Raw genomic sequence first — 72,089 nt, 5'->3', positions numbered from 1 at the left:
GTAGACTGTCGAGGTGGAGATTTGGATGTTGATTTTGTTGGTGGGGGTGTCGATGAGATCGAAGCAGCGCTTATTATCAATGTTCTCGGAGCTCAAAAAGTTGGAGGAGATCGGATGGCAATCGATCTAGTAGTCAGAGCAATGGCTTCTTTGCCCCTCTTCGTTGGAGGCTGATCAGAAGCATCTTGTTTCTCTTTCTTTGCATCTGCCAACCTCTTCGGGTCAAACTTCATGATGTCTATTATAAAGAGAAGAAGGTTTAAAAGAAAAAGAGAAGAGAGAAAAAGAGAAAGAAAGAATGTTGATAAATGAAAATTGACATCAGCTTACCTTAGGAAAAAAGTTGACTGATGCCAGATTCAAACAAGGACTAATTAGACACCAATAGGCTCAGCTTGGGTACCTTCATATCTAACAGTTCTCCAAAAGCCTCCTTGTCTCTAGGTAAGACCTCACTATTGGAGTTCCATTTGAGCTCAGATCTACCCCAAGTATAATCAAAACCCCAGAAGATAGGAGAAGAGACAAAGAAAAAGTGATTCTTCCAGTCATGAATGAAAGAAGGAAGAGAAGGACCGAATTTATATTTTGACCAAGGTGAAAAGTACCACCAATCTCTTTCATAGGAATGTTTCTTCAGGATAAACAGTGCCCTAAAGAGAGAAATCCTAAGTTCTATTAAAGAAAATTATAGTAAATTATAAAGACTATAATCATCCTAATGGTATTGGGAGTTATTTGAGTAGAGTGGATCCTATAAAAGTCAAGAACATTGCTAATGAAGGGATGTAAGGAGAATCGAAGTCCAGACCTAAGTGCCTTATCATAAAATATGACACAACCTTCTGGAGGATTGTTCACTCGACCATCCCGACCTGAATCTATCAGCTAGAAATCTTTAGGAATGAAATATTTTTCTCTAAGTATTTCTAAGTCCAGGTTGGTTAAAGTGGACTGTTTGGTTTCAGGACCGAGGTAATCCAGAAGTCCCCTAATTGGAGATTCAAGATTATCCCAACCTGAGACACCCACATCGATGGTGACCCAAGGTGAAGGGGGCACCTCGATTTCAAGTTGAGGTTGAGTTGACCAAACTTCTCGATCATCCAAAACTTGTTTCCCCTTTCTCTTATCACCATTGGGAGATATTTTTTGGATAAAAGTTGAAAGAAGGAAAAATAACAGGATTAAAGGAATAGAAAAAGGGCCTGAAAAATAGAAAGAAAGAAGAAGAAGGAAGGAAAAGTCTAAGAACCCTAAAAATATGCGGAAAAGGTAGAAAAAAGGAAAGACAAGAACTAAGAAATCTACCTAAGGAATGAAGGAAACTTCGGAGAGAACTGCTCTTTGATTTCGATGACCTTTCTTCCGACACCGATGACACTTAGAAACTCCTTTTTCAGCACTGGAAGCACTAGAAAAGCTTTCGGAGGAAGAAACTGGCAAAGTCTCTGCACAGTAAAAGAGTAAAGTAACTTTTTGGACCCAAAGGAATCCTTTATATAGAGTACACTGACGGTTCAAATTGATCAGGTTGATCCCAACTATCGATAGATTAATGCCATTTGTCAAAGATCTAACGAGTATGAAGAAAGACGCTTTGACGCACCTCTTCCTGTTTGAGCCACATAAGCTCAATCCCTGTGACTATTGAAGTAACCAACAACAATATGACAAGTGGCACATGGATTCTTGCGTGCACCTATCTGGGTAATTATGAGCTCTCAATTTTTTAAGCACCAATAATTACTGAATTAGATGAATCGACTCTAAGAAGTGGTGCAATGCTTTGAATGAATAAAAAATTAATTACTGTCAACTGCCTATACGGCATATTTATTTTTGGTGGCAGAGGTCAGATATTTTTGAAGATCTACTTTTCACACTCAATGTGGGAAAATCGCACCTCAGGTCTGAAAAGTTGAGGGCATTATGTTGGAGCTATTAACTGACCTCTGGCCACATGGGGGCATCAGAAAAGATCATTAGAGGATTATACCAATAAAGATTTGTTCCTGGCTCAGATCAATTTATTGCCGACTTGGTTCAAGTCAGCTCAGTCAAATACCGATCTGGTTCTATTCAACTTAGATGGATATCAATCCGACCTGCTAGGAGGGACGTTGGTCAAATACTGATGTGATCTCAAGATGCAGATGGTTATTTTACAGCTATTTTCTAGCTCCTTTACAATTGTCTTCCAACCATACTATAGCTAATTCTCCACGTGGATTGACGCTATTGACAACCTATTGACAGAGTCAACAAACTCTTACAGCTGGATATTCTGTTATACCAAAGTAACAGCCTAACAAACTCTTAACAGCCTAACAAACTGAGCCAAGCCCCCTCTATACAAAAAGGGCAAGGTACCCTCTACAAGGTAAGTCATAACTCATAGAGTCAAGATTTTGCTGAAGTCATTCTAGCACCCTAATAGAAGGGAAAGAAAGTCCAAGCTCCACTTACTTTCTCTACAAAAATCCCTTATTTTTCCTTCTATTTTTTTATTTCTACCATCTATTCTCAAGGCTCTGACTGATTTAAACATCGGAGGATCTTTAATCGGAAGGTACCCCATCGGTTCTTGGACTTCTTTTTTAGGACTTCTTACAGTCTACGTCAGAAGGACTCTTGATGGCTCTTCAGCTCGATTCTGCACCGACCACTTTCTCTTTCCTCTAGAGCCCTGCAACAATAATTGGCATCACCTACCGCCCCTATATCCCCAGCCACCCCGGTCGTGAGTGCGTCGCTGCCCTCTGCTCCACTAGTGCCCCTACATCTGCCCTCTCGATCCTGACCCAAAGACCCTCTACGCCTTCTTTACAAACTAGTAAGTAATCATTAAAACATAAAGCCTTAATGTCCCACAGCTACCTTAGCAGATAATTCATGTAATAATTAAAATATAATAATTAAATAAATAATTTTATCATAGGTAAGTAAATAAAAAATTATTTTATTTCAAAAACCCATAATATCTAAAATTACTCAAATATTTATATACATATTTACAAGATAATTCATACAACAAATTAAATAAATATTCTTAGCAAGATTAAATATTTAAACAAAATCATTTTATCTTAAAAAATAAATATGAAATATATAGTATTACTCAATATTCATATTCATGAGTCCCATTCAAGAATATCATGTTTAGCTTAGCAACTTTTGCTATGACCACATAATCATGTGGCAGGATTCATAGCGTACGTTTAACCTTGATAAAGTAGGTTCATGATACTATAATTAACTCCTAAAGAATGAGTTCACAATACCGTATTTAACACCTGCAAAGTAAATTTATAATACTACACTTAATCTCTATGGGATAGATCTATAGTAATCAAATCTCGAAATAGACAAAGTGCCAACATTTAATCATTATTAGCAATGTTCATAATAGCCAAGCCAAGAGAACATCGCGAAATCTCTTCTTAATCTAGTGCATGGTTAATTAATTTGTGACTCGATAGAAAATTAGAGGATGCTTGCTTTCTTCCCCTAAGAAGACCAAGAAAATGAGAAGACATAATGGCCATCGGAGATCATAGTGATGCAAGTGTGGGGATAGAACGGGACTTGTTATGCCCTTGGTCCGTGATCGCAACATAGAAATGTGGCAACCAATGCCCTATTTCCATCATAATATATAGAATAAAACTAAAAAAAAACTAAAATCTAATTTTAAATACTAATCAAAATATTTAATTTTAATATTAATGAAAGTAACATATTTTAATTTTAAACTATAAAAGTACTACTAATTCTCAACTATGTTAGTATAATCAACTTTCATTTCTAATCTCACATCCATACTGTGTTGGCAACTAATTTCTTGCATCTATAATGAAATAGTGCTCTAATAATAAGCTTAACAACTATCTTAACTAGATAATTCATACAATAATTAAAATATAATAAAAAATAAATATTTTTACATAGATAAAGGTACTACAGTAATCTTCATCATCAAGACAACCTATAGAAATCAAGTTGAGATGAATGTCTGGCACATGTCTAACATTCTTCAGCAATAGCTTACCTCCTATGCTAGTCTCTAACAACACATCTCCTATACCTATAATCTTGGAGACACCACTGTTTCTCATTCTCACTTGGCAATCGTCACCTTTCACGTAGGATGTGAAGAAATCATGTCATGATATGACATGATATGAAGCAGCTAAATCAACTATCCAAGTAGAGTCCTGACATGTGAGGTTGACATATCCATCATCACAGACAATGAACACATCACTATCTGAAGCTGCTGCTGCTGTACCCTTCTCTTTGTGATCTCTCTTTTTACCTCTTTCTCTTGACTTTTCTCTTTTGAGTTTTCTGCATTCATTCTTGTAGTGCCCTATCTTGCCATAATGGAAGCACTTGATGTTCTTCCTTTTTTGTGATCTCTCTCTACTATTGTTACGGTGTTGAGAAGCCTTGCTGTTACTTCTCTCTCACCTCTTTGTAATAAGTGCTTCAGATTGGCTAGAGGTTTCTTGCTTTCTACATCTTGTTTCTTCATTGTACATGCTGTCCTTCACCATATTCAAAGTCAAAACACCTTTAGGGGCAGAGTTGCTAAGTGATACAACAAGTGTCTCCCAACATCAGGTAAAGAACTCAGTAGAAGCAATACCTGTACTTCATCATCAAAGGCTATTTTAATACTAGTCAATTGATTCATCGAGTCAAGAAACTCGTTGAGATATTCAATCACTGAATGGCCTTTCTTGTACTTCAAGTTGACTAGCTTTTTCATCAAAAATACCTTGTTCTGTGAGCTCTTTCTCGCATACAACTCCTTTAGTTTTGTCCAAAGTGAGTTGGCATTAGTCTCTATGGATAAATGATAGAATATACTATTGTCAATCCACTGCCTGATCAATCCAACAGCTTTCCTGTGAATAACCTACCACTCTCTCTTTGACTTGCCTTCTGATTTTGTGCTGTCTCCTTCGACGGGCTCATGTAGATCTCTATAGTATAAATAATCCTCCATCCTTGACTTCTAGATCGAATAGTTCGACTGAGTTAATTTCAATATGGTGCCTGTGCTACTGTCCTCCATCTGATCACACAAGATCACTGTAGCCAAACCTGGCTCTAATATCAGTTTGTTAGGAAAAACATAAGCAAGCTAATTTTTTTCTTTCTTATGAGATTAAATGATTTCTATATAATTATCACAAGTAACCAATAATAATCAGCACCAATAACAAAGACAAATCAAACCACACAAAAGAACACCATAAGTTTTACATGGAAAATCTGAAAACAGAAAAAACCAGGAGATCAAGCCAGGGAGAAAAACTTTCACTATAATCAGTGAGATATATAGTTCTTTTGGAAACTCCAGAAATCATACAGACCACAAATCACCAAATCCATAGCAAACAGCAACCCCAAAAAATCTCATAATCTAGTGTCAAATAAAAATCTAAGTTAGAGGTTACCCAACAACAATCAAATTGCTGGATATGAAGGATCATATGCAAGGAATATGCCTGCAAAATTTCAAATCAATCGGAGTTGAATCACTATTCCGATCGAAGTCAAGAAGTTGCAGCCAATGAAAATTTTTTTTTCCTTTCTTTCAGGCGGTGCTCGCGTGTTTGCGTGCGTGAATAAGAGAGAGAGAGAGAGAGCGAAAGAGGGGGTGCTCTCTCTTTTAACTCTCACATGGCCCACCATTTATTGGGCCTCCACATGGGCAGAACCCAACAGTTGGAGACCCAGTCGCTCACAAAATCCGGTTGGGGTTTCGGGCCTTCATAAGCCCCCTACGCACCAAAGAAACCAAAGTTATGGAGAGAGAAGGGAAGAGAGATGAGAAAGGAGAAGAGAGGAGGGTATGGCCGCATACTTGAGAATAAGTCGAGGGAGGAGAGGGAAGAAGAGGAGGGGAAGAGGATGCTCTAAGGAGAGGCGAGGATGGGATTGGCGATGAATGGTGACGAAGAGGAGGGTGAATGGGAGGAGAGTAGAGGGTTTGAAAGAGAATAAGGTCACCCACCTCCATCCGAGAAACCTTTGGGAGGTCGTCTTTTGGTGCTTAAGAACCAGCGTAAAGCACGAGAAGGCGGCAAACATCCATCATCCATTGTCGTTTAAAAAATATCATTGTATAAATAAACATAGCCATTGAAAAATGCTCCTGAAAGCAAATGTCCATCATCCATTACCGATTTACACGGATATTTAAATGAGTCTTCCAAATGTTGGGTTAATAGCGATGTCAAACGATGAGAGAGACGGAATCTCATCCTCCACTCCTCCTTCCTCCTCCTCGCCTCTGCTGCCTCCCCCGCCCCCACAACATTAGCATCACCTGCCGCCCCTGCATCTGCGCGTCGCCACCCTCCGCTCCGATAGTGCTCCTACGTCTGCCTCCCGATCCGGACCCAAAGACCCTCTCCGCCTTCCTTACGAACTGGGTAATTCATCATAGGTAATAATTAAAACATAAATCCATAGCATCCATAATTCATGTAATAATTAAAATATAGTAATTAAATAAATAGTTTTACCATAGGTAACTAAATAAAAAAAAATATTTTATTTCAAAAACCCATGATACCCAAAATCACTCAAATATTCATGTACATATGTACAAGATAATTCAAACAATAAATTACAAAAAAAATCTTAACAAGAATAAATATTTAAACAAAATATTTTATCTTAAAAATAAATCCAAAATATACAGTATCACTCAATATTCATATTTATATTCTTAAGTCCCATTCAAGGATATCATGATCAACACAGCAGCTTCTGCTATGACCGCATAATCTTGTGGCAAGATCCATAGCATATGTTTAATCTCTCTGGGTTCACAATGCCATACTTAACTCTCATGGAGTAGATTCATAATGCCATACTTAACTCTCACGAAGTAGATTTATAATACCATACTTAACACTTATAGAGTATACTTATAGTACCATACTTAATCTCTATGGGGTAGATCTATAGTAATCAAAACTTGAAATAGACTACGTGCTAATGTTTAATCTTTATTAGCAAGGTCCATAACAATCGGGCCAAGAGAACATCACAAAATCTCTTTTTAATCTAGTGCATGATTAATTAACTTGTGCCTCAATAAAAAATTAGAGAGTACCTGATTTCTCCACAAGAAAATCAAAAAAATGAGAAGACATAATAGCCGTTGGAGATCGCGGTGATGCAAGTGCAGGGCTAGAAGGGGACTTGTTATGCCCCTGGCCGGAAAGTAGAAATGCGGCAGCCAGTGCTCTATTTCCATCATAATATATAGAATGAGATTAAAAGCAACTAAAATCTAATTATAAATACTTATCAAAATATTTAATTTTAAATATTAATGAAAATAACATATTTTAATTTTAAACTATATAAGTACTAATTCTCGGTAATGTCATTATGATCAACTTTCATTTCTAATCTCAGGTCCATAGTAATACCCCATTAGCAACTAATTTTCTGTCTCTATAATGAAAAAAAGCTTGAATGATAAGTTCAACGGCTATCTTAACTAGATAATTCATGTAATAATTAAAATATAGTAATCAAATAAGTATTTTTACATAGATAAGTAAACAAACAAAAACATTCTATTTGAAAACAAAGATCCACAATATCCAAAATTACTCAAATATTCATATTTACAAAATAATTCATAAAATAAATTAAATAGGTATTATTACCCAGAATAAGCATTTAAATAAAATCATTTTATTTTAAAAAATAAATTCATAACATACAATATTGCTCAAATATTCATATTTATATTCATATTTGTAAGTCTAATTTGAAAATATAATATTCAACTCAACAATTTTTAACTGTGACTATATTACTCTTATGGAGGGTCCATAAGACCTCACTTCTACGAAGTAGGTCCATAATACTACTCTTAACCTCTGCAAAGTAGCAAAAAATTTAAAGAAAAGAAGAAACAATAAATTGAAGGTAAAAATAAAGATAACAGCTGGTTGTTTGATTAGAAAAAGGCCCTTTTTTTTTTTTTTTGGATTATATTCTATTATTTACATGACATGACAAACAGTACGGTAACCCCACTTTCAATGATGGCAGCCTATGTCCGGCTTCCACTTCTTATAACAGTTCTAACTATCAAGATTGCTACTCCCTCACTCGCCATGCCACATTAATTAACCACCAAGTCTAATAATTATTCACTTGGTCTTGTGTGTTGTGTTATCATCTTTTTGGTTGGATAATGACATTTTGTTTATCATGAATGAGCAGGCTGATTGAGCTTCATTCTTTACTCAGCTTTCCTGATAGCTACTTGTCTAATGTTGTTTAACTCAGCCTATTAGGTGCTCTGTCTTCCTTTTGAGTCATTCTGACTAAATGATGTCAAAGCCTAATTAAGGTCTTATTTTGCTCAAGACTTCCGCTAACTTGGAATTCCCTTTTGTATTATGTCCTGGAGCTGCCATGTATACCATGATCCCTGAATGTAAGGATGTGGTGTAAACAATCTTAGGTAACCCGAATACAATATCTATGGTAATTTGTTCTTGCTTCCCTATCGGAGTAACATGAGGCCAAAATAACCGCACTAGCCTAAGACGCTTAGCTTTAACATGTTGATGCATTAAGGATCATGCCATAAACTGAGCTATTTCATGCTATTCCGTTAGTACAACCCCTTCAACTTTATGCATTTTAGTTCCTCCAAGGTGTACAGCATATCCTATTTGATGAGCATCTTTTAGAATATCACTTTTTAATTCTGGAACCATCTTCATGGATTCAAAATTCAAACTAGTCACCTAATTTTGTTGATTCCCTAATCTTCTATAGTTGAGGATAATTATTTTGGGCACCTTTGATTCTATCAATCAGTGTACGCTGGGTTAGAACGTTAGCTAAATAAATCCCCAATTGTGCATTTTAACTTGTATGCTAAATCTCCTCAAATCTTCCAAACTATGCTATTGTGTGATAAACAAGGAAGCCATTTGCCATAGATTTTCCGCTCAAAGTATCAGCTACAACATTGATAAAATCATAATCTCTCAACAATTCTAGTCATCTTCTCGGTCTCATATTTTGATTCCTTCTGAATGAAGATGTGCTTCTGGCATTTTTGATCATTAAATATGTTGCTTGCTATAAAAAGTGTCTCCAAATGTTAAAAATAAAAACTATATTTGCTAATTTCAAATTATGTGTAGAATAATTTGCTTATGGATTTTTAATTTCTTGAAAGCATATGACATAGTTTTGTCATAATGTATCAAAATGCAACCAAAATTCTTCTTAGAAACATCACTATAAATAGTGAAACCTCTACTATTTGAAGATATAGCAAAAATAGGAACAGACCCTAGTACTTTCTTCAATTTTTGAAAACTTTGCTCATACTTCTTTGACCATCAAAACTTTACTACCTTTTGAGTTAAATGGATCAAGGGTATAACTATATGGGGGAATCCAACAATAAATCTTCTATAATAACTCAACATGCACAAAAAGCTGCATATCTCCAAATTGTTAATTGGCCTACCCTACTGCACTGTAGCTTCCTCTTTCTTTGGATCCATAAAAATCCCATTCTTAGATATTAAATGTACCAAAAATGTCATTTTGTATGGCCAAAACTCACACTCCTTAAATTTAACAAAAAGCTTCTTATCTCTTAAACTCTGTAGAATATATCTTAAATGTTCCTCATGCTCTACTTTATTTTTGGAATATACTAAGATATCATCAATGGACATCACTATATATCAATCTAGAAAAGGTTTAAACACCATATTCATTAAATCCATAAACACCTTTGGTGCATTTGTCAACTCCAATGGCATCATTAGAATTTATAATATCCATATATATGTTTGAAATGCAGTCCTCTTGTGTGTCCTTTGCTTTAATTTCAGCTGGTCATACTTGGATTGAAGGTCAATTTTAAGAAGACCTATGCTCCACCTAATTGACCTAACAAATCATTATTTGAGGTAAAGGATATTGATGTTATCAAAGAAACATGTCCTAATATACTTAGTGTCTACCTCCATCTACACTCATCCTATATGCTCAATGTTTAGCCCCAACTACCATTCTTGGACTCCGCTCTGTAAAGATCTTATCTTAGGCCAATAACTCTTGCCCCCATAGATCTGCACCACAATCATTCAACTTGCACCCTAGGTCTTTTTACCTGCACCTTCCTTGGTGTATTAGCTTTTAGATCACAATCATCAATTTAGATATAGTGTAAACACACATGAATGGCTTTATTGAACTAGGTAGATCTAGCTTACAATCACAGGCTTGTGTATCACAAGATAACCCTTGATTGGGTGAGGTCTATATGTTACATAAAGCTAATACACAAAGCAAACCTGCCACTTTGTCCAATCATAGGCCATCATTTGATACACAAATGGCCTATGATTGCAGACCGGGACTCTCTAATTCACTTAATTTTTTGTCTCACTCTTGCAAGAGCAAGGCAGTCCATGGCCATTATGCATTATATTTGTTACAGGGTTATACTAGCTCGGCCATAGTTCTCAGAACTCATCCTCAGGCATTCTTTTCGAATTGACTAAAATACTGAGATAGACTCCAACAATGAACATTATCCAAATGACTTCATCAGACTTTATCCCCAGATATCATCCTTGGCGACATGCTGAGGACATCAACACACCATAGATGACTTCAGTTGACAACTCATCAAGACCACTATAGAGAGCCAGAAAAAAATGATCCTATTGGCTTTTTTCTGACCCCTAGCTCGGGCTCCTACCAATCCCAAGGTAGGGATCTTGCCAACCACATAGGATGAGGTCCCATGACCAACATCAATACTAACACATCCAAGCCGAGGCCTCGGCTGTGTGCCAAGCTGCCAGTCTATTCAGCCACATGGGCAATCAATTAGAATCTCCTAATAAACTATCAAAACATGGCCACTATTGATGACTAATAATCTCTGATTTGCAGATTAGTGGATAGATTTCCTCTCCTAATGGCCTGACAGATTGTGGCCTAACCTAATGGCCTACTGGGTTCAAATACAACGACTTACGATTCCACCTCTATATAAAGATGTAACTAGGGGATCCTTGGAGTAAGTTTTTACTCCAGAGAAAAGATGCCCTTTGCACTCTGGTCCTTCTCCTCTCTCTGTTTTCTAATGTTCTCAAGCTCTCGTTGACTTAAGCATCAGAGGATCCTTCATTAGAAAATTTTTCATGTGTGTGGACTTCTCTTGTAGATCCTGTTGCCATCTCAGCACTCGGACCATCCTCTATCTTCAACCACATCAGCTTAAATTAGAGTCTTATAGCAATAGTTTGGTGCTAACAAAAAGATCTAGCAATCCAACAGAAGAGAGAGAACATGGCGAGCTACTCCACCACCTCCCATCGACAGTCCACCCAATGAAGCCAGGGTAGAGCTGCATAGCTGTCCGCTCCAAATGGGCCTGCACAGTCAGTGCATCCACCCATGATGATGGACCTGCATCAGTTTGATGATCTAGTCCATAAGTCCAAGTGCTGACCAATGCCGTCCAGCATCTGTAGTAGACCATGAAGCAGTAGCAAGTTGTTAAATGTATGTCCTGAAAAGTCAATGTGGCTGATACATTGTAATAGTTTGAGAACATATTTTTATACTTAAATATTTTTTAATATCAATAAAGGACTCTTTCTTTCCATTCTTGTTTAATGTATCCAAGAATCATCTTAGAAATTAATAATTTGAAGATACATACTCTCAAGTATTGAGATTTAAAAATATATATAATTAATTTTTAAATTACTCTCGATCGATGGATCATCATAAGAATGGCGATTGATTTGATTAGATCGACGCATGGATCACTTCTTTTGAGATAGATGAGTTTCTAATCTATAATGTGGGGACACTGAGCGAGTGTGGGTGGTTGTTAGAGAACATCGGTACTGAGTATGATCAAATGAGAGATCACATGGATGCCTACTCACTCATCAGTGATCTTTTTGATGCTGTAGTGGTATGAGTAGTTCTAAAACCTGCAGTGCCTTGACTGCTCATAGTGGGGTTGCTGTAGTTTGACTACACATAAATATGATCCCTAGCCATATGGATCTTTATAGTAGATATTGGCTATAGTAGGTTCACAATAAGAGTGGGGTGCATACCTAGATGAGATCTATCGATCTTAGTAGATAAGGAGTAGTCGTATGAGGTTTAAGAAGCTGAGTTCTAAGTCTATGACCATAGCAAGATGATTGATAGAAAGGAGTTTTCATGAGTATCATGAATTAGATTTGAACTAATCGAATTTTTCATATGATAGATGTTGAGATTTGATGAGTTTTAATGACTTCCATCTTATCGAAACTCATAATAAAGAAATTAAATTACATGATAACTATATCTAGGGATTCTACTTATTCTATTCTACTGGATTGCCACCACATACTACTAAACATGACTAGTGGATTGTGAGAGCTTACTAGGATCATTCTGGATCGATGATCCTTGATGGAGTAGAGTTGAAAGTATTCTAACCCATCGAAAGGTATTTCAATGATACTATGATGGAGATTATGGTATGTCTCACTATCAGATAGATCAGAACCTATAAAACCATACACAAAAGAGATTTGATCAGATCAAACGACTGGATCTTGATCAAATTATCAATGAGATTGATGATTTGGATTAATTTGTAAAGTTATAAACATTGGATTAGCTAATTGTTAGCTAGGAGGACCTAATTGCAAATGTTGCAAGCCAATTTGATAAGATCAAGTTGGAGATCAAGTTTTAATTAATTAAATTAGATTTAATTAATTTGGGTTTGACCTAATTGAGTCTAATTAGGCTTATGATTTCAAGAATGAATCCTAATTAGATTAGGATTGAATCTAGATCAGGTTGGGCTCGAATCGGTTTCAAATTAGATTTGAATTGGATCAAAATTGAACCCAAACCATAGAGTCCCAATAGATTGGGACTCTTTTTCTTTCTCTACACCAACATGGGGTGCCAATTCAAATTGGTGTTCATGCATGTGTGACAAATATGAGGAAGAGAGGGGGTGCAGATTCAAGTTGGTGCCCCCTTGCTGATAGGCTCTATCTTCTCTTGAAAATGAGATAAGATGGATTCAATTCTAAGCTTAAACTCTTGTCAGATAAAGTCCAAAACTAATTGAAGTCTATCCTATCCTTTGGCAGCCAATTATAAAAGGAGAGGAGTAGTTGGGCATGCAAAGCTAATGAAAATAGTTTTCATCTAAGTGCTGCCACCCCATCTCCTTGCTTCCACCCTAATCCACATGTGCCACCTCCTCTTGGTTGGCCACCCTAGAGAGAGAGAGTTCAGCAAGAGAGAAAGGAATAAAGGGAGAAAAGAGTTCTCCTATTGTCTTCCAAATCCTTTGATCCTATGCGAAAGGTGTTCGCATGTAGATCCGAAGGTTTCCTTCTACGATAGTCGAAGAAGGAGACCAGATCTGAACTTGAAGGATCGAGATCTACAAGAGAACTAGCAGCTCAGTTATCTTAGATATTTTGATCTACTTTAGTCCTGTGTGGATACTTGTAGAGGTCGGATGTGTGTGTGGCTTCGATAAGTACCTGCGACATTCTCAGTCTGATCTGAAAGAGTCTAGCACTTCAGGTAGGTGATCTGATCATCGATTTATTTCAAATTTATTCTTTTGAAATCAGATGCATGCTTTCATCTCGTTTATAATGATATGAACTAAATCCATAGGTGATTAAATTAGATCTATGCATGCTTAGGATTAAAAGTTATTTTAATCTATACTTCCCCTGTATTTTTGAAAAAAAATTGAAAATTTTACATGCACCTCACCTACCAAAACCCAACAGTGGTATCAAAGCTATGGATTCATATGCATGAGAATGAGATGAGATCTTATTTCAAATCAAATCTAGAATGAAATGATCATATGATCAACGTCGATATGATATTAGGTTATCCTGGCATAATGTTCACCCCTTACATTGGAAAGGTTATCCTATATCGATGTTGATCAATTTTGAAAAATATTTTCATATTTAGCTCTGATTTAATTCATGTATGATATATATGAATATTAGTTTAGATCTGATATATATCATTTGTTCGACATCGATGTGATATAAGGTTGTCCTGGCATAAAGTTTACCCCTTATGTTGCAAAGATTGTCCTATATTGATGTTGAACGACTTTAGATCTGATTTTTGTTCATATATGAGATATATAAATGCATGCTTAGATCTAAAAATTAGTTTCTAGATCTTAATTTGATGCTTCATGTAAGTAATTTAGATCTGAAATTAAACTTTATGCATGAGAGATTGGACATGGATAAATCAAATTAGGTCAAGTAATTAGATTACACATGAGTTTATGATTTGAACATAATGAAACTCAATCGATTAGAGCAACTGATCAAATCGAGTTAAGAGTTGATTACGATTAGGTCAAAAATGCTCAAGATCAAATCAATAATTGTAGTTGATCGAGTCAATTGACATCCATATATTAAATTGATTGACTCAATGATCTGATTCGGCTCAGTGGCTCAAGCTTGAATCACTTAAGCTAACCTATTTGAAACTAATTGATCAATTGGTATATAAGGCAAGTACCTGATGGTGGTTACTTAATTAGGATCCTTGGTCCTTCAAGGAGGAGCCTTCCACCGATCTTCACTTACCTGACCAATTTGGTACATTGGATCTTCAATAAGGTTGCTTGGTGGTTTGGTTTAGCCTATGCCAATTAGACTAGTCATAAAGATGACTAATTAGATAAGACCTAAACCAAAACCTCCTCGCACATATTAAGTCTAGCCATCTTCCACCATTATAGATGTGCAAGTGTGCAATTGGTATTGATTGTTCTAGGCTAAATACAGTGGTTCACTTATACCAAAAATATGCAACCACTCTATCGACATTAGATGCTTCAGAGTAGAGATGGGATTGGGCCCAACATCTGTCAGATGAGGGACCCAATAACAGCTCTTCACCCATTGGTGAATGGTGGGTCTGACTTAACTAAGGAGTGTGGTCAATATCTGTCAGATGAGCCCACATGACTTAAAGACTAAGTCACTACAATAAGCTTGGTAAAGTATTGAATAAGAGATGTCCACTCATCGGTATGCATGTTATCAAAATCTGTCAGATGAGGTGCACATACATTGATGGGATCGTAGTATCCACTAAAAATTTTTGTTGCATTAGGGCTTTCGTTTCTCTATCCAGAGAGTATAAGAGATCCAAAAAAATAGTGAAAGTCTATTTATTTCTTAAAGTTCCTAGAACAAATATAGGTTTAAGTATAAATATCTAACTAAAATATCTTCTCTTCGTAGTTTAATCATGTTAACTTCAAATTCTTTAGCCCGTATCCTAGAGTCCAACTGTCTGACTGGTATTAACTTCAAGGACTAGCTCAGAAACCTTAAGATAGTCTTGATCTTGGAGAAGATAGGATATATACTCAATTAGAACCTCCTGCCTTACCAGGCCATCCTAGTGCTGAATATAGGGCAGCATAGGAGAAGTGGACAGATAATGATAATCGGGTCAAGTGCGATATGCTGGCTTCAATGTCAAATGAGTTGCAGAGCCAGCATGAGCATATACCTATTGTCAGGGCCATAATCACTCACATACAAGAGTTATACAATGAGCAGAGCCAAATCACACATTTTGAAATATCAAAAAGACTCTTCAACTTGAAAATACATGAGGGGCAGTCGGTCCATGATCATTGTCTGACAATGATCAAGGACCTGGAGGAGCTTGAGAAGCACGACCTTATGATGCAGAAGGATTTGTAGGTGGATCTGATCTTACGATCCCTAACTAGTTTGTATGGTCAATTTATAGTAAATTATCATATGAACAAATTGGACTATACCTTGCATAAATTAGTCAACATGTTGGTCAAGATCGAGGGGATCTTGAAAAGTTCAAAGGGCTCTGTTCTTGCTATGGAACAAACTTCTTCTAAGAGAAAGTCTACTTGGAAGAAGAACAACAAGCCTGCGAAGAAATAGAAGAAGGAGAGTAAGCTGAAGAAGGACAATCCGAAGAAGGCCACAAACAAGGAAAAGCATTTTCATTGTAATATAGAAGGCCATTGGAAGAGGAATTGTCCACAGTACTTAGAGAGCTTGAAGACCAAGAAGGATAATAAACCTTCGACAGGTATGCTTGTTGTTGAATCTAACCTAGCGATTTTCTCTACATCTAGTTGGATATTAGACTCTAGTTCAAGTGCTCACATATATACTTCTATGCAGGGTCTAGTAAACAGTAGAGGGTTGAGACATGGTGAAATGATCCTTCAAGTCAACAATGGAACAAGGATTACTGCTGAAGTCATTGGAACCTACCCTCTTCGACTACTATCAGACTTTAGATTTGTTTTAAAAGATTATTATTTTATACCTCTAGCTAGTTGAAACTTAATTTTTATATCTGTACTAGCACAAAAAAATTATGTATTTAATTTAATAAAGATTGTTGTTTAATTTATTTGAGAAATAAATTGAATTGCATGTAGTCTTCTTATTAACAGTCTTTATCACCTATATGTCGATGTGAGTATGAATGTTAATGAGCAATTAGTGAGTGTCGTAGGAAATAAATGATCTAGAGATAATGTTAACCACAAGTACATGTGGCACCTTAGACTTGGACATATAGGAGAGGACAGGTCAACAAACTAGAAAAGGATGGTATCCTAGACTCATTGAATTCTACGTCATATTTAGTTTGTGAATCTTGTCTTCAAAAAAAAAATGATCAAGTAACTCTTTGTAGGACATGAAAATAAGGCCACCGAGTTACTTGCTCTGGTACATACTGACGTGTGTGGCTTATTTAATGTGTAGACCAGAGGTGATTACCACTACTTTATTATCTTTACCAATGATTTCATACGGTATGGATATGTATTTCTAATGAGATATAAATCTGAAGCCTTTGAAAAGCTTAAAGAATTCAAAAATAAAGTAGAAAAGCAAATAGAAAAATCTCTTAAGATTCTTCAATCAGATCGAAGAGGAGAATACCTTAAAAAAAAAATTTGAGTTATCTCAGAGAAAATGGCATAGTCTTATAATAGACTCCTTCTGGTACACCTCAACTTAACAGGATGTCTGAAAGAAGAAATAAGATCTTGTTGGAAATGGTCCAGTCCATGATGAGCTTCATTGACTTACACTTATATCTCTGGGGACATACTCTACTAACTACCACTAATATATTAAATAGAATTCCCTTTAAGTCCATTCTTATTATACCGTATGAGATATGGCATAGTAAGAAATCGAGTCTGGGTCATCTCAAGATTTGGAGATGTCCAGTCTATGTCCAAAGATAAATGACTGGCAAGTTAGAGGCTAGGTCTTTAAAAGCTCATTTCATAGGGTATCCTAAAAAATCATTAGGATACTACTTCTACTTTTTAGAAAATCACAATGTGATTATGAGTCGACACGTCACATTCTTGGAAAAATAGTTTATTCAGGATAGTGGCAATGAAAGGTTGATTGAACTCAAAGAGAAAATCTCTGAAGAGCAACGAGCTAAAGAACCTATAGAACCCACTAACAATGAGCTAGTAGAAGTAGTTGTTCTTCCTCCACCTCGTAGATCTAATAGGGTCTTCGGTCCTTCTGAAAGATACTTGGGTATGCTTTCAGAGAATGTAGAGAAAATATTCTTCATAGGAGATAAGGGTCATGGAGATGATCCTAAGACCTATGACGAGATGATGTTGGACATTAACTCCAAGAAATGGTTGAATGCTATGAAGTTAGAAATTAACTCAATGCATTGAAACCAGATTTAGACCTTAGTGGATTCATCAAAAGTATAGTACCCATTAGGTGTAAATAGATCTACAAAAAAAAAATAGATGCAGATGATAAGATAGAGATCTATAAAACTAGGTTAGTGGTGAAAGGTTATAATCAGCATGAAGGCATCGACTATCAGGATACCTTTTCGTCTATAGCTATGCTTAAATCCATCCACACACTGCTTGCCATTGCAGCATTCTATGATTATGAGATATGGCAGATGGATGTGAAAATGACATTCTTGAATGATTATCTTGAGAAAGATATCTATATAAAATAGCCTAAGAATTTCACATCCAGTAATGGAGATCATAAAGTCTGCAAGCTACAAAGATTTATATATGGATTAAAGCAAGTTTTCGGAGTTGGAACACTCATTTCAATGATGCGATCAAATCATTTGATTTCATCAAGAATGAGGAAGAACTTTGTGTATAGAAGAAGTTCAATGGGAGCGCTATCATATTTTTTATATTGTACATGGATGACATCCTTCTTATTGAGAATGACATTCCTATACTAACCTCAATCAAAAGATGATTGTCCAAGTAATTCTTCATGAAAGACTTAGAAAAAGTATCCTATATTCTGAGAATAAGGGTCGATAAAAATAGACCTAAAAGGATGCTTGGCCTACCACAAAAGATGTATATAGAGGAAGTACTAAAGAGGTTTGACATGAAAAACTCTAAAAGGAGATTACTACCCCTTAGATACGACATCACACTCTCCAAGAAGATGTGTGCAAGCACATCTGAGGAGATTGAATGCATGAGCAGGATCTCCTATGCTTTAGTAATAGAGAGCCTTATGTATGTCATGTTGTATACTCGACTTGATATTATCCTTGCTGTGAGTATCATAAGCAGGTATTAGTTGAATTCAGATAAAGAATACTGGATAGCTGTGAAAAATATCTTTAACTACTTGAAAAGAATTAAGGATATGTTCTTGATCTTTAGCGAAGAATTGAAGTTACAGGTTGAGGGATACACTGATTCAGACTTTATGTCTGATCCTAATGATAGAAAATCTACATCAAGATGTATATTTGTATGCAATGGGAGTGCCACAAGATGAAAAAGTTTCAAGCAATCCATCATTACGGACTCAACGATGGAACCTGAATATGTCGTTGTCTTGAATGCTGTAAAGGAGACCTTCTGGTACAAGAAATTCATCATGAAACTTAGCATTATGACATCAAATGCTATCACACTATACTGCGATAACAACGAGACCATAGCACTCTCTAAGAAGCCAAGATCTCATCAAAAGTCTAAACACATCGAGCGATGTTTCCATATCATGCGTAACTACCTCAAAAAGAAGTGCATCAAGGTGCAAAGAGTAGACTCCATGGACAACGTGGCAAACCCACTGACGAAGTAATTGAGCCAACAGAAGACTGAAACCCACCTTGAGAAGATGATACTTAGGTTAGTGGCCAATTGGCTTTAGGACAAGTGGGACATTATTAGATGTATGTCCTGGAAAGCCAATATGACTGACATATTGTAATAATTCTAGAACATATTTTTATACTTAAATATTTTCAAATATCAATAAAAGGCTCTTTCTTTCCATTTTAGTTTAATGTGTCCAAGAATTATCTTAAGAATTAATAATTTAAAGATATATACTCTCAAGTGTTGAGACTTAGAAACATGTATAATTAATTTCTAAATTGCTCCCAATCGATGGATCATTATGGAGATGGTGACTGATCCAATTAGATCGATGTATGGATTACTTTCTTCAAGATAGATAAGTTTCTAGTCTACAGTGTAAGAATACTGAGCAAGAGTGCGGATGATTGTTAGAAAATATCGATACTGAGCGTGACCAAACGAGAGATCACATGAATGTCTACTCACTCGTCAGTGATTTTCTTGATGTCATAGTGGTGTGAGTAGTTTCTCAACCTACGATGTCTTGGTTGCTCATAGTAGAGTTGCTATAGTTTGACTACACATAAATATAGTCCCTAGCCATATGAATCTTTGTAGTAAATGTTGACTGCAGTAGATTCACTGTAGGAGTAGCGTGCACACCTAGATAAGATCTATCAATCTTAGTAGATAAGGAGTAGTCTTATGGAGTTTAAGAAGCTGAGTCCTTAAGTCTGTGACCACAACAAGGTAATTGATGGAAAAAAAAATTTATGAGTATTAGAATTAGACTTGAGCTAATCGAATCTTTCATATGATGGATATGAAGTTTTGATAAATTTTCATAACCTGCATTTTGTCGGAACTCACGATAGAGAAACTGAATCATACGGTAACTACATCTAGGGATTCTACTTATTCTATTCAGCTTGGTTGCCACCACATGCTACTAAATATTACTAGTAGATTGTGAGAACTTATTAGGATTATTCTGAATTGACAATCCTTGATAGATTAGAATTGAAAATATTTCGATCCATCGAAAGGTATTTCGATGATACTATGATGGAGATCATGGTATGTTTCACTATTGGATAGAATAGAATCTATGAGATCATATACAAAAGAGATTTGATTAGATCAAACGGTTGGATCTTGATCAAATTATCAATGGAATTAATGATTTGGATCAACTTGTAAAAGTTACAAGTACTGGATTAGCTAGAGATTTGATTAGATCAAACGGTTGGATCTTGATCAAATTATCAATAGAATTAATGATTTGAATCAACTTGTAAAAGTTACAAGTATTGGATTAGCTAATTGTTAGCTAGGAGGACCTAATTGCAAATGTTGCAAGCCAATTTGATAAGATCAAGTTGGGGATCAAGTTCTAATTAATTAAATTAGATTTAATTAATTTAGGCTTGACCTTTTTGAGTCTAATTGGGCTTATGATTTTAAGAATGAATCCTAAAATATTAGGATTGAATCTAGATTTGGGCTTAAATCGGTTTCGAATTAGATTCGAATTGGATAGAAATTGAATTCAAACTATAGAGCCCCAATGGATTGGGACTCTCTTTCTTTCTCCATGCCAACATGGGGTGCCAATTTAGATTGGCATCCACCCATGTGCGAAAAATATGAGGAAGAGAGGGGGTGCAGATTCAAGTTGGCACCCCCTTGCTAATTGGTTCTATCTTCTCTTGAATATGGGATAAGATGGATTCAATTCTAAGCTTGAACTCTTACCAGATAAAAGTCCAAAACTAATTGAAGTCTATCCTATCCTCTGGCCACCAATTATAAAAGGGGAGGAGTAGTTGGGCATGCAAAGCTAATGAAAATAGTTTTCATCTAAGTGCTCCCGCCCCATCTCCTTGCTTCCACCCTAGTTCATATGCCCCACCTCCTCTTGGTCGGCCACCCTAGAGAGAGAGAGTTCAGTAGGAGAAAAAGGAAGAAAGGAAGAAAGGAGTTCTCCTATTATCTTTCGAATCCTCTGATCCTACGTGAAAGATGTTCGCATGTAGATTCGAAGATTTTTTTCTACGAAGGTCGAAGAAGGAGACCAAATCTGAACCTGAAGAAGCGAGATCTACAAAAGAGCAAGCACCTTGATGGTCTCGGATGCTTCGATCTACTTTAGTCCTGTGTGGATACCTATAGAGGTTGGATATATCTGTGGCTTTGATAAGAACCTTCAGACATCCTTAGATCCGATCTGAAGAAGGAGTCTAGCACTTCAGGTAGGTGATTTGATCACCGATTTATTTCAAATTTATTCTATTGAAATCAAATGCATGCTTTCATTTGTTTATCATGATATGAACTAGTTCCATAGGTAATTGATTAGATCTATGCATGCTTAGGATTAAAAGTTGTTTTAATCTGTACTTCCACTGTGTTTTCAAAAAAAATTTTGAAAATTCCTGCATGCACCTCAGCTACCGAAACCTAACACAACTACTGTAGCTTGCTTCTTGGATGGTGCCATCTCGGCATTGCCATTGGGTCAATCTCTTGCTCTGGAGAGTCCTCCTTGGGGAACCCACCAATCTGCCTCTATCGATCAATGGTCACCATCCCACCATGGGTCTAGCCATGACCAATGATGTTGGTGTTATCCTACCTCTTCTCGTAAAGACTCTCCACATCCTGAAAAAACTCATCGAAAGGATGACCTCGAGTGGAAGGTCTGAGAGATCAAGCACCACCTTGATGAGGTCCAGAATGGGAGTTACTAGAATAGTGAGGAGAATGATAACTGATCAATGGCTGGTGTCATCAATATGATCTCCAGCTTTACAGATGATAGGGGGTTGAAGACCAAACAGAAGAGGTGAAGAGAATGACCAAGGGACATTATTGATCTCTAAGGAGTTCAGACTCTCTATGACCATGCTGTCATTGTATCAATGATGATAGCAAATTGAAGGCTTCGATGAGACCATTTCTTAGACATGGAATGCTGAGAACTTAAGGATGCCTTATCAGTAAGTTGTGTGTCCATTCATTACATCAATAAAAATTAAGCTTTTACATAGGTTCCTTGTTAAAGCAACCAAGTGAAGAGACTGACTAAAATTGGCTGTATCCAACCACAAATGTAATTGTCAGAATTAACTGAAGGCATCTCAAGAAAACATCCAAAACATAAGCTCGAGATAATTGGATCAAGGCTTGTCCCTCCACATGGCCACTTGACGCTCGTCCATTGACAAGTAGAGTGGAGGTCGAGAATGACGACGAAGGGGTTAACACTTCAGAGATCCCACATGGCTATCTGGCATTTCTCATCTATAGACAAGTTGAGTAGAGGCTGAGGAGAATGACAAAGGGGTTAACTCTTTAGAGACTCCACATGGCCACCTGGTGTTTTTCATCCGTGGGTGAGTCGAGCAGAAGCCTATGATAACTCAGTAAAGATCACCATGAATTGACTTCAAATCAACCTTTGATAACACCTCGTGGGAGTCCTTCTGAATATCCCCGTGAGAGTCAGATTGAGGGAACAATAACAACTTGACATCAACATCAGTGATCGGCTACAAGACACTGATAACAATGATGATTGTGGGATACTCAAACACCAAACCAAACCCCAACAATTGGATCGAAGGATCGATCCCTCAGAGATATTTCAGCTCTAGTTGATATCTCCAAAATTTTGTTCGGCATGGCACTGACAACTAGAAAATATCCTGATCCAAGTTAGGACTCCTACAAATGAGATCCTCGGAACAAAGCCGAGGACACGTTCGAAGTTATCAACTTGGCAAATACTGTCCAATATTATTGAAATAGACTTCAGTAATTTATATCGACAAAAATACAACTTTAAGAATAGTCCCTATCCAAGAAAAATAATTTTGAATGAAATGATTGATCAGAAATTGGTAGATTTTTGATCACACCGAAGGAGGATGACATCGGTTCTGCCCGAAGCTAACCACTTAAAAGAAAAACCTTCAAAAGTTCAAAGTCAAAATAGAGCTCATATAGCTACATTGATAGCCATCTGATGCCAACTATGGACTCCCATCTAGAAGGACAATCTTGGCGAAATGAGGTCCAAAAGAAACCTCAAAAATCAACCAATGATGATCGATGGGTTTCGAGTGTCGATCGATGCTCATGACTTGGCAAAATTCAAGTTCAGACATAACTCAAAGTCAACCTCAGAAAATCTACCTCAGTTACAAATGACAACGACATTGGAAATAATCTAAAGATAATTCATTTACACATCGGCTCAAATAGTAAGCATTCACACATAGCAAAGAAGAAGTTCATTTCATTAAAAAAGATTTTCATTACAAAAGGCCGAAGTACAAACAGGTCAAAGTGCAAAAAGTAGACTCAAAACTCTTTGGAGGACACCTTGGCATCGACGTCGGTGATCGGCTTAATGGTAGGACCTGAAGTTGTGGCTGGCTCATCAATGGGAGGTTCGACTGCGGCTGACTTGATAGCAGGCTGAGATGGCTCCTCAACTTGAGGTTGAACTTTTTCCCCAATCTCCACATCAGGGTCGAGTCGACTGACGTCGACCTCGAAAAAGAAGTGCACTACCTGCATCTTGCAAGCATCGAAGCCATACCTATAGGCCACTAAGAAGCCCTCAGTGCCCTTGGCCCCAAACTCCTCTAGGGACTTGTACTCTTCGACAGCCTTTAGTTTGACCTCGATGACCACCTTCATCTTATTGACTTTAGCCGAGCCCCCACTGACTTGATCTTCTCCTCGGCCTCCCTCATGCTGCTTGTTCCAACTGAAGGCTCACATCGAGCTCGATGATCATCTTCATCACCTCCATGAAGTGTCAAATCTCTTCAAATAATTAAGGCACATTCGTGAAGCGACTTGTCAAATTGGTGTCGGGTTTTATAAAATGACATGATGGTTCACTTGAAGACCAAACAACTCAGATTCGCCAACTCGGACATGCACCAAGGACTTATTCCAAAGACTACTACTTCCTTCACCTGAAGCATCCACTTCGAGCGAAGAAGTGGGGGGCAAGTGTTATAGGATCATGCTACCTCGATCATTATCCTCGAGACTCATCCTCGGACATCTTCTTCTGATCGACTGAAATACTGAGGCGGACTCTAAATGATGCATATTATCTTCACAACTCTATCAGACTTTGTCCCCAGACATCATCCTCGACCACATGCCGAGGACATCAATGCACCATGGAGAGCTAGGATGACTCATGAAGACCACCATGGAGAGCCAAGATAAAATGATCCCATCGACTTCTGTCCGATCCTTGGCTTGGGCTCCTACCGACCCCAAGAAAAATATCTCGTCGGTCACATAGGATGAGGTCCCACAATCGATGCCAATATTGATACATCTAAGCAGAGGCCTCGATTGTGTGTCGACCTCAAGCTACTAGCCTATTTAGCTATATGAGCCATCAGTTAGATTAATCCTAACAAACTATCAGAGTATGGCCACTACTCATGACTAACTGTTGGATTTTTAGATGGTTACATGCATGCATTTAAAACTTTTATTAGATCTAATCTAATTGTAGCAGAAAATAAATTTAGATTAAAACTATTTTAATCTAACATGAATCAGATCTAATCTGCTAACCACCTAGGATCTATCATATGAACATGAAAATATTCGATCTAAAATCTAATCTGAAAAATAAATCTAACTGGAGATCTGATCTCCATACCTTTGTACTGGTTGATGAATACTGCAGCTAATGATCATGGTATACTCTGAGATCCTCAATTAGCTGTACATACATCTGATCGTTACAGATATACACACAAAGCTTTCAAATCCGATCGGAGGCCTGCATCTTCACCGCGGTGCTAGCTCTCTTGCAGAAGATGCCTTTTGATGGTTGACAAAGACTCTTCTTTATCTCTCAAGACTATCTTAGAGAAGAAGAAGAAAAGGAGGAAGAAGAATAAGAAAACTCTCTTCCTTTCTTTTTAGAATCTATGCATAAAATCTCTACGCTAGAGATCTAGAAGACCAAGAAAGAACTCTTCTTTCTTTGATGCCTAAGAAGAATCTTTCTTCTTTTTCTTCTATGTGCAAGAGAAACTTTTTCTCTTCTTTTTCCATACCTCCAAAGAGGAACTCTTTCTTTTTGAAACCCACACACAAGAAAGAACCTTGTTTTCTTTTTTTTCTCACATTGAAAACCCTCTCAAACCCATGCCAAAAAGACTCTCTTTTGTAGGCATGGAATTAGGTTTTTGTTAGAGTTCAAGGGGCATCCAACTCTTGGACACCTCCCCTATTTTCTAGGCGTGAAGAAGAGTTGGAGCATGGCCTTTTAGCATGAACTCCTTCACGCAAAAACCCTTTCCTACTCCCTCATAAAAATGGCATCCATAAGAGTAGGGGATAAGGGAGAATTCTTATCTCTTAAGAGTCCAAATCAATTCAAACTCATTTGAATTTGATCTCATCCCAATCCATAAGAAGGGAAGATGTGAGATGCAGCTAGGGCATGGAATTCTCATGCAAAGAAGAGAGGGGTGCATGACAATTGGCATGGAGGTGCATCGGGGCATGGGTAGGATATGGCGCAAGGGAGAGAGAGAGTCCCAATGATTTAGGACTTCTCTTGTTGCTTGAGTCAAACTCAATTCAATCCCTAATCAAATTAAGGGTTAGTGCACCCAAAGAGAGGAGGAATCCTAGTCCAATTAGGAACCCAATCTCTCTTGATTAGTTCCTAATCCAATTAGGCTCGATCTAATCAAATCTAAATGAAGTCAAATTGAATCCAATTCAATTTGACTTGATCCTAGCCTAATTGCTCTATCAAATTGAGCCAATTAGCAATCTAATTGCTAATTAATCCTCCTACAACTTACTAATACTTACTAAGTTTGATAATTACAATAACTATATTTGATTAATTATCAATCACATTGATAATTAGATCCCTCTGTGATTCATAATCACAGATCAACTATCTGATCGGATAAAGATCTCTTCTGTGTGTAACTTCATCGATTCTATTTTATCTGGTAGTGAGATATACTATGATCCCTATCGTAATATCATCAAAACTCTTTTTAATAGATTAGATGTTCGAAAATATGTCCTAAAGTCAATCATCTAGGTTGTAGATGATTGTACTCCATATAAGTATATGAATTATAGAATGATAAATGTTATCTGGTAGATTCATCATAAAAAATATATCTTCTAAAATAGAACTCATATGTTATGATGAAGTCCTTAGAACTACTTTCAAAATGATAAAGGAAGATTTATCATGTGGTTCTTAAATCCTGCTCGTGATCAAATGATACAATTATTACAAGGATAATAATTGTATCGAGTGTAGATTGTTGTATGCCATATTAGTTAGTTTTCCTCTTAACCAAGACGTGTGGTGACATGAGTATGGCATACGAGTGATATGTAGGAGTATATTTTATTGAAAGTGACTATTTCTGGAGCACTCTGCTGTCAAAAGTTGCTCTGATGAGATATGGATATATATGTCTCTCGGATCTGAGGCTGTCTCGATGACTTGCAAGCAACTCACTGTGCTTTGGTACCGGACTATCCGAATTTCTAATTTGATGATTAAAAATTTTTGGGTACAGTCAAGTACTTCTGAAGTCTGAGTGCGAGTCAAGATGGGATTGATCGCTCCAAGTAAAATTGGAGATGATGCATCATTATGTTTCAATTCAGCAAAACTTTGGCCAAAGTAGTCCTAGTGAGGAGTCACAGGATTTTTGAGGTTGAGATACAATGTAGACCACTCTTTCTGGGTTGACAGTTTACCCTTAGTCATCCTTGAGCATCAAGTGTCAAAAGGATGAATTATATAGTAACTATATCCACATGGATTTTAGAGTGTTGCTAGGCATACATTCGGCTTATCCAGACGTCGGGTCCCATTGCTTGATGGTTATATCGATTAGTACAAAAATTATTCTTGTACTACCAACTTAGATTTGACTCTATGGGGTCACACACATAGAAGTACTTATCTGATCAAATGGCTGATCAACAATTATGAATTGTTGAAAGATTTAATTATTAATTTGATTGATGATTAATCTTATGCAAAAATTGTAATAAATTATTTACTAATAGTTAGTAAATAAAAAAATAATTAATTAACAATATGATTGTTAATTGGCTCAATTTGATTGAGCAATAGAGATTGGATTAGATCTAACTGAATTGGATTCAATTAGATTGGCTTTGGATTAATTGGATGCAGTCCTATTGAATAATAGGGCTTATTCCAATTGATTTCAGAGATACATGAATTTGAAATTATTTTAAATTGAATATAATTTAATTAGTTTTATATAGATTTGAATTGGATCTAACCCTATTGAATAATAGGCTTGATTGGATCAAGCCCTAATATCAAATGAAGCACCTGATCTCAATCTCTGGATCAATAGGGTTTTAATCTAACTAATTTTCAATTGGATTGGGGCCTAATTGGATTAAGATCCAATTAGTTAGTTTGTTATAACTAATTTCTAAATTGGTTAAGATTGGATCCCTAAACCCAAACCCTGTGATATTTATCTACGCATCCCATCTTTTTTCACATGGAGAAAAATTCCAAACACCCCATATGAGGCGGCCCCTTTCATTCTTTTGTGTATTATTAGCGCACCTCTCCTCTCTTCCTCCCGTGAGAAAGGAGGGTCCCTCCTTGCCGCCCCAAAGAAAAAGAAAAGAGGGGGCGTCCAACCCATCTCTTTTCACATGGAGAAAAATTCCAACACCCCATATGAGGCGGCCCCTTTCATTCTTTTGTGTATTATTAGCGCACCTCTCCTCTCTTCCTCCCGTGAGAAAGGAGGGTCCCTCCTTGCCGCCCCAAAGAAAAAGAAAAGAGGGGGCGTCCAAGAGTTGGACGCCCCAACATCCCACATGCATACCCCTCTTCCTCCTCTTCTTTTGGTATGTTTTCTAATTCTTTTCTTGCTGATTTTTAGATATCAAAGAAAGGTGTTTCTGCTGGTTATACAGTAGAAAATTAAAGAAAAAAAATTTTTTCCAAGGAGAGAAAGATCAAGAAAGAAGAAGGGTCATCTTTCTTGCGTGCAGCCTTGAAGAAGAAGGAGTTCTTCTTCCAGATTTTTTTTTATTTTTATTTAGATAAAAATCAGATTAGATCTAATTTTTAACATATAAATTTTAAAAAAAATACCAAAAAAAATTTGATTTGGGTTTGAGGCTTCTTGAAGTTTTAGATCAAGAAAGAAGATGGGTCTTCTTTCTTACGTGCAGCCTTGAAGAAGAAGGAGTTCTTCTTTCAGATTTTTTTTTATTTTTTTAAATAAAAATTAGATTAGATCTAATTTTTAATATATGGATTTAGAGAAAAAATATCAAAAAAAAATTTGATTTGGGTTTGAGGCTTCTTGAAGTTTTAGATCAAGAAAGAAGATGGATCTTCTTTCTTACGCGGCCTTAAAGAAGGAGTTCTTCTTCTAAATTTTTTTTCTATTTTTTTTCAAAATAAAAATTAAATTAGATATGATTTTTAACATAAAAATTTAAAGAAAAAATACTAAAAAAATTTGGTTGGATATTTGGGGCTTTCTTGAGTTCTTGATCAAGAAGAAAAAGGAAGAAGAAGAGAGAAGAACGGTTCTTCTCTTGAATTCTTCTTTTGGATTTTTCTGAATCTCAAGATTTTATATGATTTTCAATATGAGAAATTATTTTTGATCTGATTTTTATCATAAAAAATTAGAGAAAAAAAATTTCTCAAGGGCGTCAAAGAAAGAGAAAAAAGTTCTCTCTTATATATGAAAAATTGAGAAGAAAAGATTTTTCTCTTGATTTCTATTGTATAGATCAGATGCATGGATTTAGAAAGAAAAGAGAGGATCTCCTTATTCTTCAATTCCATCATGTTCCTCTCAAATCAGCTAATGGATGGTGTCTTCGTGAGCTAGCACTCTCGAGGTGATCGATCAGCACGAGGACTTCATGTGGATACCCGTAGAGGCCGGACGTGTGTGCGGTTGTCAAGCATCATAAAGAATCATCTACCATGAATTTTGGATGCGGTGATCTGCTACCCACACTCAGGTATGAGATTTTGATCTCAATTAATTTTTAGATGTAATCTAAATGTGAATTGGATATGATCTAATTACACTTAGATATGTTCAGTATATGCTGATTTTAGATTTCAGATGTACATACATGCATATTAGTTTATATCATAGATCCTATATGGTGATTTAAATTTGATCTAAGCATGCATTATAGATTAAATTGTTTAATCTTATGTAAAGATTGTAATAAATTATTTACTAATAGTTAGTAAATAGAGAAATAATTAATTAACAATATGATTATTAATTAACTCAATTTGATTGAGCAATAGAGATTGGATTAGATCTAATTGAATTGGATTCAATTAGAATGGCTTTGGATTAATTGGATGCAGCCCTATTGAATAACAGGGTTTATTCCAATTGATTTCAGAGATGCATGAATTTGAAATTATTCTCATTGAATATAATTCAATTAGTTTTATATAGGATTGGATTGGATCTAACCCTATTGAATAATAGGCTTGATTGGATCAAGCCTTAATATCAAATGAAGTACCTGATCTCCATCCTTGGATCAATAGGGTTTTAATCTAACTAATTCCTAATTGGGTTGGGGCCTAATTGGGCTAGGATCCAATTAGTTAGTTTGTTATAACTAATTTCTAAATTGGTTAGGATTGGATCCAAGGATTAGTTAGAGTTAGAACAAGATCTTGAATCCTATTGGGGAATAAGACTAAACCCAAACCCCATGTGATATTTATCTATGCGCCCCATTTCTTTTCACGTGGAGAAAAATCCCAACGCCCTATATGAGGTGCCCCTTTTATTCTTTCGTGTATTATTGGCGCATCTCTCCTCTCTTCCTCCCATAAGAAAGGAGGGTCCCTCCTTGGTTGCCACCCCAAAGAAAAAGAAAGGAGGGGGCGTCCAAGAGTTGGATGCCCCAACATCACACATGCATACCCCTCTTCCTCCTCTTCTTTTGGTATGTTTTCTAATCTTTTTTTATTAATTTTTAAACATCAAAGAGAGATGTATCTGCTGGTTATACAGTAGAAACTTGGAGAAGAAAAGTTCTTCCCAAGGAGAGAAAGATCAAGAAAGAAGAAGGATCTTCTTTCTTGCGTGCAGCCTTTTAGAAGGAGATCTTCTTTCAGATTTTTTTTTATTTTTTTTAGATAAAAATTAGATTAGATTTGATTTTTAACATATGGATTTAGAGGAAAAATATCAAAAAAAATTTGGTTTATGTTTGAAGCTTCTTGAAGTTTTAGATCAAGAAAGAAGATGGGCCATGAAGAAGAAGGAGTTCTTCTTTCAGATTTTTTTTAAATTTTTTTTAGATAAAAATTAGATTAAATTTAATTTTTAATATATAAATTTAGAGAAAAAATATCAAAAAAATTTGGTTTAGGTTTGAGGCTTCTTGAAGTTTTAGATCAAGAAAGAAGATGGATCTTCTTTCTTGCGCGCAGCCTTGAAGAAGGAGTTCTTCTTTTAGATTTTTTTTATTTTTTTTTAAATAAAAATTAGATTAGATCTAATTTTTAACATAAAAATTTGAAGAAGAAATATCAAAAAAATCTGGTTGGATGTTTGGGGCTTTCTTAAGTTTTTGATCAAGAAGAAAAAGGGAGAAGAAGAGAGAAGAACGGTTCTTCTCTTGGATTCTTTCTTGGATTTTTCTGGATCTCAAAATTTTATATTATTTTCAATATAAAAAGTTAGATTAGATCTGATTTTTATCATAAAAAATTAGAGAAGAAAAGTTCTTCTCAAGGGCGTGAAAGAAAGAGAAAAAGGTTCTCTCTTATACATGAAAAATTGAGAAGAAAGGGTTCTTCTCTTGATCTCTATTGTAGAGATCAGATGCATAGATCCAGAAAGAAAAGGAGAGGATCTCCTTATTCTTCAATTCCGTCATGTTTCTCTCAAATCAGCCAATGGATGGTGTCTTCACAAGCTAGCACTCTTGGGGAGATTGATCAGTACGAGGACTTCGTGTGGATATCCGTAGAGGTCGGACGTGTGTGCAGCTGTCAAGCATCATGAAGAATCATCTATCATGGATTTTGGATGAGGTGATCTGCTATCCGCACTCAGGTATGAGATTTTGATCTCAATTAATTTTTCGATGTAATCTATATTGAGAATAGTGTCCCAAAGCCAATCGTCAACCTGTTGACGGTTGTGCTCTTTCTTGTATTAGTATATGAATTATAAATAAATAAAAGTTATTTTGATATTTTTTCATCACAAATTGTTTCATCTTCTAATGAACTCCTATGTTGTGGTGAAGTCCTTAGGACTATTTAGACTCGACAAAGGAGGATTTGTCGTTTAGTCCTTAAACCTGTTTGCGACCAAATGATACGTTTTTACCAAGGACAACAATGTTTATCAAGCATAGGTCATTGTGTACCATATGGGTTGGTTGTCTTCTTAACCAAGGAGTGTGGAGACACTGGTATGGCATACAGGTGAGATGTAAGGGTACATCTGCACTGAACGTGACCGACTCCGGAGCTATTTCTACTGTCAAGATTTACTCCGATGGGATATGGGTATAACTGTCCCTCCGATCTGAGACCGCCACAGTGACTTGCAAGCAACTCACTGCACTTAGGCACTGGACTACTTGAATTTCTAATTCAGTGATGGAAGGCTGCTGGGTGTAGTCAAGTACTTGACTTGTCGGTGCGTGTGTCAAGATGGGATTGACCACTCCAGTTCAGGAGCTGTGTACGGTCGTGTTTCAATTTAGAAAAACCTTGGCCAGGGTAGTCTTAGTGAGGAGTCACAGGACTGTTTGAGTTGAGCACGATTCGGATGATCTGATCAGGGTTGACAGTTTAACCCTGAGTCGTCCTACACACAGGGGTCAAAAGGGATGAATTATACAGTAACCATATTCATGTAGGTCCTGAATGTTGCGATTGTGACTATTCGACCTATCCGAACGTCGGGTACCATTGCTAGATGGTCACTTCGATTAGTATAAGAATTGATTCCTGTGCTACTGGCTTAGGTTCGAACCTACGGGGTCACACACATTAGAGGTTCCTATCTGATCTGATGGCTGGTGAAGAGTCCCACTGGACTGGAACTCTTCGACCAAGAGTCCAAATACTCGGAGACTCTGTGATAGAGAATCAAGATTCTCTGATCACGAGTTCCACATATTTTGGGTACCGGGGTCAAAAGTTTCACTGATTTGAGATTCTTCGATCAAGATTTCATATCGATGGACTTTGATGTCCGATTTCCCATCGAATTTGGATTAAATATTTATGAGAGGTTTAATTAGTGATTTGATCACTAATTAACTCAATTTGATAGAGTAATTATTTTTGGATCAAGTCCAATTGAATTGGATTCAGTTGGGTTTGACCCGATTAGGTTAAGAGTTGACCTAATCGCCGAGGTGGTTTGGTCCTTGATCTGATCAGGGGTTGGCCTTAGTCAATTTCTAATTTGATTAAGATTTTATTGAGCCTATTTAAGCCTAATTGTGTTGGGTTTAACTGAGTCTAATTGTGCCTAACCTATTTTGATAAGGTTGGTTCAATTAAGTTGAAACCACCTTTTGAATTCTCTCTCTGTGCCACCTCACTCATCTGCGCCCATTTGAATTCACGAGAAATAACTTCTCATCAATTTTCTCCCATGCAGAAGCCTTCCCACGCCCTCCCTTGTCCGCCATTTATCTGGATAAAGATAAGTTAGTTGGCCATTCAAATTCTAAGGATGTTTGAATTTGAATGGGCAACCAACTCCATGCGCCACACCTCATCTTGTGCGCCACTTATTTTACACGAGAAAGAGTTTCTCATGTAAACTCTCCACGCACAAAGAACCCACGCCTCCTCTCTTCTCTCGCCCAGAGTGGATAAGGATGGGTTGGTTGGCATTTGAATTCAAATTCGATTTGAATTCAAGTGAGCAACCACCTAGCTTTATCCTCTCATGCGTTTAAGACGTGTCTTGCATTATTTTAAAAGAGAGAAGAAGGTGGGGTGTGCGTACGAGTGATCTGAGAGTGAAAAGTGGGTGTGAGGAAGCTTTCTGCATGGTTTTGAAAAGTTCAAAAATTTTGAGAGGAAAGAAAAGAAAGAGAGTGGGTGCAGGGTTTTCTGAGAGCACCCTAGGATTTCTGCCTAGGGTTCGGGAAGTGAGAAGGTGAGCTACGAGTGTTGTGAGTCCACCAAATTTTAGGGAGAGCTTCATCAACCTCTCAAGTACATCTGCTGATGATTCGAAGTATCCAAGAAATCGACAGATCAAGATCGAAGGAGTTCGATCAGCATCAGTCGTCGAAAAGGTTCTGCAACGAACTAGCATTCGTGAGGAGCCGATCAGACCGAAAGCTTCGTGTGGATGATCCGCAGAGGCCAAACACACTGTGTGGCTATATTACGATGATCAAACACTCTCGATGGTGATCAGATTACGACGATCGACTACCTGCACGAAGGTAATGTATTCTGAACACATAACAGTAAAATATTTACTGTACAAGTTTAAATTTCAAATTTAAATGCATGCTATATATATCATATTTAGATCCTTGTGTAGGATTAATATATATTAATTAATTATATTAATTAATAATTTTTACTGTAAAATTATAATTTTGAAAAAGTTTTAAAATTATCGTTTTACCCCTGCACTATTTTTTCTCACAAATGGTATCAGAGCAGGTTCTAAAATATGATATACATTTACATGCGTAGATTAAGTTGTAATCTAAAAGTTTAAATTTAAAATTTAAATTTAAAATTTAAATTTAAAATTTAAAATTCAAAATTTGAAATTTAAAATTCAAAATTCAAAATTTGAAATTTAAAATTCAAAATTCAAAATTTAAAAATTTAAAATTCAAAATTCAAAATTTAAAATTTAAAATTTAAAATTTAAAATTTATTTAAAATTTCAAATTTAAAATTCAAAATTTAAAATTCAAAATTTGAAATTTAAAAATTTAAAATTTAAAATTCAAAATTTAAAATTTAAAATTTAAAATTTAAAATTTAAAATTTAAAATTTAAAATTGATATATTTAGATATACTTGATCCAAGTAACAAGTAGTCTAATTGGTTGGTTGCCATGGTCATCCGATCATAGGAGAAAAATAAAGTTTAAAGGCCCTCTCCTCCCATTCGATGGGGTTCTCCTATGGCAGTAGGGGTGCCGATGCGATTATATCCCATACAGACGAAGTAGCGAAAGAACTTAATTGTAAAAGTTCAATTGTGAAATTTATCATGAATGTGTTAGATTAGATCTAAAGGAATATTCATGATTTATTTTGATTGAGTTATTTTCTGTTAAGTAATTAGCAATAGGTTTGCTGTTTATGAAATGTGCTGATCCGTTTGTGAAATGAGTCAATACATTTGGTGAATAGAAAATAAAACCTTTCAAATTTAAAAATTATTTTTGAAATGCCAAATTCTGACCCATCAGCTCAAATACTTAATTAAAAGAATTAAGTATTGTCTAGTTGGTCTAAAATTATGAATTAAGACCTAAGATAATTGCATAAACTTGTGGGTCAATGGGTTAGATGGATTAGGTCCATAATTGAGTTAGACCTAAGGTTAGCTTAAAGAAATGGACTAAATTAGAGTAATTGGTCAGATCTAATCAAAAGTTGAATTAGATTAGGTCAAGGACACCCTAGACTCAACTCCAATAGTTGTAGTTGAATGGGTCCATATCTTTAACTAGACCAAAATGGATTTAATTCATGGCTACGCGGTTGAACCCTATTTACTAAGTTTATCAAATTAAAACTAATGAACCGGTTGGTGTCTAAGGTAAGTTCGGCAGTTTGACCAGTGATTTTTAAGTGGGAGCTATTCGCATTGATTCGATCTCTGACGAGTTAATGGCATATCCTCACCACTGATCTCACTTACCTGACCAACCTGGTGAGTTAGATTTTGATTAGATCACTTGGTGATTAGGGCTCACCCATGTCATTAGGTAAATCAGTGTGACTGATTTAGGTGCTCCTAATGTCGGCTTTAATTAAATCCTTTTTAAGCTGATTTGGTGAAGTCAGTGGGAGGATTGAAATTGACTGATTAATTTCTTCTCTTCTATCCTTTAATAAAAATCCTCAAAAATTATTAGGTCCCTAAAAATGATTAAGTTATAGTGATAACTAAGTCATTACCTCCCATTAAGTGAGTGATAATGAGTCCATTAGTTTAATAATCACTGGAGGCCCAAAGGCCTGGTGCTTATTGACTAATGGAATTATCATTCATAATATGATCATTTGGTTGAGTCTTTCTGATGGTGGTCAGGTTGGCCGGCCAAAGTTGGGCCTGATTATTTATTGGTCAGATTCACCAAATCAAGTCATGTTAATGGTTGGACCTAACCAGATCTTTTCAGTGGAGGCCAAATCCTACTGATTAGGTTCTGGGGCAAAATTAATTACTAGAAGTTGTTTAGAGAAACAACTGGTTATGAACCTACCCATAGATGCACATGGGTTGACCAACCAAAGTTGGGCTCGTGTGTGGTCTGTGTGGATTCTAGTACCCACTAAGGAATTAAAGTAATTCCTCGAATTGGAGGTTGAGGCTATCAGTTCGTAAAAATACTGGGAGAAACTTTAGACTAAAGTCCAAGTCTTTAATATTAATAATTTATATACTAATAAAGGTCTGATTTTCCTTTATGCAGCTATGGCCACTACCCTATCGCTCCGATCATTATTAGATAATGACAAGCTCATGGGATCTAATTTTGATAGTTGGTATTGAAAATTGAAAATTGTCCTTGAGCATGGTGGATCCTTTATGTAGTAACGGATCCGACACCTGAGGAGCCAGCCCCGAACGCTAGAGGGACGGTCCGAGATACTTACCAGAAGTGGCTCAATGACCGTACCACCATTCGATGTATAATGCTGGCGGCAATGAATGATGAGTTCAGCCACAGGTTCGAGAATGCCCAGCCGCAGGAGATACTTCAAATATTGAATGACTCCTTTGGCACGCCTGACGATGTTGAAAAGCATAAAACTAGTTGTGCCATTTTCAATGTTCGGATGAGGGATGGGGCCTCAGTCACCGATGATGTACTGTACATGATCGAAATGATTGAGTGCCTAAGTAAACTTGGCTTTCCCTTGCACGAGCAGCTCGCTAAGGATGCGATCCTTAATTCTTTGCCCAAGTCCTTCCTCCCCTTCCTTACTCATTTTCGGATGACAAAGCCTACAGTGAACTACCACGGCTTGTTGGGGTTGCTGCAGAACTTTGAGAAGGACCACTAGCTCCATAAGGAGTCGGTGAATGTTGTGGGAGGGTCTTTTTCTGGTCGTCGATCCTTTAAGAAAAGGAAGAAGAACAAGAAGAAGAAAAATTATAAGAAGGTGCAGCCGCATGCTGGGACGTCTGCACAGGGTCAGACCAAGAAGCGCAAGCTTGATCAGAGCCAGGCAGAGTGCTTCTTTTGCAAGAAGTAGGGGCACTAGAAGAGGAACTGTCCTCTATACATTGCCTCCCTGGACCCGAACAAGCCGAAGAAAAAGCAAGGTAATTATATGATAACACCTTGCAACTTTTTCATTTGTGATACTACTGCCTGGGTATTGGATATCGGAAGCCCTTATCATATCTGTAATTCGATGCAGGGTCTGCAGGTCAGTAGGAGATTTGATGAAGGTGAGAGATTCCTGAACGTTGGAGATGGAAGCAAAGTTTCAGTTCTAGCTTTAGGAATCATGAACCTTGTAATCAACTCTCGTAAAGTAATTCTGAGTGAATGTTACTATTGTCCAAATTTTTTTTAAATATTATTTCTGTAGGCCTTTTGGCCATGTACAGTTATAAATTTTTAATAAAAGAAAATGTTTGTAATGTCATTTTGAATGGTGTTACAATGTTTGTTGGATAACTAAATAATGGAATTTACTTCCTATCACAGCCTGTTAATATGGTTCAAACCTCCGGTAAACGTCCTAGAATGGATAAAATATCAGAAGTCTACCTTTGGCATTGTAGGCTAGGTCATATCAATAAGAACAGGATAAACAGATTGGCTCAAGAAGAAATTTTTGAAGTTGGTGATTGTGAATCACTTCCAACCTGTGAGTCCTATCTTCTTGGGAAGATGACCAAGTCACCTTTTACTGGAAAAGATGAGCGAGCCAGTGAACTTTTGGGTCTGATACATTCTGATGTATGTGGACCCATGAGCTCAAGTGCAAGAGGTGGATATTTTTACTTCATAACCTTCACAGACGACCTATCGAGATATGGGTATGTCTACTTATTGGAGCATAAGTCGGAGTCGTTTGAAATGTTCAAACTATTTTGAAATGAGGTAGAAAAATAAACTAAGAAGTGTATTAAAATTCTTCGATCTGATCGAGGAGGTGAATACTTTTCCAATGAATTTTTGACATATCTTAGGGAGAATAGGATTCTCTCTCAGTGGACTCCTCCTGAAAAACCATAGCACAATGGTATGTCTGAAAGGAGGAATCGGACCTTGTTGGACATGGTTCGATCCATTATGGGGTTTGCTGATCTGTCGATCTTCCTCTGGAGATATACGCTCGAATCAGCTTGTTACCTTCTAAATAGGGTTCCAAGTAAGTCTGTAACCAAAATGCCATATGAGATATGGATAGGATGAAAGCTAGTACTCTCACACCTTAGGGTTTGGGGGTATCCGGCTTATGTTAAACGTTTAATTACGGACAAGCTTGGACTTAGGTTTGACAAGTATTATTTCATAGGGTATCCAAAAGAGACCAAAGGGTATTATTTCTACCTAGCTGATGAGCAAAAAGTGTTTGTCAGCCTTAAGGTAATCTTTTTGAAAAAGGAGTTCCTCGGTGAAGGGACTGTTGCCTCTAAGGTCGAACTTGAAGAAGTTCGACAGATGGAAAAATCGACACAAATTGCTAAACCTGAATCAGATTTGGTTAGATCAAATCCGGAGCCCATTGTTCCTGCACCCTTAAGGCGGTCTGGTAGAGTACCACGTCAACCGGACAGATACTATGATTTCTTGATCTGGGACAGCGATCTTGTCGAACTTGATGAAAATGATGAGGATCCGATCACCTACATGGATGCAATGCAGAGACCTGACTATGAGAAATGGCTAGAGGCCATGAAATTCGAAATGAAGTCCATGAAGGTCAATAATGTGTGGACATTGGTTGACCCACCCGAAGGAGTAAAACCCATAGGGTGTAAGTGGGTCTTCAAGAGGAAGAGGGGTGTAGACGAAAAGGTGGAGACCTATAAAGCCCGTATGGTTGCCAAAGGATATCGTCAACGTTATGGTATAGACTATGACGAGACATTTTCTCCTGTGGCAATGCTCAAATCCATTCAGATTATGCTTGCGATAGCTGCCCATCTGGACTATGAAATCTGGCAAATAGATGTGAAGACAGCTTTCCTAAATGGAGAGCTAGATGAAGAGGTGTATATGATACAACCTGAAGGGTTCACATCTACAGATGAGTCTAAGGTGTGCAGGCTACAGAAGTCTATTTATGGACTTAAGCAGGCATCCCGGAGTTGGAACATACATTTTGATAGGACGATCAAGACGTATGGCTTCGTTAAGAATGGAGAAGAGCCCTGTATTTATAAGTGGGCTAATGGTCCAGTAGTAGTATTTCTTGTATTGTATGTGGATGACATTCTCTTAATCGGGAATGATGTCCCTGCATTATAAAGAATAAAGATTTGACTATCGTCACAGTTCTCCATGAAGGATCTGGGAGAAGCTTCCTACATCCTAGGGATGAGGATCTATAGGGATAGATCTAAAAGGTTGCTTGGCTTATCCCAGTCCACATACATTGATACTATGCTGAAGAGGTTCAGCATGGAGAATTTCAAGAAAAGCTATCTACCGATAGATCATGAAATTTCTCTCTCGAAGAGGGATTGTCCGACAACACCTCAAGAGAGAGAGCGTATGGATAGAATTTCATAGGCTTCGGCAGTGAGATCTATCATGTACACCATGACATGTACATGACCAGATGTGACATACTCACTAGGGGTAGTGAGTAGATATCAATCTGATCCAGGAGAGAATCACTGGAAGGTTGTTAAAACTATCCTGAAGTATTTAAGAAATACTAAGGACCAGTGGCTTATTTATGGTGAATCGGATTTGAGACTTATAGGGTTTACAGACTCTAGTTTCCAGTCTGATCACGATGACAGTAAGAGTGTGTCAGAATTTATTTTTACCCTTAATGGAGGGGCTGTTTGCTGGAAGAGTTTCAAGCAGCACACTGTGGCTGATTCAGTTTGCGAGGCAGAGTATGTCGCTGCATCAGATGCTGCCAAAGAAGCGGTGTGGCTGAGAAAATTCATCACCGAGCTCAGAGTAGCACCCTCCCTTGTTGGTCCAGTTTTGCTCTATTGTGACAGCTTTGGAGCCATTGCTCAGGCGAAGGAACCGAAGGTACACCAGCGGACGAAGCATATTCTGCGCCGCTACCATCTCATCTGAAAAATCATGGATCGAGGTGACGTCGACCTTCAGAAGATCGACGAAAAAGAGAACTTGACCGACCCATTCACTAAAGCCATTACGGTGAAGGAGTTCGACAACTTCAAGTCGAAGATGGGTATTAGATACTGCACCGATTGGCTTTAGGCCAAGTGGGAGATTGTTGGGAATAGTATCCCAAAGCCAATCGTCAATCTATTGATGGTTGTGTTATTTCTTGTATTAGTATATGAATTATAAATAAATAAAAATTATTTTGGTATTTTTTCATCACAAATTATTTCATCTTCTAATGAACTCCTATGTTGTGTTGAAATCCTTAGGACTATTTAGACTCGACAAAGGAGGATTTGTCGTTTAGTCCTTAAACCTGTTCGTGATCAAATGATACGTTGTTACCAAGGACAACAATGTTTATCAAGCATAGGTTGTTGTGTGCCATATGGGTTGGTTGTCCTCTTAACCAAGGAGTGTGGAGACACTGGTATGGCATACAGGTGAGATGTAAGGGTACATCTGCACTGACCTTGACCGATTTTGGAGCTATTTCTGCTGTCAAGATTTGCTCCGATGGGATATGGGTATAACTGTCCCTCCGACTTGAGACCGCCATAGTGACTTGCAAGCAACTCACTGCACTTAGGCACTGGACTACCTGCATTTCTAATTTAGTGACGGAAGGCTGTTGGGTATAGTCAAGTACTTGACTTGTCGGTGCGTGTGTCAAGATGGGATTGACCACTCCAGTTCAGGAGCTATGTATAGTCATGTTTCAATTTAGCAAAATCTTGTCTAGGATAGTCCGAGTGAGGAGTCACAGGACTGTTTGAGTTGAGCATGATTCGGATGATCTGATCAGGGTTGACAATTTAACCCTGAGTCATCCTATACACAGGGGTCAAAAGGGATGAATTATACAGTAATCATATTCATGTAAGTTTTGAATATTGTGATTATGACTATTCGATCTATCCGAATGTCGGGTACCATTGCTAGATGGTCACTTCGATTAATACAAGAATTGGTTCCTGTGCTACCGGCTTAGGTTCGAACCTGCGGGGTCACACACATTAGAGGTTCCTATCTGATCTGATGGCTGGTGAAGAGTCTCACTGGACTGAGATTCTTCAACCAAGAGTTCAAATGCTCGAGGACTCTGTGATTGAGAATCAGGATTCTCTGATCACGAGTTTCACACATTTTGGGTATCGGGGTCAAGAGTCCCACTGGTTTAGGATTCTTCGATCAAGGTTTCATATCGATGGACTTTGATGCCCGATTGCCCATCGAATTTGGACTCAGTATTTATGAGAGATTTAATTAGTGATTTGATCACTAATTAACTCAATTTGATTATGTAATTATTTTTGGATCAAGTCCAATTGAATTAGATTCAGTTGGGTTTGACCCGATTAGGTTAAGAGTTGACCTAATCACCGAAGTGGTTTGGTCCCTAATCTGATCAGGGGTTGGACTTAGTCAAGTTTTGATTTGATTATAATTTTATTGAGCCTAATTAAGCCTAATTGTGTTGGATTTAACTTAGTCTAATTATGCCTAACCTATTTTGATAAGGTTGGTTCAATTAGGTTGAAACCACCTTTTGAATTCTCTCCCTGCGCCACCTCACTCATCTGCGCCCATTTGAACTCACGAGAAACAACTTCTCATGAATTTTCTCCCACGCAGAAGCCTTCCCACGCCCTCTCTTGTGCGCCATTTATCTGGATAAAGATAGGTTAGTTGGCCATTCAAATTCAAAGGATGTTTGAATTTGAATGGGCAACCAACTCCATGCGCCACACCTCATCTTATGCACCACTTATTTTACACGAGAAAGAGTTTCTCATGTAAACTCTCTATGCACAAAGAACCCACGCCTCCTCTCTTCTCTCGCTCAGAGTAGATAAGGATGGGTTGGTTGGCATTTAAATTCAAATTCGATTTGAATTCAAGTGAGCAACCACCTAGCTTTATCCTCTCACACGTTTAAGACACGTCTTGCATTGTTTTAAAAGAGAGAAGAAGGTGGGGCATGCATACGAGTGATCTGAGAGTGAAAAGTAGGCGTGAGGAAGCTTTCTGTGTGGTTTTGAAAAGTTCAAAAATTCCAAGAGGAAAGAAAAGAAAGAGAGTGGGCGCAGGGTTTTTTGAGAACACCCTAGGATTTCTGCCTAGGGTTCGGGAAGTGAGAAGATGAGCTACGAGTGTCGTGAGTCTACCAAATTTCAGGAAGAGCTTCATCAACCTCTCAAGTACATCTGCTGACAATTTGGAGCATCCGAGGAATCGATAGATCAAGATCGAAGGAGTTCGATCAGCATCAGCCGTCGAAAGGGTTCTGCAACGAACTAGCATTCGTGAGGAGCCGATCAGACCGGCAGCTTCGTGTGGATGATCCGCAGAGGTCAGACATACTGTGTGGCTGCATTACGATGATCAGACCCTCCCGACGGTGATCAGATTACGGTGATCGACTACCCGCACGAAGGTAATGTATTCTGAACACATAACAGTAAAATATTTACTGTAGAAGTTTAAATTTTAAATTTAAATGTATGCTATATATATCATATTTAGATCCTTGTGTAGGGTTAATACATGTTAATTAATTAGATTTATTAATAATTTTCATTGTAAAATTATAATTTTAAAAAAATTTTAAAATTATCGTTTTATCCCTGCACTATTTTTTCCCACAATCTAAATATGAATTGGATATGATCTAATTACACTTAGATATGTTCAGTATATGCTGATTTTAGATTTCAGATGTACATACATATATATTAGTTCATGTCATAGATCCTATATGGTGATTTAGATTTGATCTAAGCATGCATTATAGATTAAATTATTTAATCTACAAATGCTCCACTATAAAATTTTAAAAATGTATGCACATCACCCACCACGCTTCTCTTATATTAGAACGATTCCAACTCTATCCATCAAGGATCATCGATCATCAAGACGGCACTCAGTGAGTCTTACCATCCATCAATGATACCTAACAGTATGTAATAATAATCCAGCAGAATAAAATATTGAACATCTAGATGTAGTTACCATATAATTCGATCCTTTTATCATGAGTCTCGACAAGATGGAGGTCATAGATAACTCATCAAACTTTATTACTTGTCATATGTAATATTTAATCGATTCGTATTCATACATAAAATCTTATGAAAATTCTTTTCTATCATTCACTCTGCTATGATCATGATCTTCTGAACTCAGTCTCATGAATAACATAGGACTACTTCTTATCTATCAAGATCGATGATCCCATGTAGATGCACATCCTACTCCTACAACGAACCTACTGTTGCCAACATACACTGCAAGATTTTGAATGGCTAGATAACCAAATATTTGTGTAGTCAAACTACAGCAGTCCCATTATGAATAGCCGAGGCACCACAGGTCTAATAATTACTCATACCATTGCAGCATCGAGTATGTCACTGACGAGTGGATAGACATCCATATGACTACTCATGTTGATCACGCTCGGTATCATTATTCTCTAACAATCATCTGCATTCTCGTTCCAGGTCTTTACACTGTAGACTCGGGACTCGTCTATCTAGAAAAAAAAATGATCTATGTACCAATCTTAATGTATCAATTACCGTGCTCGTGATGATCCATCGATCGAAAGCATTTAGGAATTAATCACTAATGATATATATCTCAAATTCTCAACTCTTGAGAATATGTGTCATATCCTATTAATTCTTTGGACGATTCATGGACACATGACTCTACATGAATGAAAATTAACCCTATTTATCTTATTTAATTACAAAACTATGCCACTAAAAAGGTTACATGTGTCTGCTAACTTGGCTTCTAGGATATACATCTAACACTAACAACTTCTGATTTATAAGTTAGTGGATAGATTCCTTATCCTAACGGTCTATTGGGTGCAGACACAGTGGCCTACGACTCCACCTCTATATAAAGAGGTAACTAGGGAACCATCAAGGTAAGCTTTTACTTCAGAAAGAGAACACCTTTTGCACTCTGGCCCTTCTCCTCTCTCTCTCCGACTGACTTAAGCATCAAAGGATTCTTCGTCGAAGAATTCCTAATATACGTGGACTTTTCTTACAGATCTATGATGGTTTTCGATGCTTGAACCATCTTCCGTCTTCGACCATATCAGCTTCAATCAGAGTATTGCAGCAACAATATTGATATACCAATATATATATATATATAAAGTTTCTATAAAATCTCGTATTGCTCTTCTAAGAGTGATGTATCAGCCATGTATGCGTCACCCCCAAAGAAAGGCAACGTTGAGAATTCAAAGATCGATCCTAAATACCGACTGTCAACATTGGCATTGGCCCATAATACCCCTCTTTATAGAGAAATTATTATCTATCCCCTGTGCACCACATGCTTGTGCATTCAGCTAGCAACAGTCACTGGTTCTTTTAGCGCTATTAATCAAGTATATATCTTGATGTATCATGATAGAAATTACTGATCACGGTTGGCTTCGTGCATGAATGTGTCCTTATATACGGACAATAATTTCTTCCTTTTATGCCCACCATGTAAGGGAGAATTATCGGTTGACCGCAATCACTAGCTCGGTGGAAGGAGTACTTTTCCAGAATAATACAAAAAAAAAATTTTTTTACCAAAATATATCAAAAAGAAACTTATTTACCAAACTAATGCAAAAGGTAAAAACGCCATTTTGAATGGCGTTTTTTCCCCTTCCACGTCAGCCCCCATTTCCACGGTGGCATCGTCCCAAAAAAAAAAAAAAAAACATGAAGAAACGCCATTTCGAATGGCGTCTTTAAAAATGCCATTTTGAATGGCGTTTCTAAAAACGCCATTGAAAATGGCGTTTTCCAATTTTCCCACCCAAAAATAAAGGAAAAAATCGTGGGAAAATAGAAAATTTTATTTTTTAAAATTTAAAATTAGTAAATAAATTAAAATTTTAATTTGGATTGAAATTTAAAATATAAAGATTTTAATTTATAATTCATTAAAAAAATTAATTTAGATTTTTTATTTCAAATTTTTTTTAAAAGATGTCAAAAAAAATCTTAAGAAAAAAAAAATTATCATAGAAAATAAAAAAAAGAGAAAGAAATATCAAAGAAATAAAAATTTGAAATTTAATTGAACAACATCATTCGAAATATTTGTCTTAAAAATTTTTTTTAAAAAAATTTGAAGTAATCAAAGAAAAAAAATTATAATTGAAAATTAAAAAGAAATAAAATTTTAAAGATTAATTGAAATAAAAATATTATTTCAAATTACTTTCGGAAATTAGAAATAATTTATTTTAAAAAAATTAAAAAAAAATTTAAAAATAGGGTTAAAAAATTTTATTAAAACATAAAGAATTGAAAAAAATAGAAATTATAATTGTAATTGAAGAACAAAGTTTATAATTTTTAATTTTAAGAAATAAGAATTATAATTATAAATGAAATTAAAAATTATATTTTAAATAACTAAATTAATTTAAATATAAAATGCCATTTTGAATGGAAAATTTGAAAATTTTGTTTTTTAAAATTTGAAATTAGTAAATAAATTAAAATTTTAATTTTGATTGAAATTTAAAATATAAAGTTTTGAATTTGTAATCATTAAAAAAATTAATTTAGATTTTTTATTTCAATTTTTTTTTAAAAGATGTCAAAAAAAATCTTAAGAAATAAAAAAAAAATTATCATAGAAAATAAAAAAAAGGAGAGAAAGAAAATGAAAGAAATAAAAATATTATTTCAAATTACTTTCGAAAATTAAAATTAATTTATTTTAAAAAGATTCATAAAATTTTTAAAAATAGGGTTAAAAAATTTTATAAAAATATAAAGAATTGAAAAAAATAGAAATTATAATTGTAATTGAAGAACAAAGTTTATAATTTTTAATTTTAAGAAATAAGAATTATAATTGTAAATGAAATTAAAAATTTTATTTTAAATAACTAAATAAATTTAAATATAAATTTTTAAAAAATATTTTAAATAAAAGAAAAAAAATACTAATAGAATATCAAAAAGATAAAAATGAAAAAAAACTAAAATTAAAATTTAAAAAAATAGAAATTATAAATTAGATTAGAAAAAATATATCATAAAAGAATAAAATTAAATTAAATTAATTATAATTTCTTTGTTAGGGTATTTTATAAATGTGACTTAAAAAAAGTAAATTTGAAATAAATTTTGATAAAAAAATACATTAAAAAGTTAAAAAATGATGAAAAGTTAAAAAGTTAAAAAGTGAAAATTTTTAAAAAGTCCCCAAAAATAAGAATTAAAAATTAAAAACTAAAAAAAAATTTTAATGTTTAATTGAAATAAAAATATTTTTTAAATATATTTTATAAGAATAAAATTAATTTAATTAAAAAAATTTTCAAATAAAATTTAAAAATGACCTAAAAAAATTTCATAAAAAGATAAAGAATTGAAAAAAAATAGAAATTTTTAAATAATCAAAGAACAAGAATTATAATTCAAAATTTAAAAGAAATAAAATTTTAAATATTAATGGAAATAAAAATATTATTTCAAATTACTTTCGGAAATTAAAAATAATTTTAAAAAATTGTAATTATAAATTTTAAAAAAATTTAATTTTAATTTAAATTAAAAATTATCATTTAAATTATTATTTTTATTATTTAATTTAATTTATTTATTAAAAGATTAGAAATAATAATTAAAGAAATAAAAAAAAAAAAGGAAAAACGCCATAGAGAATGGCGTTTTCCCCCCCATACCCTTTTTCCCCTCTCCTTCTTCCTTTTCCCTCTTCTCCTTCTCCTCTTCTCCCTTCTCCCTTCTCCCTTCTTGATCTTCTCCGGCGTCTCTCCGGCGGCACGGCGGCAACGCGGCACGGCGGCACGGCGGCGACGTCTCGGCGGCGGTGAGCTCTTCCCGCCTCTCTCTCCATCTTCCTCTTTCTCTCTCCCTCTTCCCCTCTCTCTCTTTTTCTCATGCCGGCGGCGGGCCGTGCGTCCCGGCGGCGGGCCGCGCATCACGGCGGTGGCTCCCGGCCCCCTCCTCTCTCTCTCTTCCTCTCTCTCTCTCTTCCTCTCTCTCTCCCTTGTCCGTGGCCACCGGCCACAGACGGCCGGCGGCGGGCCGCGCGTCCCGGCGGTGGCTCCTGGCCCCCTCCTCTCTCTCTCTTCCTCTCTCTCTCCTTTCTCCGTGGCCGCCGGCCACAGACTGCCGGCGGCGGGCCGCGCGTCCCGGCGGCGGGCCGCGCGTCCCGGCGGCGGGCCGCGCGCCCCGGCTGTGGGTCCCGCATCCCGACGGTGGCCCCGGCCCCCTCCTCTCTCTCTTCCTCTCTCTCTCTTCCTCTCTCTCTCTCCCTTCTCCTTGGCTGCCGGCCACAGACGGCCGGCGGTGGGCCGCGCATCCCGGCGGCGGGTCCCGCGTCCCGACGGCGGGTCCCGCATCCCGGCGGTGGCCCCCGGCCCCCTCCTCTCTCTCTTCTTCTCTCTCTCTTCCTCTCTCTCTCCCTTCTCCTTGGCCGCCGGCCACAGACGGCCGGCGGCGGGCCGCGCGTCCCGGCGGCGGGTCCCGCATCCCGGCGGTGGCCCCCGGCCCCCTCCTCTCTCTCTTCCTCTCTCTCTCTCCCTTCTCCTTGGCCGCCGGCCACAGATGGCCGGCGGTGGGCCGCGCGTCCCGACGGCGGGTCCCGCATCCCGGCGGTGGCCCCCGGCCCCCTCCTCTCTCTCTTCTTCTCTCTCTCTTCCTCTCTCTCTCCCTTCTCCTTGGCCGTCGGCCACAGATGGCCGGCGGCGGGCCGCGCGTCCCGGCGGCGGGCTGCGCATCCCAGCGGCGGGTCCCGCATCCCGACGGTGGCCCCCGGCCCCCTCCTCTCTCTCTTCTTCTCTCTCTCTCCCTTCTCCTTGGCCGCCAGCCACAGACGGCCGGCGGCGGGCCGCGCGTCCCGGCGGCGGGTCCCGCGTCCCGGCGGTGGCCCCCGGCCCCCTCCTCTCTCTCTCTCTCTTCCTCTCTCTCTCCCTTCTCCTTGGCCGCCGGCCACAGACGGCCGGCGGCGGGGCGCGCCTCCCGACGGCGGGGCCCACATCCTGGCGGCGGGCCCCGCATCCCGACGGTGGACCCCGGCCCCCTCCTCTCTCTCTTCCTCTCTCTCTCCCTTCTCCTTGGCCGGCCACAGACGGCCGGTGGCGGGCCCCCCCGGCGGCGGGCCCCGCGCCCTCTTCTCTCTCTTCTTCTCTCTCTCCCTTCTCTTCGGTTGCTGGCCACAGACGGCCGACGGTGGGCCCCGCACCCCGGTGGCCAAGGTGGGCCCGCACCCCGATGGCGGTCCTCGGCCCCGCCTCTCTCGGTGGGGCCGCATGCCCTGACGGCGGGCCCCGCGTCTCGACGGTGGGCCCAGACGGTCGGTGGGGCCGCATGCCCTGAAGGCGGGCCCCGCATGGTGATGGCTCCGATGCGATGGGTTGCGATGACGGTGGGGTCCATGGATTCTGACGTTCGTTTTTTTTTTATCTCATTAATTTATTTTTATTTTTATCTTTATTTAATTAGATTCAATTGTATTTTAAATTTTTAAATATATTGCATTTCATGAAAACGTAGACCCGTCAATTGATCAATGTATAATATTCTACGTTATCCGTATAAAATATATATAAAATATATATTTTTATATGGATATCGTAAAATACATACATTGGTCAATTGATTGTCCAGTTTGGACAGTTTGGGAATTGCATTTAATTTTATAGATAATTACATTATTCGAATGATATGCGGAGGGTTCGAGAGAAATTTCGGACAGTATTTTTCTTTAGTTCTCCTCACACATTTTGAGTCGTGTGGGGAGAACTAAGGGGAAATGCTGCTGAAATTTCTTTCGATCCTTTTTGCGTATCGTTTGATTAATGTAATTAATCTATAGAATTAATGCAATTCCCGAATGGGATAGGATCTATCTGTACCTATTTGTTGATGATATGATGCATGTATCATGTAAATTTTTTCAATTGTATTTTAAATTTTTAAATATATTGCATTTCATGAAAACGTAGACCCGTCAATTGATCAATGTATAATATTCTACGTTATCCGTATAAAATATATATGAAATATATATTTTTATATGGATATCATAAAATACATACATTGGTCAATTGATTGTCCAGTTTGGACAGTTTGGGAATTGCATTTAATTTTATAGATAATTACATTATTCGAATGATATGCGAAGGGTTCGAGAGAAATTTCGGACAGTATTTTTCTTTAGTTCTCCTCACACATTTTGAGTCGTGTGGGGAGAACTAAGGGGAAATGCTGCCGAAATTTCTTTCGGTCTTTTTTGCGTATCGTTTGATTAATGTAATTAATCTATAGAATTAATGCAATTTCCGAATGGGATAGGATCTATCTGTACCTATTTGTTGATGATATGATGCATGTATCATGTAAATTTTTTCAATTATATTTTAAATTTTTAAATATATTGCATTTCATGAAAACGTAGACCCGTCAATTGATCAATGTATAATATTCTACGTTATCCGTATAAAATATATATGAAATATATATTTTTATATGGATATCGTAAAATACATACATTGGTCAATTGATTGTCCAGTTTGGACAGTTTGGGAATTGCATTTAATTTTATAGATAATTACATTATTCGAATGATATGCGGAGGGTTCGAGAAAAATTTCGGACAGTATTTTTCTTTAGTTCTCCTCACACATTTTGAGTCGTGTGGGGAGAACTAAGGAAAAATGCTGCCGAAATTTCTTTCGGTCTTTTTTGCGTATCGTTTGATTAATGTAATTAATCTATAGAATTAATGCAATTCCCGAATGGGATAGGATCTATCTGTACCTATTTGTTGATGATATAATACATGTATCATGTAAATTTTTTCAATTGTATTTTAAATTTTTAAATATATTGTATTTCATGAAAATATAGACCCATCAATTGATCAATGTATAATATTCTACGTTATCCGTATAAAATATATATGAAATATATATTTTTATATGGATATCGTAACACATACATTGGTCAATTGATTGTCCAGTTTGGACAGTTTGGGAATTGTATTTAATTTTATAGATAATTATATTATTCGAATGATATGCGGAGGGTTCGAGAGAAATTTCGGACAGTATTTTTCTTTAGTTCTCCTCACACATTTTGAGTCGTGTGGGGAGAACTAAGGGGAAATGCTGCCGAAATTTCTTTCGGTCTTTTTTGCGTATCGTTTGATTAATGTAATTAATCTATAGAATTAATGCAATTCCCGAATGGGATAGGATCTATCTGTACCTATTTGTTGATGATATGATGCATGTATCATGTAAATTTTTTGTAATGATAAAGTAATTAATAATATTAAATATTTTAATCTTGATTTTATTGTAGGTTTTTTTGAGAAAATGGCCAGTACTCGAGTTCGTGTTTTATTGTATTATGATGGCATGATACAGAATAATGATCAAACTGATGTGCAGTATAGTCACCCTGCAAATCGGATGATTAGAATATCTTCATCATTATCACGTCAAGAATTATTGGATCATTTATACAGCAGTATTCCTGTAGACAAAGAAAAATATGAAATAAAATTGAAATGGAGATCTCCTAATCTGTCGGGACAGTTAATGCAGAGTAAATATATCTTGGTTCCAATTGATGACGATGATGATGTCGAAGAAATGCTGACCTTTCCTTTAAAATATTCAGATTGTCGATTTTTAGAATTATATATTGAAAAAGCAGATGTACCAAGCTTTGGATATCATAGTCGGTTTTTAACTCAAGCTGTTCAAACCGATAGTGTTGAGGCCGGTTTTGCAGAACAATATTTCACTACTGCCGGTCCTAGCTGTCCAATTATTCCAAGTGCTGTGATGACTTCTCCTGTGTCTTCTGCTATGGTGACTTCTCCTTTGGTACAAGTAGTGGTAAGTGCGGGAGACGACACTCATATAGAAAATGATGATTGGGTAGTCGGAGGAATAAATTCTGATAGTCTGGGTTTTGAGTCAGATGAAAATGAAGATGAAGACAGTTGGATGGATGAGGACAGTAGCAGTAATGACGATGATGATGAAGATGAGAATGATGATGAAGATGTTCAAGCTAATATTAATGTGGAAGAATCTCAATCTCGTTTGCACGAACCTCCATAATATTTTAATGATATAAATTTAGATGATGGTGGTTGTGTTAGTGCTGGTCGAAGATTGAATTCTGACAATCAATTTTGGGACTCTTCGATGACTGAATTTTCTAAAGGTTTAATGTTTGAGAGTAAAGATGATGTAAGGAGAGCTGTTGATCTTTATCACATTATGAAGCATCGGACATACAATGTAGTTCAGTCGCATTCGAAATTATGGTCCGTACGATGCGCATCATCAGATAATGTTCAGCATTGTAAATGGAGGCTTCGTGCTGCATTGTTGAAAAAACATGGATATTTTCAAATCACAAAATATGAGGGTCCTCACACTTGTTTGTTTACGGGATTGAGTCGAGACCACAAACATATCAGTGGAAAAATGATTAGCACATTAGTCCGACATATTGTTGAGAAAGATCCCGGTGTTAAAGTTGAAGCTATTGTGACAGCCGTTAATGATCAATTTCAATATACAGTATCATACAGGAAAGCATGGTGTGGAAAGCATAAGGCATAGGTTGATATTTATGGAGAATGGGAGCCATCTTATGCTAAATTACCTTATTATATGGCTGCACTTCAAAATGCAAATCCTGGTACAGTTGTTTCATGAAATTTTTTTCAATCTCTGAATTCCAATGTTCGTGTTTTAAATTATATTTTTTGGGCTTTCGAACCATCTATTCAGGGTTTTATGCACTGCCGTCTTGTAATTAGCATTGATGGCACGCACTTGTATGGTAAATTTAAAGGTAAGCTGTTAATTGCAACAGGCATTGATGCAGAGAATGGGATATTTTCATTAGCATATGCAATTGTCGATGAGGAAACGACTGCAAGTTGGAGTTGGTTTCTTTTCCAGCTCAGAACACATATCGTTAAAGATAGAAATGGAGTATGCTTAATTTCTGACAGGAATTCAGGTATATTAAATGCCATAGCAGATGAGTCTATTGGATGGAGTCCACCACGTGCCTATCATCGATACTGTTTAAGACATATCTGCAGTAATTTCAACACTCATTTTAAAAATGTGCAGCTGAAAAGAGCAGTATGGCAAGCAGGAAGTGCTCATCAAGTTCGTAAATTCAATTTTATCATGGGCAGAATTAGAACAGTGAATGAAGAAGCTTGGAGCTGGTTGTCCGAGATAGAAAAGGACAAGTGGACATTGGCACATGATGATGGTCTACGCTATGGTGTTTTAACTACAAATTTGTCGGAGATTTTTAACAGTGTTTTACGAGGAGCTAGAAATGTGCCAATTACAGCTTGTGTTCAACTGACATTTTATCGTCTTGTCAAATATTTCAATACGAGGCATGCCCAAGCCTTGAGATATGTAGAGGAGAATCAAAATAATCTTTTTACTCCTCATGTTGCAATTAAAATTGCTGAAGATCAAGTTAAGGCTAATCAGCACCGAGTAACAGCATTCAACCTTCAAAGAGGTATATATGAAGTGCTTACGAGAAGAGCAGGCGGAGGACTACGAGGTGGAGGAAATTGTCATACTGTTACATTAGCTGAAAGAAAATGTTCATGTGGAAAGTGGAGCACGTACAAATATCCATGTTCACATGTTTTAGTTATGTGTCAAGAAATTGCTGTACATTTTAGTGGTTTTGTGGATGATGCATATACAATTACAGCATATATGAATGCTTGGAGCGGTAATTTCAATCCACTTCCACATGAAGATTATTGGATGCATACACGTATGTTCAAATGTATGCCTGATCATCATCGTTTGAGACCGAAGCAGAAAGGTAGACCAAAGTCAATGAGACTACGAAATGAGATGGATGATAGGCAAATAAGAAATAAGAATCACTGTGGTATTTGTAGGGAACAGGGTCATGATCGTCGTCGCTGTCCTAGGATATTTCAACATACTTCAACTTCAAGCAGCGGAAGAAATTGAAAGCTTCGTAAATTTATTTTTGTCATTGTTTTATGAATTACTGTGACATTGTATTTGAATTTACGTGTGTAATATGTTGGGATGAACTGAATTTTGTGTTTAAGTTGTATTGTGTGATAATATTGTATTTAAAAAAAAAAAATAAAATATATTGTCTTATTTTTTTTAATATATCCGTGATAATATTGCTTGAGACAGCGTATTATGGCTTACGATCCACGATATCCCGGTCCTCGAGACAGCAGTATTCTTACATTGCAGGAGCATCATCGATCGCAGACTATTTTAGATGGCGGCGTAAGCATTACAATCTTTTTTACTCTTTAAATTTTTATTTTAAAAATCATATACGTTATCTAATTATTATATTTTATTGCAGGAGTCCAGACATCTTCGTCTACGACGATCCGATGCAGATTTCTGGAGGACAGAGGATATCCCAGATAGAGTGTTAGATTATTTACGATATCTGGGATTTTATGGAGTATATCGGATCGGTCGTATACAGATGGACGTTGGTCTTATTACTGCTTTGCTTGAGAGATGGCGTCCAGAGACACACACATTTCATCTTCCATTTGGTGAGGCGACCATCAGTTTACAGGATGTCAGCATCCTTACTGGACTACCAGTTGATGGAGATCCAGTTACCGGAGTTGATCCCGCACTTACCATTCCGGAGTGGCAGGCTTTGTGCTTCCGATTGTTAGGGTTTGAGCCCGACGCATATTTTTTCGATCATTCACGACTCAGGATTGAGTGTTTGGATGATCGTTATCGTCATTTTCATATTGCGGATGATGCACCGGAGGAGATGGTGCAGCAGTATGTTAGGGGTCAGGTGCTGCGATTATTAGGTGGTGTCCTGTTACCTGATACTTCATCGAATAAGATGAAGTTGATGTTTTTGCCATTATTAGAGGATTTAGACTTCGCTCATCGACTCAGTTGGGGCAGTGCAGTACTAGCTTGTCTATATCGAGCTATGTGTCGGGGTTCCTATGCTGATCAGAGCGAGATTGGCGGTTATCTTGTATTATTACAGGTATGTGAATTAAAATTTTTTATTTTTAATATTTAATTATATTTGATATTGAATATATTATTTATTTAATTTTTGAAATTTGCAGATTTGGGTATGGGAGCGTATGCCGACTATCAGTCCATTACGACGACAGTTGCTCGAGATGCCATCAGAGCAGCAGGATCCTGATGTTCCATTCAGACTAGACGGACCATTAGGATACAGGTATCGAAATATTATTTTTTTATTTAAATTTTTTTATTTTAAATTTATTTAATATTAGTACATTATGAAACAGATGGAACGTTGCATTCAACGTTCATCACGTATCGACAAGAGTGGCACGGGTTTATAGGTGCCAGTTGGATACATTAGTTGATACATCTAGACGGGTAAATTTTAAATTTTTTACAAATATCAATTTACAGTATTCATAATCTATTATAATTTTTTACTAATTTTTTTTTATTTTAACTATATTATATCAGTTTTTGTGGGAGCCATATACAGATGGGATATTGGCTATACTGCCGCAGATGTGTACAGTTGGACACGACATATGGACTGCTAGGGTGCCGCTTATTTGTTTTGATGTGGTAGAGTGGCATCTTCCCGATCGTGTCCTGCGGTAGTTTGGTCAGATTCAGGGCATCCCAGAGCAGTTTGATACCAGTCAGGGACTTCATCGTATTGATCGACGAGGGAGAGCTCGTATCGACTGGCGTATCAGACATGCACAGTACATCGATATTTGGGATGCACGTCGAGATCACATTGTTCATGGTGATCCTATTTTGAGAGGCCGTTCATATACTGATGACTACATGGCTTGGTTTTTTAGCATTACGGTGCGAGTCATTGGACAGTCTCAGTATGCAGTTTCTGGATACGAGGGCGAGAGTTCTACTGTACGTCTTTTGGTAAGATTACGAAAATTACTTCATGTTATTTGTGTTATATTTTTGTTTTATATTGTACACTATACTGATTGTTTTATACTAACTGTTCTATTTTTATTTTATAGACTGATTCTGTGTCGGAACTCGTATTGGACACTCGTCGTGCTTTATCTACGACTGATGAGGACGAGCGGATTCAGATACTGCGGGAGATGGAGAGAACAGGTTCCGAAACATTGGGGGCGATTGGTGTTGATCCACATACCTGTGCGCCTTGGTATGGAGCAGTTCGGGCGCCAGATATGAGTTATACGCCGTCACCATATGCTTCACATATGCCATCACCGCATATTCCGCATATGTCATCATTCGATGCTGCACAGATGCCACCGCCTTTTCATCCACAGATGGCAGCATCTTCTTCGTCCTACATCCCCCAGATGCCATCACCGGGTACCAGTTGGCCACATGAGTATGATACTTTTTTTTCAGGTCCATCCGTGTATCCAGATGAGAGAGTTGAACGGGTCTCTCAGTCCGTAGATGATCCGACAGCATCAGTTATTCCTGAGCAGCATGATCAGCAGATCTCCTCCACTGATATAGGAGAGGAGCCATCACAGCAGGAGCAGCCGGCGAGGACCTTCCTGAGAAGGTCCAAGCGACCACGGGCGCCGCGACGTCCTTGTGGGACTTAGTCTTTGTTGTATTTGTATTTAGTATTTTTACATTTTTGTTGTACTATTTTTTTTGATATATTTAACATTTTGATTCTATTGAATAATATTAAATGTTGATTTCATTTTATATTATTTAATTTTAAATGATTGGATATTATGATTTGTGCATATGGATACACATACTCGAACGTGTCTCAGAATATTAGGAGAGAAAATGTTATGCCGGCGGGCCGCACTTCCCGACGGCGAGCCCCGCATCCCGATGGTGGGCCCGGCCCCGGCTGGCGGTGGGCCCGCGTCCCGATGGCCACGGCGGGCCCCCGCGCCCCGACGGCGGTCCTCAGCCCCCGTCTCTTCCATTTTTTAGAAATTATCATTTAAATTATTATTTTTATTATTTAATTAAATTTATTTATTAAAAAATTATAAATAGATAAGTAAAAAAATTTAAAAAAATAAAAAATAAAAAAAAGAGAAAACGCCATTCTCTCCCCTCCCCAAACCCCTTTTTCCCCTCCTTCTCCCTTCTCCTTCTCCCTTCTCCCTTCTCGATCTTCTCCTTCTTCCTTTACAAATTTAAGTAAAGGAAAAGAATACGTAATATATCATAAAAATGGAAGAAAACTAAAATTATATTTTTAAATTATAAAAATTATAAATTAAATTAAAAAAATATATCATAAAAAAAATAAATAAAAGATAAAAAATGGTAATAAAATAGAAATTATAATTTAAAACAAAAAATTATCTTTAATTTAAATTAAAAATTATCATTCAAATTACTATCCTCATTAAAAAATTTAATAAATTAAAAGAAATAATTAAATAAATTATGAAAAATAAAAAATTTAAAAAAAAGAAAAAGAATAAAAAAACACCGAAGGGAACGGCGTTTTCTCCTTTCCCCCCTTCTTCTCTCCTTCTCCCTCTTCTCCTTTCTCCCTCTTCTCCCTTCTCCGGCGTCTCTCCGACAGCACGACGGTGAGCTGCCTCCTCTCTCCCTCTTCCTCTCTCTTCCTCTTTTTAAAAAATTTAAAAAATAAAAATTACCAGAAAGAAAGTCAAGGGGTCGACTCACAGAGTGTGGCAGTCAAAAATTTTGCGTGCCGTTAAACTCTTTTAGCCATGAGTCGATTAATGGGGTCGACTAAAAAATATAAATCTATTTTTCTTACAAAGTCATAAAAAAGTCTATTTTTCTCTCCCTTCCCGACGGCCACGGAGAAGGGAAAGAGAGAGGAAGAGAGAGAGGAGGGGGCCGAGGGCCACCGCCGGGATGCGGGACCCGCCGTCGGGACGCGCGGCCCGCCGCCGGCATGAGAAAAAGAGAGAGAGGGGAAGAGGGAGAGAGAAAGAGGAAGAGGGAGAGAGAGGGGGGAAGAGCTCACCGCCGCCGAGACCTCGCCGCCGTGCCGCCGGAGAGACGCCGGAGAAGATCGAGAAGGAAGAAGGGAGAAGGGAGAAGGAGAAGAGGGAGAAGGAAGAAGGAGGGGAAAAGGGTTTGGGGAGGGGAAAACGCCACTCTCTACGGCGTTTTCTCTTTTTTTTTTTAATTTCTTTAATTATGTATTTGTAATCTTTTAATAAATAAATTAAATTAAGTAATAAAAATAATAATTTAAATGATAATTTTTAATTTAAATTAAAATTAATTTTCTTTAAAATTTATAATTATAATTCCTATTTTATTATTATTTTTTTATTTTTTTATGATATTTTTTTATTTATTTTAAAATAGTTATCATTTGAAATTATAATTTCATTTTTCTTCCATTTTTTTCTTTTTAGAATTCTATTACGTATTCTTTTCCTTTAATTAAAAAAATATTATTTTTTCTAAAGTTCAATTTACAAAAATTTTTTTCCACATTTTCCCTCATTTTTTAACTATACACTGTATTTATTTTTTGATCAAAATTTAATTCAAATTTAATTTTCCTCCCATTTTTTTCCTTTATTTAAAATATTTTTAAATTAATAATGTTTAATTTAATTTACTTATTTAAAATATTATTTTTAATTTCAATTACAATTTTAATTCCTATTTCTTAAAATTAAAAATTAAAAACTTTGTTCTTCAATTACAATTACAATTTTTATTTTTTTTCAATTCTTTATCTTTTTATGAAATTTTTTTAGGTCATTTTTAAATTTTATTTGAAAATTTTTTTAATTAAATTAATTTTATTTTTATAAAATATATTTAAAAAATATTTTTATTTCAATTAAACATTAAATTTTTTTTTTAGTTTTTAATTTATAATTCTTATTTTTTGTGACTTTTTAAAAATTTTCACTTTTTAACTTTTTAACTTTTCCTCATTTTTTTTAACTTTCTAATGTATTTCTTTTTTTATCAAAATTTAATTCAAATTTAATTTTTTAAGTCACATTTATAAAATACCCTAAAAAAGAAATTGTAATTAATTTAATTTAATTTTATTCTTTTATGATATATTTTTATAATCTAATTTATAATTTTTATAATTTTTTTTTAATTTATAATTTTTCTTTTATTTAAAATATTTTTTAAAAATTTATATTTAAATTAATTTAGTTATTTAAAATAAAATTTTTAATTTTATTTACAATTATAATTCTTATTTCTTAAAATTAAAAATTATAAACTTTGTTCTTCAATTACAATTATAATTTCTATTTTTTTCAATTCTTTATGTTTTTATAAAATTTTTTAACCCTATTTTTAAAAATTTTTTGAATCTTTTTAAATAAATTAATTTTTATTTCTGAAAGTAATTTGAAATAATATTTTTATTTCAATTAATCTTTAAAATTTTATTTCTTTTTAATTTTCAATTATTATTCTTTTTCTTTGATTATTTAATTTTTTTTTTAAAATTTTTTGGACAAATATTCCGAATGATGTTTTTCAATTAAATTTTAAATTTTCATTTCTTTCATATTTCTTTCTCTCCATTTTTTTATTTTCTATGATAATTTTTTTTTTATTTCTTAATATTTTTTTTGACATCTTTTAAAAAAAATTTGAAATAAAAAATCTAAATTAATTTTTTTAATGAATTACAAATTCAAATCTTTATATTTTAAATTTCAATCAAAATTAAAATTTTAATTTATTTACTAATTTCAAATTTTAAAAAACAAAATTTTTTAATTTTCCATTCAAAATGACATTTTATATTTAAATTAATTTAGTTATTTAAAATATAATTTTTAATTTCATTTATAATTATAATTCTTATTTCTTAAAATTAAAAATTATAAACTTTGTTCTTCAATTACAATTATAATTTCTATTTTTTTCAATTCTTTATGTTTTTATAAAATTTTTTAACCCTATTTTTAAAAATTTTTTGAATTTTTTTAAAATAATTTTTTTTTAATTTCCGAAAGTAATTTGAAATAATATTTTTATTTCAATTAATCTTTAAAATTTTATTTCTTTTTAATTTTCAATTATAATTCTTTTTCTTTGATTACTTCAAATTTTTTTTAAAAAAATTTTTAAGACAAATATTTCGAATGATGTTTTTCAATTAAATTTCAAATTTTTATTTCTTTCATATTTCTTTCTCTTTTTTTTATTTTCTAAGATAATTTCTTTTTTTTTCTTAAGATTTTTTTGGACATTTTTAAAAAAAATTTGAAATAAAAAATCTAAATTAATTTTTTTAATGAATTATAAATTAAAATCTTTATATTTTAAATTTCAATCCAAATTAAAATTTTAATTTATTTACTAATTTTAAATTTTAAAAAACAAAATTTTCTATTTTTCCACGATTTTTTTCTTTTTTTTTTGGTTGGAAAAATTGGAAAAATGCTATTTTTAATGGCGTTTTTAAAAAATAGAATTGGTCCGCCCACCAACATTGACCGACGGTGCTTACGTGACATGGGTAAAGACATCCTTCCACCGAGAGTACTTTTTCAGAATAATACAAAAAAAAAACTTTTTTACCAAAATATATCAAAAGGAAACTTATTTACCAAACTAATGCAAAAGGGAAAAATGCCATTTTGAATGGCGTTTTTTTCCCTTCCACGTCAGCCCTCATTTCCACGGTGGCATCGTCCCAAAAAAAAAAAAAAAATATGAATAAACGCCATTCGGAATGGCATCTTTAAAAACGCCATTTTGAATGGCGTTTTTAAAAACGCCATTCAAAATGGCGTTTTCCAATTTTCCCACCCAAAAATAAAGGAAAAAATCATGGAAAAATAGAAAATTTTGTTTTTTAAAATTTAAAATTAGTAAATAAATTAAAATTTTAATTTGGATTGAAATTTAAAATATAAAGATTTTAATTTATAATTCATTAAAAAAATTAATTTAGATTTTTTATTTCAAATTTTTTTAAAAGATGTCAAAAAAAATCTTAAGAAAAAAATTATCATAGAAAATAAAAAAAAGAGAAAGAAATATGAAAGAAATAAAAATTTAAAATTTAATTGAAAAACATCATTCGAAATATTTGTCTTAAAAATTTTTTTAAAAAAAAATTGAAGTAATCAAAGAAAAAGAATTTTAATTGAAAATTAAAAAGAAATAAAATTTTAAAGATTAATTGAAATAAAAATATTATTTCAAATTACTTTCGGAAATTAGAAATAATTTATTTTAAAAAAATTAAAAAAATTTTTAAAAATAGGGTTAAAAAAATTTATAAAAACATAAAGAATTGAAAAAAATAGAAATTATAATTGTAATTGAAGAACAAAGTTTATAATTTTTAATTTTAAGAAATAAGAATTATAATTATAAATAAAATTAAAAATTATATTTTAAATAACTAAATTAATTTAAATATAAAACACCATTTTGAATGGAAAATTAGAAAATTTTGTTTTTTAAAATTTAAAATTAGTAAATAAATTAAAATTTTAATTTTGATTGAAATTTAAAATATAAAGATTTGAATTTGTAATTCATTAAAAAAATTAATTTAGATTTTTTATTTCAAATTTTTTTTAAAAGATGTCAAAAAAACTCTTAAGAAATAAAAAAAATTATCATAGAAAATAAAAAAAAGGAGAGAAAGAAATATGAAAGAAATAAAAATATTATTTCAAATTACTTTCAGAAATTAAAATTAATTTATTTTAAAAAGATTCAAAAAATTTTTAAAAATAGGTTTAAAAAATTTTATAAAAACATAAAGAATTGAAAAAATTAGAAATTATAATTGTAATTGAAGAACAAAGTTTATAATTTTTAATTTTAAGAAATAAGAATTATAATTGTAAATGAAATTAAAAATTTTATTTTAAATAACTAAATAAATTTAAATATAAATTTTTAAAAAATATTTTAAATAAAAGAAAAAAAATACTAATAGAATATCAAAAAGATAAAAATGAAAAAAAACTAAAATTAAAATTTAAAAATATAGAAATTATAAATTAGATTAGAAAAATATATCATAAAAGAATAAAATAAAATTAAATTAATTACAATTTCTTTGTTAGGGTATTTTATAAATGTGACTTAAAAAAAGTAAATTTGATATAAATTTTGATAAAAAAAATACATTAAAAAGTTAAAAAATGATGAAAAGTTAGAAAGTTAAAAAGTAAAAATTTTTAAAAAGTCACCAAAAATAAGAATTATAAATTAAAAACTAAAAAAAAAATTTAATGTTTAATTGAAATAAAAATATTTTTTAAATATATTTTATAAGAATAAAATTAATTTAATTAAAAAAATTTTCAAATAAAATTTAAAAATGACCTAAAAAAATTTCATAAAAAGATAAAGAATTGAAAAAAAAAAGAAATTTTTAAATAATCAAAGAACAAGAATTATAATTCAAAATTTAAAAGAAATAAAATTTTAAATATTAATTGAAATAAAAATATTATTTCAAATTACTTTCAGAAATTAAAAATAATTTTTTTAAAAAAGATTCAAAAAATTTTTAAAAATAATGTTAAAAAATTTTATAAAAATATAAAGAATTGAAAAAAAATAGAAATTATAATTGTAATTGAAGAACAAAGTTTATAATTTTTAATTTTAAGAAATAAGAATTATAATTGTAAATGAAATTAAAAATTATATTTAAATAACAAAATTAATTTAAATATAAATTTTTAAAAATTATTTTAAATAAAAGAAAAGAATACGTAATAGAATATCAAAAAGCTAAAAATGGAAAAAAACTAAAATTAAAATTTAAAATTATAAAAATTATAAATTAGATTAGAAAAAATATATCATAAAAGAATAAAATTAAATTAAATTAATTATAATTTCTTTGTTAGGGTATTTTAACTTTTTAAATTTTTAATTTCATTTACAATTATAATTCTTATTTCTTAAAATTAAAAATTATAAACTTTGTTCTTCAATTACAATTATAATTTCTATTTTTTTCAATTCTTTATGTTTTTATAAAATTTTTTAACCCTATTTTTAAAAATTTTTTGAATCTTTTGAAAATAAATTAATTTTAATTTCCGAAAGTATTTTGAAATAATATTTTTATTTCTTTCATATTTCTTTCTCTCCTTTTTTTTATTTTCTATGATAATTTTTTTTTTATTTCTTAAGATTTTTTTTGACATCTTTTAAAAAAAATTTGAAATAAAAAATCTAAATTAATTTTTTTAATGAATTACAAATTCAAATCTTTATATTTTAAATTTCAATCAAAATTAATATTTTAATTATTTACTAATTTCAAATTTTAAAAAACAAAATTTTCCAATTTTCCATTCAAAATGACGTTTTATATTTAAATTAATTTAGTTATTTAAAATATAATTTTTAATTTCATTTATAATTATAATTCTTATTTCTTAAAATTAAAAATTATAAACTTTGTTCTTCAATTACAATTATAATTTCTATTTTTTTCAATTCTTTATGTTTTTATAAAATTTTTTAACCCTATTTTTAAAATTTTTTTGAATTTTTTTAAAATAATTTTTTTTTAATTTCCGAAAGTAATTTGAAATAATATTTTTATTTCAATTAATCTTTAAAATTTTATTTCTTTTTAATTTTCAATTATAATTCTTTTTCTTTGATTACTTCAAATTTTTTTAAAAAAAAATTTTAAGACAAATATTTCGAATGATGTTTTTCAATTAAATTTCAAATTTTTATTTCTTTCATATTTCTTTCTCTTTTTTTTTATTTTCTAAGATGATTTCTTTTTTTTTCTTAAGATTTTTTTGGACATCTTTTAAAAAAAAATTGAAATAAAAAATCTAAATTAATTTTTTTAATGAATTACAAATTAAAATCTTTATATTTTAAATTTCAATCTAAATTAAAATTTTAATTTATTTACTAATTTTAAATTTTAAAAAATAAAATTTTTTATTTTTTCATGATTTTTTTCTTTTTTTTTTGGTTGGGAAAATTGGAAAACGTCATTTTTAATGGCGTTTTTAAAAACGTCATTCAAAATGACGTTTTTAAAGACGCCATTCCGAATTGCGTTTATTCATTTTTTTTTTTTTTTTTTTTGAGACGATGCCACTGTGGAAATGGGGGGTGACGTGGAAGGGGAAAAAACGTCATTCAAAATGACGTTTTTTCTTTTTGTATTAGTTCGATAAATAAGTTTTTTTTTTATATATTTTGATAATTAAATTTTTTTTTTATATTATTCTGAAAAAGTCCTCGGATCAAGTATTCAGGGAAGGGGGAGCCGTCAACTGTTAGTCAATGTCGATGATTAATGGAAGGTACAATTTGCCAGCCCCATGCTAGCTGTTGAGAAAGAAATTACTGCCTGGACCACGCCCAGCTAGACCAGCGCACATCTCGGAGCCATATACGGTGGATAACGTGCAATCGGAGCCATATACGGTGGATGGTCAACCTAGATCACCCTCAGGCAATAATAATTTTTCTATTGAGAAAGAAAGTAAGGGCCACGATAGCCAATCATATATCGCTCCGTGATAGGACCGTAAGACTGACAGAAACTTCATGCTAGCTGTTGAGAAAAGAAATTATTGCCTGGACCACGCCCAGCTAGACCAGCGCACATCTCGGAGCCACGTACGGTGAATAACGCACAATCAGAGCCATATACGATGGATGGTCTACTTAGATCATCCTCAGACAATAATTTTTCTATTGACAAAAAAAGAAGGGCCACGATAGCTAATCATATATCGCTCGGTGATTAGTACCGTGAGACTGGCAAAATTTTGAAGGGCTCGTTTGCTTGATGAAAAATAGAGCGGAAAGCGATATTTTTTAAAAAATAAATAAAAAATTTTTGTTTAACTAAAATTTTAAGAAGAAAGAGAGTAAAAAAAATATTTTTTATAAAAAATTATTTTTTATATTTTATGGGAAGTAGAAATCCATCCAAGAGATGGATTTTGGCACTTTCTGCGGTATAGAAAGTAATAGTATTTTTTTTTCTAAAATATTTTTTTAAGATCTATCATTAAAATTTTATAAAATATGAATAGGTGGTTAGAATGAAATATTGAAAATAATATAATATTATATTAATATTATTTTAATATTTATATAAATATAATATTAATATTTATTATATTTTAATATTATTTTAATATTTATATTAATATAATATTTTTATTAAAATTAATATAATATTTATAATAATAATATATTATATTTATATCTATATTAATAAATTTATTATATTAAAATATTTATATTATATTAATATAATATTAATATATTAGTATTATATTAACACAATAAATTATTATGGTCTAATGTTATATTATAATATATTAATGCTATATTTATATTAATATAAATATAATATTAATATTTATATAAAGTTTATGAGTAAAAATGTATGGTTTTATATCTACTAAGGATATAATAGGTATTTTACATAATTTTTCTAGAAAAATAGGTGCATATCCAAACATAAGCTATTTTATAATAAGTCATTTTGTCATGGTCAACAAAATATACTAAAATTCTATTCTCAAGAAGTAACTTCTTAGGAAGTTCTTCCCAAAAAATAATTTTTTAAAAAATAAATTTTTCCCAAGAACCAAATGAGTCCGGAATGCTTGATGGAGCGAGCTCATTTATGCCTGTCTCCATCAGCTTGACCGATAAGAACAAAAAATTGCATGTCAGACAGGCACCAAGGGGAGAAGATTGGGATGGATTCCTATTTTATTTTTTTCATCATAAAATAAAAATTAAAAAATCAAAAAAAAATTTATCAATATATTTATTAATCTTATAATTAAAAATCTAAAAAAAATAAAATCACATATGATATCTTTTTCCTTTTTCATTTTCAAAATATATTTTTTATTGATATATACACGTCAAATAAATTAACCATCAAACAAACCAATAGATATATCTAGATAAATCACTATATTATTTTTAGAATATAATGTTCACGGATATATAATATACGATCAAATGATACACACTTAATAAATTAGTTCTTCTAGCAATCTAATATATATTTTCAAACAAATTGATATGATTGCTGGAATATTATGTTACATGGCCAAGTGACACATATTTATCGACTTCTTGATATATACTACAAATCTTTTTGATATGCAATGAACAATAATAAGATATATACCTTCAGGTAAATCAATATATAGTTTTTAAAATATACTTTTTATCTAAAAATTTATATTGGATCACTAGGTGATGTGTATTAGAAAAGCTTACAATATGTATGAATAAGTCAACACGTATGTATCATTTAGCCATGCAATATGTATTGACGAATATAATATTTTAGAAACTATATATCAATTTGTTTAAAGATATATATTAAATTATTAGATGATTAATTTGCTTAGTATGTATTATCTAAATATATATTGTGTATCAATAAATTACATATTTTAAAAATTATGTATCAATTTATTTGAAGGTGTGTATTGACTTAATAATTAATTTGTTTGATGTGTATCATGTAGTCATGTAGTATGTACCTATAAAAAGTATATTATGAAAATTAAAAAAAAATGTCATAATTTTTTTAATCATGCGACTAATGACTCTATTAATAGGAGCTTTTGACTTTTAGGTTTATTTTTTAAGATGGATATTAGAAAAAAATATGGTAAAATGAGAAGCTCATTTCATATTTCTTTCTTTAATGCCTGCTCCATATGATATTTGTTCCCAACTAATGTGGCTCCATTTTTTTTATTTTTTATAATATCCTTCATATGTCTTTGTAAAAAATTCTCAAAATCGGCCTTCATATGGATGACAAATTGATTGAAGACGGATTGGGTTAACCAATATCTATACCCATCCCATGATTAAAAACCCTATATCCACACTTACCTCATACCTGCCTTGGATCAGGTTGGGTAGATGGTGCAAGTTAGGCCGAGTTGGATAGATAAGATGGATTAGGTCGAGTTGGATCAAATAGAGTGCATAACTTGTGATGCAAACATTCTAAAATGATTATAACTTTGAAATATGAGATTTAAATTATGATTAAATCTGATCGGATTTAAAATGGGATATACTATTATTTGTATGCAACCCAAACCTACTTCAGGTGTTTTATCTAGCATCCACACCCTCCCTAGGTTTTAATTGGGTTAGATAGAGCCTTATGTGGATTGGGTCAGGTCGAGTACCTAATAGGTTGGCTATAATTACCATCCTTAAGCTTTTAGGCATAAATGCTTGGGACAAGATTCATTGTCTCAGTATTGAATATCTATCAATACCATCTTATTATAATATCAATTTATGGTATAGTGCAAGATGATAAGCCATACCAAATATCGGTACGATTCAATTATATTGATCAGCATTTTTTAAAAATAATCTCTTTGTAATTTGATTTTTTTTTTAAAGAAAAATATGCTAACTAGAATCTTGATTTCTGGGCAGATTTTCAAATAGAGGTATAAATTTTGTTGATATTTATAAATGAATTGACAAATCCATTTTAGTGCTCCATGTTTCGATTATTTTGGTTGAAGATATTATCATTGTCTGGATTGCTTAACAATGGTGTATATATTTTTTAATTTATTATGTCTAATTTATATGTCCAACCTCTAGTGCTAAATCCTTTTGATAACAAATTTCAGAAAAAAGATTGATTATAACTCCTGAAAAATAAATTTATTCAAAACTTTTTTCAAAAGGCCACTCCCTCGCGCTGAGACAGCACCTAGCACAGTTCGATACAAAATTTTTATCATAAATATTTTGCCTTCTATTTTTTTCTAAAAATATAAATTTATATTTTCTATTCAGAGAATCACCACCACTATCCCCAGCAAAAAAGCTCCACACTAGGTAATTTAATTTAACAAAACCCCGTGGTAATATACTGGTAATTTTATAACGAATTAATGTTTTTTTTTTTTTTTTCAATCTGAATAAACAATGTATAAGAAAAATTAATATTCATTTAAGTTTCCGAAACTAAATTATATTCTCCGTCTTTTTTAATTGATAAAAAGTTTGATGGTGTGTATTTTTTGTTCACATTTAAATAGCCCCACCACGTAGCATGGGTCCCACATTAGTATATAATTAAAGATGTGCCGCTAGACTGACACAAACACATTAAATAAGTCAGTTGGTTCGGAGAGCCCCGCGATGGCGCAATGCCTTCGTTTACCAAGGGAGACGATGGGAATCCTCATTCAAATAGGTTTCTTAGCGGCAGCAGCATTTCGGGTTGTTAATGGCCAAAAAGGTATGGATACATACTACAGTTCCAATCCCTGTGAAATCTTATCCTTCTCCATTTTTCTCTTGAGCAGAACTGTTGGTTCTTCACATTCTTTTCATAAGCCGAGCTTTTTTGAGATCAAAGGTTGGGCATATGACAGCGTGGTGGTCTAACCTATGCGGAGCTGGACGTAAAGTAACACATAATGGCCAGGGTTAGCTTCCCATTGAAGGGCACCAATCCTCTATGGTGGATAATTTGCATCATCGAGTGCTGTGTAGTAAACGATGGCTGTCATTAAAAGATGGATAGCTATCACAAGACAGCTTTATGTGTCATACACGTACAGTGCGTCGTTGTTGATAGCCCGTGGAGACCATTGAGTATCACACAGCAATTTATGGTGTAAATCATGCATCACTAAAGATCTTGGATCGTTCATGTAATTCTGATCCTTCATAGAAACATGAAGGGCTAAGAAGACAAGGCAAGGAGAGATGAGAACAAATAACAGAGAGGTTTAGCCATAATAGAATCTTTTTTTCAAAGTTAGCTTGAAAGGAAATTAAAAATTCTTTTGGCATCGTTACTGCAGTATTTATTTCTTTATTTTAAGAATAAGGTGTGGGTATCACTAAATTTCTATATATCATTCCAAGAAATGACGCAAAATTATCCAAGTCAAACGCATGGAAAAAACGAGGGACAGTGGAGTTCTTTGCTAAGCCTGGGCGTGGGTCAGTAGGCCACGGGATAGCTTCTGCGTTTTAGCTGAAACGGACATTAGGTCAGTTGATCTTTCCTGAGCTCCCCAGGGTTTCCAGATACCAAGGGAAACAGAGAAAATTTGCTGTGATCTTTGAGAAATTTTTTTCTCAAGGGAGAAGGATTTTTGTTTTTCTTTGCAACAGCTTATACTGCATTTGTTAAAGTACTTCCCTGATTTTTCTTTTTTTTTAATATCTGATAAAAAATATTTTGTATGAAAAAAAAAATGTTTTGCTTTTTTTTTTTTTTAATTTTGTTTGGAGTAGAAGGGAGGTAAGTACCACCTGGCCTTTATTCCTTAAAACACAGAAATTTGCAGTGAAGTGTATGATAGAAAAAACAACAGCCACAGCAGCTATAGATAACTAAGATAAAATATGGAGAAAAACTACGTGTCCCCGACTTTCTTCAATTTTTAAAAAATTAATAAATGTAATTTGTTTTAAGAAAAGGATGGGTTTCTTCATATAAAAAAAGACTTTTTTGGATTTTCCTTTCAAATTCCCACAGATATATCCATTCTTGTTTAGTTTAAGGCATCCGATTTATCAAAAAAAAAAAATAAAGTGAAAAAAAGAAAGAAAAAAAAAAAGTAAAACAGTCTAAATGGAAGCAAATTCAAAAATAGTAGAGAAGTCTATTCCTTCCAACATTTGGATAAAAAATTTAAATTTTAGATCCTCTACAATACAGTTTATGCACCATAAAGCTCTATACTGTTATGGATGGCTACTATATCATTCATCTCGAAGATAGACGACTCTCATTAATTATCTTAATAACATGTTTATGCATTTTTCAACATGATATATGGCATGTTGCAGGGACGAAAGAGAGCAGTTCATCTCTGAGATAGAAATTATATCCTACACTGCATCCTAATCACGTTGTCTCTTTTTTATGGGCCCCATCATCATATGCTAACCATGGTGATTGGGTTAGAGGGATGAGATAAATTTATTGGCATGATATATGGTCATATTGGTGTAGACCGTATAGGATGTAATTACTTCCAATCATGCCCACGGAAGCCACATCTTTATAATGATCTTGACAAACCACTAGCTTATCAGAACAACCAAAAGATCATTGGAAGCTGGCATGTACCGGACCAGTTTCTATATTAGCTGCCAGCCATCATTGTAATTTCTTCTGTACTCACGCAACCATACTGGCTGACTCGTTGCCGTTTCTTTTGAAGTCAACCCAGCCAAAACATTTCTGCCCAATATTCTATTTTTTTTTAGGTAGAATAATATTCTACTCCTGATCTGATCCAATTTTTTAATCGGATCTTAATATTAAATCCAGATCTAATCCAATAAAAGATCGGATCGGATTAAGTCTGATTCATTTCATGGACAAAATTTTTGTCTTAATAGATCATTCATATTAGATCGAATCGAATCCATATATAATCCAACCTCAACTCGAAAAGTCCAAATTTGGTTTGGAGCCGGGTCTATAATCCAAAAACATTGTTGTGCTTATTTCTTAACCATGTTAATGATTTATAATCCCATTTACTTCTTTTCATCAAACTTTATTTTTTCTCTTTTTAGGTTTTTTTGTTTAATTGGAAGAAGATTCTTTCCTGAATGCCTTTTCTCTCACTTCCTTTATCCAACTTTAATTTGTAACTTTTACTATAGATTTATTGCTGAAGCCACATGAAGATGGAAATCATGTAATAAAAGTTTTATATTTTAATATTGAAAAGCTGACAATACTGTTATAATTAGTCGCATTTTTTTTCTTCATAATATTCGTATAGTAGTTCAATCAAATATAGTTGAGCTTTGTTCAAGCTAGGAAGCGAAAGCAAGCATCTAGCCATCTTTATCACTTTGATTATCTGAAAACTTTTGAGAACTTTGAGATCATTTTGTTTGCCTATGAGTTGTTGGTTCTCAAAATAATTGTTAACAATTACTTAGTTGTGAGAATTTCACTATATGCAACTCGATTTCTATCAATTGGAAGAGCAAAAATGCTATGAAATTCAATAAATTTGAGACTCATCAAAAGCTTTTTGAAGATGATTGATAGGGGGCTTGTAGAGAATAAGTCATTACTATTGATTGATTGAATAAATTTACTAAGGAATTAAGATGAAATATCGAGAGAGCAATAACATTTTATTACTTTCAAACCTTCATTTAGCCATTTTTTTCAAGATCAAAGAGGAGGCAACGATAAAAGATGGAAATATGGAAGCTAGGTCCAATACTAAGTTGGAATTAGGTTGGGTCAGATCATTGAGCATAAGATTCAAATCAACTTATAAAATCAAATAGATCAGATTGGATTCAAATTTAGTAAATCTAAACTCAATTGAAAAAATAGAATGAATTCAATTTTAGAACTCAATCCGATCTATAGGCCTTTTAATGTGAGTTGAATCAGATCTAAATAGATTGGATTGGATCAACTCATAGGTCAATTTGTCCCATTTGTAGCCTTATCTCCCATGGTCTACATCTCTAACATTCTCAAAGCTAAAGGGTATATGCACAAAAATGCAAACAGTCTCAAAGTCCTACTCTCTCCTATCTCCTTAAATTGATTTCGTCCACCTTGATGAGCAGCAGGCCAGCAATTTCAGGTGGAGGGGGAGTGTTTCTGAAAAGATTGGACTTTTTTTCTTAGTGATTGCATTTTCATTTTAAGCTTAGTTCCAAGGGCTTGGACTATTTGGATCTGCTCGACTTCTTCTTCCCTTCTTCATTTTTTTTAAAATAATTTATTATTCTTATTTTATTATATTTACCGATGAAATTGGCAGCTTGTACTCCACTTAGCAGTAGAAATATAGATTTTGGGTAACCTAATCCAATCTGAACTTGAATTCATTATATATATATATAGTGTTCTTATTTTATTATAGCAGCTGTACTCAACCTAGCACTAGGAATATAGACATTGAGCATTCTAATCCCATATGAACTTGAATCCATATATATATATAGTAATAACCTATATATATATATATATATATAGTGATAACCACCCCAATATGCAATAACACTTTTTAATGCAACTATCATATTCCTATTCCAAACACATCCATCCATCTCAAAAAAAAAAAAAAAAGAAAAAAAAAAAAGAAAAGGAAGCCATGGCGATAACCACCCCAATATGCAATAACACTTTCTTAATGCAACTTTCTTATTCCTATTCCAAACACATCCATCCATCTCGGGGAAAAAAAAAAAAAAAAAAGGTTCTGCAGGCAGTCCAAATCGGTTTTTATCGCCGAAATAAAACATTAAAATTTCGTTGAATTAAGGAATATGATCTAATGCAACAGAAGCAAGTAGACCGCTCTTGTAACTTGGTTTCTTGATGGTGACCATCAAAACTCGTGCAGGCTTTGTCAGTATTGACTGTGGAATGGATGCGGGCGGTAGCATCACAGATAACATTACCGGGATCGTGTACCAACCCGATACCCAATTCATAGACACCGGGATAAACTACGAAATACCCAAGAGTTATTTGACCCCCTACTCCCTTCCACAGTTAGGGACTCTCAGAAGCTTTCCAGATGGAGTTCGGAATTGTTACACCATAAATCAAGTGAACCAGGATGAAAAGTACCTGATAAGAGCTTTCTTCATGTATGGTAACTACGACGGTCAAGACAGTGCAAGCATAGGTAGCCCGCTGCAGTTTGACCTTCATCTTGGCGTCAATTACTGGAGAACGCTGAACATTACCGATCCATTCTCTGTCAATCCGGTCGAGATCATTACTGTTGCGAAGGACGATTATTTCTCAGTTTGTCTGGTGAAGACCGGGTCCGGAACTCCGTTCATATCTTCGCTTGAGTTGAGGCTTATTGACAGTGTGGATGTTTACACGGACGTAAACCAATCCAATTCCCTTGTGTCCGGTTCCGCTAGAGCCAATGTTGGGGGAGGTCCTGGCTTGATCAGGTAATGTAACTATATTTTGCAGTTCACAGTAGATGATACCAATATATACGTGCACCAACACACACATCAATAATTATAGTTTATTGCATATTTATCTTCCAAATATCACTGTATAGATAACTCGTATTTCATTTTCATTTTGCAATGTTATACCTTTCACTATATTTTGACAGCATAAATAAATAGCCATTTTAGGTATAAGTTAACTCTATT

The 72,089-nt window shown here is 34.5% G+C and overlaps 2 protein-coding genes across 4 annotated transcripts in view; both read left to right on the top strand.

Annotated features, from left to right (window-relative positions):
* The first annotated feature begins 27,991 nt into the window (after nt 1-27,991).
* On the top strand, nt 27,992-55,650 carry LOC140854715 (serine/threonine-protein phosphatase 7 long form homolog). Its single transcript, XM_073250777.1, has 8 exons — nt 27,992-28,198; nt 29,176-29,338; nt 53,142-53,240; nt 53,323-53,988; nt 54,074-54,192; nt 54,266-54,359; nt 54,456-54,887; nt 54,992-55,650. The coding sequence occupies exons 3-7, from the start codon at nt 53,148-53,150 to the stop codon at nt 54,597-54,599; spliced, it is 1,116 nt and encodes a 371-aa protein (XP_073106878.1). The 5' UTR covers nt 27,992-28,198; nt 29,176-29,338; nt 53,142-53,147; the 3' UTR covers nt 54,600-54,887; nt 54,992-55,650.
* Nucleotides 55,651-67,063: 11,413 nt separating this feature from the next.
* LOC105037078 (probable LRR receptor-like serine/threonine-protein kinase PAM74) overlaps nt 67,064-72,089 on the top strand; it is a 266,372-nt gene continuing 261,346 nt past the window's right edge. For all 3 annotated transcript variants that reach the window (XM_073251472.1, XM_073251476.1, XM_073251464.1), the window contains exons 1-2: nt 67,064-67,194; nt 71,309-71,876. The gene's annotated coding sequence lies outside the window, so the exon portion shown is untranslated. The remainder of the gene's footprint in view (nt 67,195-71,308; nt 71,877-72,089) is intronic.

The sequence above is a fragment of the Elaeis guineensis genome, chromosome 1, assembly GCF_000442705.2.
Source record: "Elaeis guineensis isolate ETL-2024a chromosome 1, EG11, whole genome shotgun sequence".
NCBI lineage: Eukaryota > Viridiplantae > Streptophyta > Magnoliopsida > Arecales > Arecaceae > Elaeis > Elaeis guineensis.
This window is presented reverse-complemented; position numbering and strand designations above follow the sequence as displayed.

Coding starts and splice junctions, on each gene's coding strand:
- LOC140854715 (XM_073250777.1), top strand. CDS start 53,148: ATGGCTTACGATCCACGATATCCCGGTCCTCGAGACAGCAGTATTCTT. Junction 53,241..53,322: donor AGACTATTTTAGATGGCGGC/GTAAGCATTACA, acceptor ATTTTATTGCAG/GAGTCCAGACATCTTCGTCT. Junction 54,360..54,455: donor TAGTTGATACATCTAGACGG/GTAAATTTTAAA, acceptor ATATTATATCAG/TTTTTGTGGGAGCCATATAC.